The sequence below is a fragment of the Neolamprologus brichardi genome, chromosome 22, assembly GCF_056152115.1.
Source record: "Neolamprologus brichardi isolate AB-2024 chromosome 22, ASM5615211v1, whole genome shotgun sequence".
NCBI classification, from domain to species: domain Eukaryota; kingdom Metazoa; phylum Chordata; class Actinopteri; order Cichliformes; family Cichlidae; genus Neolamprologus; species Neolamprologus brichardi.
The window spans coordinates 24163264-24234217 of NC_142124.1; the positions used below are offsets into that span (position 1 = coordinate 24163264).

The 70954-nt window shown below is 42.0% G+C and overlaps 4 protein-coding genes across 7 annotated transcripts; 1 reads left to right on the top strand and 3 right to left on the bottom strand.

Annotated features, from left to right (window-relative positions):
* The first annotated feature begins 1104 nt into the window (after nt 1-1104).
* Nucleotides 1105-41850, top strand: nhsl3 (NHS like 3). Of its 4 annotated transcripts, none has more exons than XM_006795196.3 (10): nt 1105-1195; nt 1764-2168; nt 32967-33125; nt 33326-33369; nt 33479-33614; nt 35781-35888; nt 35981-36144; nt 36255-36425; nt 36558-39975; nt 40353-41850. In XM_006795196.3, exons 2-10 carry the CDS (start codon nt 1937-1939, stop codon nt 40391-40393), a joined length of 4473 nt encoding a protein of 1490 aa, XP_006795259.2. In that variant the 5' UTR covers nt 1105-1195; nt 1764-1936; the 3' UTR covers nt 40394-41850. The 4 variants fall into 4 exon arrangements, with proteins under 4 accessions (XP_006795259.2, XP_006795260.2, XP_006795261.2 ...); XM_006795197.3 differs by having other exon boundaries at nt 36258-36425; XM_006795198.3 differs by lacking the exons at nt 1105-1195; nt 1764-2168 and adding an exon at nt 13161-13661.
* Nucleotides 41851-41908: 58 nt separating this feature from the next.
* yars1 (tyrosyl-tRNA synthetase 1) lies at nt 41909-47452 on the bottom strand. The gene is made up of 14 exons (XM_006795200.3): nt 47322-47452; nt 46676-46749; nt 46448-46594; nt 46184-46359; nt 45943-46072; nt 45720-45800; nt 44160-44252; nt 43907-44042; nt 43709-43794; nt 43485-43620; nt 43277-43395; nt 42995-43188; nt 42755-42896; nt 41909-42639 (listed from the first exon to the last, which is right to left on the bottom strand). The coding sequence occupies exons 2-14, from the start codon at nt 46730-46732 to the stop codon at nt 42529-42531; spliced, it is 1608 nt and encodes a 535-aa protein (XP_006795263.2). The 5' UTR covers nt 46733-46749; nt 47322-47452; the 3' UTR covers nt 41909-42528.
* Nucleotides 47453-51229: 3777 nt separating this feature from the next.
* Nucleotides 51230-52465, bottom strand: LOC102794528 (SOSS complex subunit C-like). The gene has a single exon (XM_035909716.2). The coding sequence runs from the start codon at nt 52261-52263 to the stop codon at nt 51952-51954; it is 312 nt and encodes a 103-aa protein (XP_035765609.1). The 5' UTR covers nt 52264-52465; the 3' UTR covers nt 51230-51951.
* Nucleotides 52466-54563: 2098 nt separating this feature from the next.
* Nucleotides 54564-68593, bottom strand: mfsd2ab (MFSD2 lysolipid transporter A, lysophospholipid b). The gene is made up of 14 exons (XM_006795202.3): nt 68359-68593; nt 65319-65441; nt 64279-64403; nt 60494-60617; nt 60097-60175; nt 59838-60013; nt 59631-59721; nt 59161-59279; nt 58859-58942; nt 57239-57322; nt 56990-57102; nt 56743-56886; nt 56138-56314; nt 54564-56045 (listed from the first exon to the last, which is right to left on the bottom strand). The coding sequence occupies exons 1-14, from the start codon at nt 68446-68448 to the stop codon at nt 55991-55993; spliced, it is 1584 nt and encodes a 527-aa protein (XP_006795265.1). The 5' UTR covers nt 68449-68593; the 3' UTR covers nt 54564-55990.
* Between the last annotated feature and the right edge of the window lie 2361 nt (nt 68594-70954).

The window sequence follows — 70954 nt, forward strand, 5'->3', positions numbered from 1 at the left end:
AAGACTTTAATCCCGTGTTGTTGGGCTACTAGCGTGTACACGTGTACCTGAGGAGCTTTCTAAGATCTGCATCACAATTATACCTGCGTTTGGCATGGGATGTATTAAGTGATATTTTTGCTGGATCTCTGCTCTAACCAGCATGTTTACTCTTGATGATGATGAGTATTTGTGTGAGTTACAGGCTACAAAATACAAAAGGTTGGTTTGGGTGCTCATAGTATAAAATGCTAAAATTACAGTAAACTCCCTTGTTGCCAATTAACCAGATGCATGTGAGACTGCAGTCACAGGCTTGCCTCAGTCTGTTCCCAGAAGGCGACGACACCACCTTCTGCTTCCTCTTCCTTACCCTACTGGGTCTCCTCCACATTCAAACCAGACGAGCCAGTCCCACAACACAACAACATGCTGTTGTCGGCTCGGCTCGTTCCCCACCACAGTGAATTTTGAAGCTCAGGTCAGGTTTCTGAGGTGAGTATAGCTGAATGCTGCTTAAAGGTGCTCCCCTGTGACTTGCCTTATTCCCCTAATTTCTGTGTGCGTGTGTGTGTGTGTGTGTGTCACATTTAACAAGTGGTGTCAAGTTTCTACCTGGCCAGAAAGAGGTAGAAAAGAGAAACCCTGTCTTTCATGTGAAACGGCTGAATCACTTCACCCTTGACAGGTGACTGTTCGGTAGTCTCCCCATGGAGCTTTCCTTTTCTCCAAATAAATAAGACAAAATGAAGCCCTGGAAGGAGGCACAGTAGTGTTGAGCGCTCTATTTATGGTTACACGGCTCCAAAGGGTGTATTTTTATTTCAAAGCTTCAATGATGGATCATCACACCAGGGTTCCTCTCCAGTGGGAGACGACTGAATCTGATCCACAGAAATGAGGCTGGGAGGAAAGACAGAAAGAAACCTAACTGTGCAGCTTCAAGTAAAGGACTCAACACGAGAGCTAAAATGTGAGAGCTGGCTATGAACATGAAGAGGAACAAGCAGCGCTGTAATGGCTCACTCCTACCAGCACTGTAAGAGGGTGGAGGAGAGGCTGGCTCCGATACAGAGGGAGGGACTGTGTTCAGAGAGCATGGAGCTTCATTCACTGTGCTAAACACACACACACACAGACACACACATGCTCTGTAAAGCTGTTCTCGGGCGGAGAGAAAGGAGTGGAGCGGAGGAGAGGACAGCATGCTCACGCTGTAAGTTTACAAATGTTTGATTGTTTGTTAATGTGACAACACGTAGAGGAAGCTTGTGTGTGTGCGTGTGTGTTGTTTGTGTGTATCTCTTTTTAAAGTAAAAGAAATAGTTGACTTTTAAACTTTTTCTTCCAGTCTTTCTCTTCTCTATCTCAGCCGTACGCACTTTTCTGCTGATGTGAACCACATGGCTCACATGCATGCACACACATACAGAGACGCTGCAGAGGTCTGGAGCTCCCGTAGGGCCGGGACATATACAAGAAAAGGGAGAGAGTAGAAAAGGGCGAGTGGGGGCGACTGAGTAACAGGAAAACTTTGGGAGAAATACTCTCTGTACACGGTTATACTTTCTTGTTTTCTCTTCTTTTCTGTTTATGTTTTATTTCCATTCCTGATCATCTTGACTGGGTTTGGATATTCTCAGTAACCCAGCCTTAACTTTGTTCCTCTGTTCTTGAGTTCCCATGCCACTCTGTCCTCCCTCTGACTTTCATTTCCAGCCTATTTTTATATATTTCTCTTCTGCGCTCTTTCTCTCATCCTGCTGATCTCATTGTTGTCCCAGGTGGTGACAGACGGTGGGGGAAAAGGATAAACGGACACTGAGAGAGGCCAAACAGGGACGGGGGGTTTCATCAAACCCGACATACCAGGGAGGTCCAGGTCCTGTGACAAACAGTAAGACGTCTTGATCCAGGGGGAGGTACAGCTCCTTAGCCTCCAGGACCAACCTCCAGGATGTCCCGGAGGAGGTCTACAGGTGAACTGGTGCCCAGGGACATCACTGAGATCTTAGCCCGTGAGGCGAAGGCTCAGCGTGGGCAGAGGAAGCCAGGAAGCTCCCTTGGAGGAGCCTTCAGCTGGTTAAAGGGGAGCCGGCGGAAAAAGAACGCCGGCAATGGACTGAACCGTAATGGGAGTGCTGTGACAGATGCCAAACTGGGACACCAGAACCATGATGCAGCAAAAGGTGAGAGTCATTTTGAACTTGACCTTTTTTAAGTGTCGCCAAACACAATAAGACTAGAAGAATTTCTAGCTCATAAACAGTTTGCTGGGGGACATTTAAAGATTTTGAATAAATGTTTTCTTAATATTTAATTGAAATAGTTTAAAATAGAAGATAAAATAAATATTGTTATTCACACGAGGATTGATAGCTTTAAATCAGAATGATTTCCTATTTCTAGTACAGTTTGCATTTATGATTGTAAGCAGCATTTATACTCTAATTATATGTTTGCACTAACAGTGGATCAGATTATGTTTCTGTTGTTCGATTGTAAGATGTTGCTTGTTGTGACAAACCTACACAGACTCTGCAGTTCCCCTCAAATCCGTGTAGTGTTTTATCATCTTTTAGCTCGTCGTTTTGGTTTTACGGCATGCAGCTTTCCCTCGTTACCATAGCAACATGCTGTTTTCTGAAAAAAACAAACCAAACAAACCCAGAGACAAACAAAAAAAATCCCATCTGAAGCTTGAGACGGTTAGCTACTAGCTTGTGAACTCCCTGTTCCTACCATTTGAAGTAGTGTTATTGTTCCTAAAACGGCAGAGAGGACTGTTTTAACTTACAAGGACTGATAAAGTCCCTGTTTGGAAGCAGAGCCTTCAATCAGCAAAATATTAGTCCGTGTTACTTTTTCTTTCACTGTGTGTTTACTTTTGTTTTTACTCAAAGTCTGGTTGGTTTGAGGCACAAACCCCCTTGCTTGCTGATTGGTTAGTGCAAAAGCACCTTTTAACATTGGTGAACATGCCAGAAAGTGTCAGAGAGAATTCCTTACCTTATAATCTAAAGTGTGCTGAGATAACCCTTTTTGTGAATTTATGTGACGTAGGGGGAAAAAACAAGGCTCAGCATCTTGAAGCCACTTTTGGTCTGTCTGGTGAGTCTGCCGTATAATTTTGTCGTGTTTTGTTTGTCATGACCGCAGACTTCATGGTCATGATGTGTTTTTGAGGAATGTTGACTTTGAGATTAAGATGGAAAGTTACAAGAGATTTTGTTATCATCGGGACATCAGTCTGTAGATTTAAAACCTGGCAAAACCGACACACACAAAGTCTGACTCCGGAGTCTAATCCCCTCTCTTCTGTTTACTCACTGTTTGCTTGCTCTACAGCACAGAGATTACCCACAGTTCCCATTTCCTGTTTTTGTTCCACCTCTAAACCCATCCCTTTCTCCTCTGTCATTGCACTTGTGTGTGTTACTGTAGCAAGTCTTGGAAACCCAGATTCCGAGTCTTTTAAACTTTCTTGGTCACCTCCTTTGTGGTTTTTGTGCCTCTTCTGCCTAAATAGGGCTTCCACAATCCCTTACCGTGCCTAATGCTATGGTTTTGTCACATCCGTGGAGAACTATGACTACTGGATGGGTAACAGACAGTGACTTCATTTGAAAGCAAAGATTAACTTGTAGTAGTGATAATAATTCCCGGGCAAAGGATGTGGTCAAAGGCTGATGCGAAGAATGTGTGGGAACCCTGGTTTTGGCATCATGTTTTTTTTTTCCATTATAAAGGCTAAAAAGGGAGTGATGTGAATATGAGAAGACTCAGATTGCAAACAGAAAATGAGCACACATATTGATGCAGCTTTGTGTTCACTAGCTGTTATCTTTGAGTTCAGTTGGTTAAGATGGACTACAATGGGATCGTAATGCAGCTGCACATGTGTTTATTATCATCTGAAAGTTTCATTTGAAAGAAATCCATGATATCGGAAAAGCAGAAATTGGAGCATTGACAGGACATAGTTCCCTGTTTTAATCCTCCAAACATTGCTCAAGCAGCTGTTTAAATTAGTCAGCATCTATTCAAAGTTCACATGCATTCACCATGCACAGGGGGTCTGAGGCCTCTGCACTTCCATCTTATTCTAAGAAAAAAACAACCAGTCGTGCTGTTTCACAAGCATGAACTGCAAGTGCTTTCTGTCTCACCTGTGGTTGTGTGTGCATGAACACATCGTTAGACTTGAACTGCTTTTGTTTTCTTTGACACTTGGTCTCTTGGTAACTGTCAGTAATCGGTGCATTGCACCTTTACTTTTCTTTCACAACAGTTCATTCTTTCAGAACCAGCTAGGTGACTTTTTCAACCCGAGGAAACAAAAAATCAGTCTCCACCAAGAAAAGTGCACTCACACACAAAACTCCCTTTTAACAGGAAGAAAACTCCAGCAGAACCAGGCTCAGGGAGGGGCGGCCATCTGCCAAGACCTGTTGATAAAATCAAATAAAATCAATATAATACACATTACTTGTTACTTTTGTTATGCATTATGTTACTTAATTACTGCTTGGGGAAAATAATGTTACATTATGTTTGCATTACTATGTAACATGGCCTGTTAATTTAATAATATAATACTAAGGTTACAGTGCCGCACACTGACACAAATTGCCATCTTAACGAACATACATACAGTCTTTGTTTTAGTGATTATGTCTGAACACAATGCAACACTGAATCCCAAAGAAGCTTTAAAGTGACCACCAGCGTAATTTCACTGTAGAAACAAGTGCGGGTAAAAATGGAGGCTAGAAGCTAACTGCGCTTCACTGCTTCTCTTACCTACTAAACTAAAGTCTTGTGTCAGGGCTGAGGTGCACATACATCCAGCATCATTCCTGGTTCTTCCCTGGCTTTGTGCTGGCATGTTGTCTGTTTTTTAAAGGGCAAAGAGTTGCCCTATTTGTTTTTGGCGCAGTTTTCACATTATTGTCACGCTCTTGTTCTTTAGCTCACAAGCTGTACACCGCTCCCCCCACTTACTTCATTTCGGTTTTTTATTGGTGTAGTGTGTCTTGAAAAATATCAGATTGTGCATTATGACAGTAAACATGAATGTAAGCACTGGTTTGTGGATGAACATCTTGAAGCCTCGCGTCTGGCTTCAAGGTTGTCAGTCTTGTTGGTTGGGCATATTTGGTTAATAGGTTATCGACTGATGCTAGCTAGCTTGATAAGCAAGGAAAAATGTCTGCTGACATACCAGCACAAATCATTGAAGCTGGTTTACTTGCTAATGCTAGCTGTGTTTCCATATGAAGCGCAGGTCGTAACTTTCTTTAGTTCACAAAAAATAAAAGTTATCTTCATATCTCCACTCCTGAAAGGTTGTACACCGCTCCCCCATTTCACTTTATTTCATTTTTGGGGGGTGTAAAGTGCTTTGAAAAATATTAGATTGTGCATTATGACAGTAAACATGAAAGTAAGCACTGGTTTGTGGATGAACATCTTGAAGCCTTGCGTCTGGCTTCAAGGTTGTCACAGTCTTGTTTTTTGGCCATATTTAGTTAAGAGGTTATCGGCTGATGCTAGCTAGCTTGATAGGCAAGGAACATACGAAAACTGCACAGGTGAATCAGACAAATGTCTGTTGACATGTAAGTAAAATACCCTTTGAAGTGCTCTTAATGGAATTATTAGGCAAAAATAAATGTAGCTTCCTGTGCAGTGAATACTATATACAGATCAAGCTCAAAGCCACCGTGACATTAAAGTCTTAAAAAATGTCAACTTATAAAATTATTTGTTTTCTCAAAGGAGTAAATTAAGTGTAGAAGAATAAAACAGTTTCCTCAACCCGGTTGCAAACATCTTTTTTTCTGCTGTACAGTTGGGTGCGTGGTTGAGACAAGGGAGCTAATGGGGAGTGAGTCGCTTTTGAAGCCAGCCTTGTGTGACCACAGGAGGGACTGAACGAACCAGTCTCACGTTGCGTCTCCACTGCATACGAACGTTTGCTTAAAATCCCATAACGCATTTGCAGTTCTTGTAAATTACAGTGTTTCCATTTGTCTTTGTTGATCTGCTGCACTCTGCGTCATCCGTGCACATCTTTGTTATGTGCGGCACATCTTTGCTGGTTTACATTAGCTGCGTCATCCTTGTATGACTGATTCAGACCGTCTCCTCTGAAAGGGAGCGCTCTGCAGTTCAACACCGACTGCTGGCTACATTTTACAGAGACTCCTCTTCTTCTTAAAAAAAAACAGAAAAACAAAACTGTCTTTGATGTGCTGAATTCCTGGGAGTCTTGTATCACAGCGGATTGTGTGTGTGTGTGTGTGTGTGTGTGTGTGTTAGCCTGGATGCCAGATTGGGCCTAGAGTTATGTGATGTAGAGGAGAGATTACAACGAATCACAAAGCTCCATTCAGCCTTGAGAGGACTCTTCGGGAACACTCTCTCAATGCTTTTTTAATTAGAGCAACGTCTCAGCACAAACACATGCACTCAGACACACACATCTCTGTGTCTCCTAGGTTTTTCAGCCTCTTTTCACACTCGTTAAAGAATATTTCTATCTTCTAATCACTTCTCAGATCGCTTAACGCTCTTTTCAGCACCACTGTGGTTGTGTTGGCCTTCGCTGATTGTTACTGTGCAGTCAGCATGTGTTTATAGTTGGACGTCTGCTGAGCTGCGTGTGAGGGCGTGTGACCGAGAGCTGCCCTGTATCAGAGGGTATCTCTGTGTTTGTGTGTCAGCGGCATATTGCTGGGCTTAGGGCGGCGCCAACATTCATTACATCACCTCCACAAAGAAACACACACACACGTTCGAGGTTGAGTAGAGCCCCCCGCAACTACCTGCTTTGTCCAGCACAGCCCATCTTTGGTTGCTGGCTTTTTGTGCAGTGAGGTCATTTTGCGCAATCCCCGGGATTCCACACGAGTGCGTCTGTGTGTGCAGTCATTGTTTTCTGCATGTGTACAGCCCCGTGTGAGCCTTTCCTTTTTCTTTTCTTTTCTTTTTTCCATGTGGCCTTCTAAATGTGTTTGCAATGGATCCCACTCAGTACTTGAGTTTCTGGATCTGCTACGGGTTTATATGTGTGTGTTCGGCTGCCACATCACAGAATACAGTCAGGGTGTGTAGATTCACAAACTGGGATGTAGATTACAGACCTAGCAGGGTAATGGAAGAGCAAACATCTCATTACATTGAGAACATTGTATACAGCCCACGCTTTATTACAGGCCACAACTCAGGGCTGGTTTAATGCAGTTTGACAGGATGAAGGCAGTGAGTGTCGGGCAACGAGAGGGTGTGAAAGTTTAATGCATCCCCACTGCGTCCCCCCTCGAACATCATTCATCACCAATGCGCAAACACTTTGATGAGTGTGTGGTAATTTCACCTGGGTAAGCAGATACCTCATCCATCACCACAGACCTAAAGCCATGTCGCTGAGGTAAACGTCTCCTAGGCAGCAACACTGTGAGGAACGCATTGCTGTGGCAGCAATAATAGGGTGATGTTGTCGTGAAACATTAAGCATTTTCAGGTCGCGGTTAAGGTGAAGCGTACCTCATATTTTTTTAGAGGTTCACATTCCTTGTGAATTCCCATGCAGGTCACATCAATGCATTTATATGTACGTAGGAAGAGGTTCCTAAAATTACTTGTGATCATTACCCGATGTGTTTGCAGGGGTTATGTTTATGGAATAAAAGGTAATGGTTGTTTTATAGGACATGGAGTGTGTTTGATGTGGTGGGGAAGCAGCTGGAAGACATCACTGTGGGACTAAGGGAGTGGGCGTCTGTATATACAGGGAAATACAACTGATTTACCCTCAAGAATATGTGTGTGTGTGTGTGTGTGGTTCCAGTTATGTAATATGTTGTAACAGATACACCTGTTGAAAGCTGTTTACAGGACACAGCTGCGTCTTAGTCCATTTTTATTTCTGTGAAGAGAAGAAGACGATGATAGCACAACTCAGAACTCAGCGAGCCTCGAGTAAATTAAAGACTATAAAGTTCTGATAACTTTCACTTGATGAAAGACCTTGGAATAATAACTAATGTCACCAATGTTTGTTTCTAATCTAAGCTGTTGCCAGCCTCTTGTGGTTCAAGCTTAGATATTTACCAGGCTGCAGTGTTGTCAGGTTGTGCTATCCCACATCGGCACTTGTGCTTGACAAATGTTGATCTGGAAATACACTGTGGGGTCAGACCTTTTTCATAGCGACTTTGACTAAGACATGCTAACTACTTAGCTTGCTATGCTGACTGCCTGTTGGTTGTAGCTTGTTTTTGCTGAGATTAACTCTCTTCATCCCATGCTTTGTTGTTAAAGTTAGCACGTGGTGGATGGTTTTAAACAAATGATTCATCAAACCACCTGCCAAGTATTTCTTTGAAACTCCCAAATCTTCTCAAACAATTTACAAGGTCCACTTCCACGACGCTTGTGTGAGCTTGATATTTACTTAATATCTCCAACCATGAGGAAAATAAGCATAAGTGATGAGAGTACATAAAATACTTGTTTCCTGCATATAAAGCCAAATTAAATTCTAATATGACACAGGCTTTGTACTGGAGAAATCAACACCAGCATAATGTTGCTTTTGAATATTAAGTTCTGTTTGGTTCAATGAATTGTCAAAATTGGTGAATTCCATTTCTTTTTCTTTCACTGGTTTTCTTTCAGCAAACAAACATGTACAAATTAATCACTATACTCTTATCTCTAGTATATGTGAAATAGCACACAACTGGCCTGGGCTTAACTGGGCTTAATGTTAACCTTTTATTTAGTTATTTCATAAATTTGACCAAAGAACCAAGTTTTAGTTGTTTAGAGCTTTTGCTTCACCAACTATTCTAGCAGTGGCGTGTGTTGACTCTTACAGAAAGGCAAGCAGAGACATTTGTGCTGTCTGTCTGTATGCTGCATGGACATGTTCACCTTTCTGCACTCTTTTCTGGCTATCACTATAGTTAAAGAAATATCTAGTAAATTATCTGTTACCAGCACAAATCATTGAAGCTGGTTTACTTGCTAATGCTAGCTGTGTTTCCATATGAAGCGCAGCTCGTAACTTTCTTTAGTTCACAAAAAATAAAAGTTATCTTCATATCTCCACTCCTGAAAAGTTGTACACCGCTCCCCCATTTCACTTTATTTCATTTTTGGGGTGTAAAGTGCTTTGAAAAATATTAGATTGTGCATTATGACAGTAAACATGAATGTAAGCACTGGTTTGTGGATGAACATCTTGAAGCCTTGCGTCTGGCTTCAAGGTTGTCACAGTCTTGTTTTTTGGCCATATTTAGTTAAGAGGTTATCGGCTGATGCTAGCTAGCTTGATAGGCAAGGAACATACGAAAACTTCACAGGTGAATCAGACAAATGTCTGTTGACATGTAAATAAATTACCCTTTGAAGTGCTCTTAATGGAATTATTAGGCAAAAATAAATGTAGCTTCCTGTGCAGTGAATACTATATACAGATCAAGCTCAAAGCCACCGTGACATTAAAGCCTTAAAAAATTTCAACTTATTAAAAATTATTTGTTTTCTCAAAGGAGTAAATTAAGTGTAGAAGAATAAAACAGTTTCCTCAACCCGGTTGCAAACATCTTTTTTTCTGCTGTACAGTTGGGTGCGTGGTTGAGACAAGGGAGCTAATGGGGAGTGAGTCGCTTTTGAAGCCATCATTGTGTGGCCGCAAGAGGGACTTAACGAACCAGTCTCACGTTGCGTCTCCACTGCATACGAAGGTATGCATACGAAATCCTATAACATATTTGCAGTTCTTGTAAATTACAGTGTTTCCATTTGTCTTTGTTGATCTGCTGCACTTTGCGTCATCCGTGCACATCTTTGTTACGTCTTTGTTACGTAAGCGCAGCTCAAGGCTCCATGCACACAATAACTAGCAGGCGAGGAGCTTTACCACAGTGATGTCTGAGATGAAAGGAGAGAGATCGCTTTACTTTGATAAGTTTCAAATTATGTCTATTTTTAGATTTGACACAGCAAGCACTGCTTACCTTGCTTGTCCCGTTGGAATGCCAATGAGTCTAGACACTGGTTGGGGTGGAAATGAGGCAGGTGTAGATTTGAATGAGGAGCTCTAAGTGACCAGAATGAAATGAGGCGAGTCATTCCAGTCAATGTAAAAGGCAGAATGGCAGAAGAGAGCTGACACTTAAAACACACAGAATAGAGGCTGATTGTCTCACAGAAGGTAGGATTGAAAATGATTAGACCAGATTGATGACGACAGAATGAAAAGTGATGTAAAGAATAGACTGGCAGGAATGCAGGCTGACACAGGAATAGATATCTTTCTTACTTAACTTGCCCATAAGCTTGAGTTTTACATTTTGACACTTGCCATCCGGTTTTCTATCTTTTAAGCTGGCCAAATTTGGAGAAGACAGTAGAGCAGGGGTGGGCAACTCCAGGCCTCAAGGGCCGGTGTCCCTGCAGGTTTTAGATGTGTCCTTGAACCAACACAGCTGAATTAAATGGCTAAATTAGCTCCTGCAGTTCTCCAGAGGCCTGGTAAAGAACTAATCATGTGATTCAGGTGTGTTGACCCAAGGTGAGATCTAAAACCTGCAGGACACCGGCCCTCGTGGCTTGGAATTGCCCACCCCTGCAGTAGAGCTAGGGAGTTACAAGGGAAAACATGTATTTCCCAACCAGTTGACAAAAACCTCCCTGATACTGCTAACACCAGCATATTGTTGCAGTTGTACTTTGAAAGGAAGTGGAAGACTTGTCAACAAAATAAAAGGAAAAATCTCTGAAAGCTGTAGTACAAATGTGAAAAGTGCTACACAAACTTTTTGTCCCCCTTTTTCAAGGTTTGCTACCACTTGGCTAGTAAGTGTTTGAAAACAAACATGAAAAAGTAGAGGCAACCGTGGCAATCTGCTAGCAACCAAAACAGTCAGAAGGAGTCTTTCGTGCAACACCTTCTTTACAAACGATTTCACCCAACCACATCCAGGAACCTCTGCCTGACAGTTTCCCAAGCAACTGGTGGTTGTATGACATCCACTATGGCAGACAACTCTTGAGCGATGTGCTCATGACATCAGCTCAATGCCAAAGAAAAATATTTCAGTTGCACCTGCTTTTTTAGTCAGCAGATGTCACCGTTTAGACGGGAACTTCAGGAGCATACCTGAAACTGTCACCTTCGCTAGTCTGCAGCTCTGCAGCTGAATGTTAATGACAGAGTGCTTTTGCAACACCAGCGTTGTTTGTCCTCAGGGGTTTAAATAGTGATAGCAGAGCATTGCCACAAGATGGAAGTGCTGGGCTGATGTAGGCAGAATTATTGAGCGTGAGGATTTCACTCTAAATGCTCGTGCCACGGTGAAGGGATAGGATCAAGGTCATACAGCGCAACAACGTATCATGACGAGGAGGCTTTTAATTTGCAACTTCTTTAAACAGATGCTGTCTGACGGGGCGCTTTTGATGGGACAGATATGCACACACACACACACACACACACCAATAAAAGTGTAAACAGTAACATTTAAAGAGAGATTCCTTAGTCCTGTTTTGAGACTCTGGTGATGGTCTCCATGACAACTGCATTCCTCTACACAAATGTCCTTTAATGTACGCATGCGCACGTGCACGCACATGCACGTGCACGCATGTTGACTCCTCTTTGCATGTTTCTCTTTTTTCAGTTCCCTTCAACTGTCAGATCCTCAACTGTCTCCTGACTCTGACACACACTTTCATCACGCTCATATTGAAATGTATCTAGGGCACGTTTGCCACTATGCTTTGCTGCTCACAGGTGAAGGCATGTTACAGAGCATCATCCCTGTGCGTGACCTGAGTGAGATCTCATAGTTTTATGAGGGATGAGACGAGGAGCTCAGTGTACTCCACCAGCGCAGATGCACTGGGTGTGGTTGTGTTGGGGATGCATTAGGAGGCAGCACATCGTTCTGAGTGTTTTAGTGAAGATCGTTTTACACTCTGCAACAGGAAGCTTGCTGATATCATAAGCGCACTTCTCTCCTTTCTCCTTCCTCTGTATGCAGACACAATCTAACACACATATAACATGAGCATTCATATTTCATATTAAGAAATTCCCAGTAAGTCCTCCTGCTCCTCAGAGCCAAATCGATTCCTCTTGTAGAAAAAGAAGGGATTGTAAATTCTTTGCCCAGCAGCTCTCCCCATCCACGCTTCCCCTCCCCTGACAGTAAATCTGCTTTTTTCTTTTATTGGAGCCTTTTTTTATCTTCTTCTCTACACATCTGAAGGAGCAAGGGCTGGAGGGCTGTGCATGAACAGGGCTTCGCTCATGAGAAGTGCGCATTTTTCTTCACCGAAATCTCACTTTAACCTGATAGCAGCACCATGCTATGTGGTGATCGTGGTGATCATCATCACCATCTTTTTCTCTCCACACGCCTTCCTCTCTGACCTCCTTCTGAACAACTGCAATCGATCCACAGGCTCTGGGAAGGGTGTCATTCCTATCTGGTGACAGCAGAGGTCATGACATCATCACTCCAAGACACATAACCTGCCCAATCATCACTCGGTGTTCATTTTTAGGGTTAGACGGGGAGGTGGGAGGAGCCAGAGGGAAAGGGAGCACAGGGAACGAGGAAGAGGATGTTACAGGAAAAGATTGGACTCGACACAAGTGATTTAGTTTCCCCAGAATTCCCCATTATCCCTATTTCTGTAACCCATCTGTCTGTCTCAGCATTTGTATTTCCTCTAAGCGTAGTTGGAGTGATCTCATATCAAAACAAGCTTTGATCCTCTGACTATAGTTTTTATATTCGGTTTGTGTTTGTGTGTGTGTGTGGGATGAAGGGGAATTTCAAAGAGTGCCAGACAGAATATCTTCACCTGTCAAGATCAGCTGAATTATTGAGCATCCATATGCTGTTCTAAGCCCACACTCTTTCCTTTATTTCAGTATTTATTACTTATTCTGTGTTACTCATTCCCAGGCAGTAAATGCTACAGACCACCCTTCTCATCAGGCAGCTTTTGGTTTCTGTTCGCGTGTGAGGCTCGAAATGATGGAAATAAGTCTAATGTGGTGCTTGTGTGAATCCTCTGCTTTGGAGCACAGCGATCACAGTGGGAGGGGCACACACACATACACACACGATTCCACGCATACATACATACACACCCACAAACAGAGGCTTGTCAGTGCTGAGTGTGTCTTCAGTGGCTGTGCTTGACTAGCAGTGGTGAACGGCAGATTTGAGTGGACATTTATGATTTATGGAGCTTTTTTTTGTTTGTCGCACAGGAATGGTGTCAGTGGGTCTTTAGCAAAGATAGTCCACACTGTGGCATGTGAGTGTGTGTCAGCAGGACTGAATCAGCAGGAATGATTTGAGCTTTATTGACTTTGACTCAGAGTGTATGCTCATGCTGGAGTAGAAAGGATTTAAGAGTAAGGATACAGATGTAATGACACAGGAGGAAAACATGGTAGAGCCACTCTAGGGGCCAGAGGACTGCCCCCTTCTCTCAGAAAAAAAAAAGGAAAAAAATGGGAAACGGTATCCAGAAGAAGAAGAAGACAGAAAAAAGCTCATCTTCCTCTCCAACCTCGTGCCTGAGTCCCAACAGGGAGAAACCTAAAGGCGTCTGGCTGTTTGGGCACGCGGACAAACTGACAACAGGTAAGGTTTTGTCATTTGCTTATTGTCATTTTAAAACTGAAGGAGGAGTTTGAGAAGAGATGAAGCCGACTTTTAGTTGTGGCTACTCATGCAAGGTTGTGCAAAGTAGTTCCCACAGTAAGCTTTTTATGTGCAGGGTGAATATTCCCATGCTGACTTCACCTTACTCAGCTGCAAGGGTTCCTGCTTATTGCACCAGTGTGCACAGGAGGACTGTGTGTGGGTAAAGTTCTGTGTTTGTGTTGTGGAGATTTCTTTTCCTGCTGACAAATGATCAAGTTAACAGAGCGTTTTATTTTAGCGCTAACTTTACTCTTTTTGTTCCTCGCTGCTCCTCTACCCCACCCTTCCATCCATCCTGAACCACCCTCAGTGTGTGTGTTATCTTTGGGCTGAGAGTGGGGATTATTTTATGACTGTCTGACCACTATACCTGCTGTGGAAAATAGAGCTTGGCCTGTCCCACGCTGATCGTTGTCTCTGTTAACTGTCCCCAAAGCAAAAAAAGGAAAAAAAACCCTGACAAACAGGTTCAGCCCTGACACAAACAGATAGATAGTCAGATAGCGCTCTGCTACTGAGATTTGTTTTTCCACCAGGGCGCCATGACATAATCTTTTTATTTATTCCTCTGGAGTAGCTTTGTCTTTCATGCTTTCTTCCCTGAACCAGTCCTATTTTTATTCTGCTGTTTGTAATGGTGACTGATAAAATCTGGTCACTTTCGCCTGTCTTCTTCTCTGTCTCTGTATTTTTCTTTTAAAGTTAAGAACAAACTAGATCTGGGGTTGTTAGGTTACAACACACATGGTTTTATTTTGACTAAGCCTTCATAGACTGTATATAAAAGATGGGCACATCCACTGTGACATCACTGACTGGTGTCTGGCTTCACAATTTAGTCACCAATATGTTTATTTATTTATATTTTCAGACTATAAACATGTTTTTTTGTGCTGTTTAACATGGGAGTCTATGGGGGATGGAGTTGCTTTTGGAGCCTGTCTTTTTCATTATGGGGAGATTAAATTGTCAATGCTGACCTTGCAAGATCAGAAACTAAAAAAAACACTTTATGAAGGAAGCTGGCTCACAGTCTTGTAGACATCCCACTCTCAACAAACCAAAGTGTCTTCATGCTTGTTGCTGTTAAAAATTTGAACAAACTGTGTGGTTTACTGTGTGCTTGCATACACGTCTGCGCTCAGGGTGGTCAGTGTCTTTGCGAGCGTGCGTGGTTATCGTCTTCTGTTCTCCTGTTCTCATTCATGGGGGGTTTATTCAGAAAGACTGTGAATGCATTCCCACATTCCTGCTGATTTACTTATGCATGAGCACTCATCCTGCACACAAACCCACAATTTTCAAGAGCAAGTCAAAGTGAAGCTTCTGAGGTGATTGTAGCTGCCCTTTGCAACGCAAAGAGGCAAAATAAAAACAGCCTCGATTGTGTTGTATGCATACTGTTGAGCTCTGTGCTGTAGGTGTAAAAGGGAAACACACAGAAGATGAACTTGGTTAACTATGTTTCTGTCTCTGTGGTTCTGGGTACGTTCCAAACCGGAGCCCTGCCTCGCTTTCATCTAACACCTGAGAGCTTTATATCTGGGATTTTGGCACCCGGCAGAGTGAGAAACGACTGGATGTCACACCTACACCACCTCACTTGTTCTGTATTTTTGATCAAGGTCATCAACTGGAATGTGTGATGTTTCCCAAAGCTGGTCAAACTCTGTTAAACATCTCAGACTACATAATGTGAGAAAAAGCGTTTGCCGCTATCCTGAGTTCTTAGTTTTTTGCTTATTTTTCAAACTTACATGTTTCAGATTGTCCAAAAAAATCTAATATGTTAAATTAAATAATCCAAATAAACACAAAATGCAATTTGTAAATGATGAGTTCATTTATTGAAGGAAAAAAAGCTATCCAAATCTGCCTGGGCCTGTGGGAAACAGTAATTGCCTCATACTGTTAAAACATGAGTTAACTGTGACTAGCAACACCCAATCAGGAAAGGGACAAATGCTTTGTCATGGCACAAGATAAATATATATGCACTGTCCTGCAGAGCCCTCAACCCCTTGAGCCAGCTCATCACTAAAACTGGATATCGATTTACGAGTCGAGTGACCATCAGCCACCTCCTGTATATGGATGACATCAAGCTGTACACCAGGAACAAACAAGGCATTGATTCACTGATCCACCTCACCGGGATGTGCAGCAAGGGCATAAGGATGTCACTCAGGCTGGATAGGTGTGGATGAATGGTTGCAAAGAGAGGGAAGGTGATCCAGACTGAAGGGGTGGAGTTACAGGACAGCTCCAAGTACTAGCAAGCTGAAGGGTGGTAATAAGATTTGAGTTATCAATACAAATGCCACACTGGTCATCAGATTACTCTGCTGGGATGATAAGCTGGCCACAGGAGGACATACATGTCACTGATGTCAGGACACCAAAACTCCTCAAAAGCGCCTACAAGAGGGCCTCAGGCAGCTGAAGACAGATGGTGATGAGGAATAGGAAGAGTAACGTCATGGAAAAACAAGCCCTTTGTACTATCAACAGATAAAGTTGCTTCAAGAAAGCACCAGATCCACAGGGACAGGATCTATCACATCCGAGAGATTACAGGTACAGACTTTGTAAAGCTTTCCTGGAGACAGTCCAACAAATAGTAGCAGGATGTAAGATCCATGTTGGGACAGCATATATTGAAGAATAGAGAAGTACCTGGGGCTGGAACAGCTGGAGCACAGGTGTGAGGTAAAGTCCAAAGTGGTCCCAGTGGTAGCAAGAGTGGTAGTAGCTGTAAACCTGAAGCTGGAGGGGCACCAGCAGATTCTAGGATGCCATTCCTGAAGAGCACAGTCCTAGTTACAACTAAGATGCTGTTCATCACCCTCAGTCTCCAGGCCTCTGGTAGAGGAACTGAGCATGAGGGGGCGACCGTGGTTCAGGGTGTTGGGAAGCTCATCTTGTAACCGGAAGGTTGCCGGTTTGATCCCCAGCTTGATCGTTGTGTCCTTGGGCAAGACACTCCGCCTACTGGTGATGGCCGGATGGGCCGGATGGGCCGATGGTGCGATATGGCAGCCTCGCTTCTGTCAGCTGTGGTTACAACTGTAACTTGCCTCCACCAGTGCTTGAATGTGAGAGTGAATGAATAGTGGAATTGTAAAGCGCTTTGAGGGTCTCAAAAAGTACTATATAAATGCAGTTCATTATTATTATTATTATTAAACACACACACTGCCCAGGAGTGTGAAACAGAGGTTTTATATACAGGAAGGATGGATGTAGCCACCACTGCATCGCGTACTGGTTAGTAAAGTCTCACGGTGAAGTCTTGACCTGAGGGAGGGATACTTGGAGGGATATTGCATAGTCACAGGGTAGTGACTAGTCAATTACGCACTTAAGTCATACCTTGTTCTTCCTGACTTGTTGGTTTTAACAGGAATTATAATTTACAAAACAAATGTAGTGTTCTTTCCACTGGATTTCTTTTTGCAACCAGAGGACCAAAATAAACCATGTCGGTTTCAGGCACTTTTGCTTTGATTTCATTTTTCACTCCTATCATTTAAATACAGTCTGTGTTATTAAGTAATTCAATTATTTTTTTCTTGGCTTTATCGACCCTGACAGAACATATTACAAGAAAGCCGTTGTAGCAGATTTATGGCACATCCACTGTACATCCACTGATGTCAACTGTAGGGCAGTGGCTACAGTGGATTAGGTTAAATTATACACACACACACAAACACACACACTGACTGCTGATGGCCTTGCAGATGTTTCATATTACTTTCTAATAACTGTCCACTGTGCTGGAAGAACCTCACAGCTGGCTTTTATCACGGGGAAGTCTGAGTTCATCTTCGCTAGGATGAGGTGTCAAATAACACATGGAACAAACTGGTATTACTGTAAATTTCAAATATCAGTACATATCCTTGAACCACACCACTCCTCTGAATCTTAGTTCGGCTTTCACTCCTCTCTGTTTGGTTATCATCTTAACCTTGGACTCTTGGCGAGTTATTTATCTTAGCATTCAAAAGGACAGATATTTACCCTGGACTGGGCAAAACGGGAAAATAATATGGTGTTCTGGCTGACAAAGGCCAGAAAAGTGAAAGAATGCGGATGACAAAATTAGGGTGGGAGAATAGAAAGAAGGTTATACTGGTAGAGGATATAATTGGGACAGAAGAAGAGAGGAACACATCGTATAAATTCATGACTAAGGCAGCCAGTGCATTTCCCTCCCATTCTTATTACAACTGTCTTGTGCGGGTAGTGATATTCTATATTCCATTATCCAGCCGGGTAAGGCTTGCCTAAGCCTTTTGATTTCTGTAAGCGGGGCTAAAACGCTTTCTTCCTGGTCCTCCTTTGAAGATCTCATTTACTGTGCGCCACTGTCAAAGTCATGGACTCCCTGCAGAGGAGCTTAGCAACACACAGTTGGATAAAGACTAGATGACTCTTCATCTCCGCTATCTATCCCTCCTCTATCCTTCTCCCCATCTGATCCTTCAGCACTGATCAGTTACATTGTGCTGATGTTTCTGTGTGCATCTCCTCTGGTTTACATGCAGCTAAGTTACACAGATCAGGTTATATTTATAGTTCACATCTATTCACTTCCTGTCAGTTTCTTTCCTGCTCTCTCAGAAGCTGCGTTTCCCACCTTATGAGACAAAACAACAGGGAGAAACAGGCTGATATTGCCATTCTTAAATCTCTTTCCTCTTTACCTACAACTTTGTGTCTGCACGTCAGTACAGTTTGCAGAGACAGACAGACCCCCGTGTTTCATCGTTGTTTCTCACAGGTATTACCGCCTTTTAGTGTCTGCCCGTTTTAGCAGCACAGCTTCCCACCTGTAACATCATGTTTTAACTTGTTGCACAAAATGTCACAAAAGTGATGAAAGTGGATCATTACCTCCTTCCTTTAGCCCGCCCTTCCATGCCCTTTAACGGTAGAAACGTTTGTTTTTTTGCCCTTGAGGAAGGAACCGTTTCGGCAACATACAATTGTGGCAAGTCTGACATTTCTAGCCCTAGATGCCATTTCCAGAATAGTTTGAAGCAGGCATGCTAACTGATATAGAGCCAGTTTGCAAATGCTTTGCATGCAAAAAGAGAGAGGAAGTGCAGTTGGTTTTGATCTGTATCACTATTTAGTTAATTTTGCGCAGTAAAACTGTTTGGCTGGAGTTGAAATACACTATTTATACCAGTGTTCTCTGTAAAGGGGGACGAGCGCACATTTTCTATGCACTCGCTCATTCTCAGGGCTGCTAGCTCTCTGTAAAATACAGTTGTAGGTCCTAACAATACCCTGCAGAAATACTGACCAATGCAGTTACTTTTAGGGGAAGATCATCTTGAAATCTTACATGAAGTCGAGGCACATTCAAGTCATTGCTAACTGATTGATGCTCTTCCTGATATTAGTATCAACACTGGCTAGAGCTGATGTATATCACAGTTGAAAATCTTGTCTTGTGACTACATGTCACACTGTCTCTGAAGCAGAGAGTTGAATAACGAGGGTAACATCAGAGCTTGTAGCAGAGAAAAATAACAAGATGTTTAAGAAAATCTAAACACAATTTTCGCAAATTGCATTAATAAAGTTTCACATGTCCTTAGATACAGTCCTAATTCACAAGATTCATAACTACTACTTAAAGTAAAGGACTGCACGTTACTGATGCAATAACACTCACTTCCAGAAGGGGAAGACAAAATTGGCTCTTAAATGCCGTCATTTCAGCCGTGCTAGCATTACTCTACTTAATTGGCTCAGATTCCTTTGCAACCCTTTTTCATAATCACTGCTGCAGTCGTCTACAACCCTGCATTAATAATGACTAAAATGGTGTGCATCGTGTCTAAAAAGGCCCTGCAGTAACAAACCCACAGAGAGTTTTCACAAGACTCTGCAGTTCTTCGCTGCTTAGGGCCCGTTTTAGTTTTCTCATGTGAGTTGAAATAACACAATTTCCTGAGGCAGCATCTGACCGTTTGTTGTCGTTGGGTGTCTTTTTTTCAAAAACTTGCTCAGCACCAGCGTCGTGTTTCACGCGGTCCAAAAACACAACATTAAACAAATGCTTATGCTTAACTGTGCTTATGCGAAATGGCAATTATTCCAACAACGAGTGGTGATTAAAGTAATGTATTAATGAGTAATTAATGTTTTCATTTGGAGAAAGGGCAATACTTTCAATGTGTTATGAGGAAAAGCAGTGTTGACATTGTTGGTTAGAGCTGCATCTCTGGATTTTTGAGTATATTCTGAGTAACAATCCATCGGGTTGCTAAAAATCTTGTAGCTTCAGTGCAGCTGAGTGATCCCTCTGTCCCCCGCGCAGAAAGAGTTCATGCATTAAAACATAAATTCAGTCAAAGCGTCTTCATCTGCACAGACAAATGCAACCCATGGTGTTTGTGGGAGAGACATCGTAACTCAGAGGTCCGTGTTTTTGCTTCAGACGTGATTGTAGAATTGATGGTTTAATGATCACCTTTTTAAAATAAGAACAAACTCATCCTTTATGCTTTCATTAAGCTTCGCTTTCTGACATCACTCTGTCCGATCTTTAATTCAAAGCTTGCGACAGTTTCATTAAAGCTGGTCCTGCCGAGCCAATAGATGAATTTTCAACTTCACCACAGTGGCTTTAATTCAAGTTAATCATCCGTGAAAGGGGCTCTTTCATATAGATTTGTCCTCTTATGTAGATAAAATAAATCTGGTTTGTAAGCTGCTACAATTGCTGCTGGTGAATGTTCTGTCCAGAGTTAGAGGACTAACATAGAAACTTGGAGTTATTTTGCAAAAGCATCAAGACAATTTCACCAGCAGCTCAAACAAACTTCAATTTCTTCTCCTTATCCAATTAAGTGTGGGCAAGCATTGATAATATAAATGTTGCTGATGTTGGACACATGTGAGACAGCATGTGAAAACTACTACATTAATATGCAAAAGGTCAGATGTCATTCATCTGTTTCTGTGTATTTTCTATGAATTTTTAACTTGAAGATGTCAAACTGTGTCCAGTCTTTGATTTATTGTGGTTTGCCTATGATCCAAATAGATAAACAAGCAACAAGAAAAAATGATTAAACCTTTGATAAAAACATAACAAGGTTTACAAGAACCGGTTATCACACGGCATCATCAAAGGTTGCCAGTCTTATTAAGAGCGAGTACATTGGCTAATTTGTGGTGTGTGTGGCTGCAGTGAGTGTGTCGGTTTCCCCCTGATAACTGAGAGTTTTGCTGAATGAGGATTTTGAACCGAAGTGAGCTGTTTGTTTTTAATTTATCCATCAGAAATTGTCCAATAAACTAAAAATTTTCAGGCATAGTTTTGAGAGATATTTGCAAACAGTGAAAAACACTGGAAGTTTTGGAAAGGACAGTTCTTTGTGATTGTGTCATTGCTTGGCTGTTTATTGTGGACAGTCGGGATCCTGCGTCTGCATGCATCTCTTTTCCCGTGCTGTGCCACATATACAGAATGTTAGGATAAAAATTTACTGTTTTTACCCCTCGGCTGTAAAAGGACATGTTGGCGTATGGGTGAGCGGTGAGGTCACTCATGTTTGTGAATGAAAATAACTTGAGAATGAGGATAACTTCAGAACGATGTAGGATTTTGAAATTCGTAACATAGATGCATTTACAAAAAATCTCAGACAACTTTGAATCTCAGTGACCTTGAACTCAAAGTCAAGGTCAGAGGTCAGGTTTTCTGAAAATCTTTGAATGTGATAACTTCTGAAGGATTTTCAAATTTACACCATACACTTGCACCTACTAGCAGGCTGACGGGAAGCACTGGCAGCTGCCAGCAGGGGTGCCACCAAGGGGGGACCGGCAGGAGGTAACTGCCCCCCCCCCCCCCCCCAATACTGCCCTATGTTGATAATTTTAATAAATGTGAGCACGAGAGAGAGGAAGATACCCTACAATGAGCTGAAGCATTAGCTTATTCTTTATTGTTATTTATTGGGCTCCTTCACTTTGCAAATTGGGCAACTTAAACAAGATGACGTGTGTGAGGCATCATTCTTTACTTCTAACACTTGGTAAAATAAAAAATAATTATTTGTGGCTGTAACTAAAATGCGAGCATTTTGTGAGCACCATCGCTTCATGCTCGACTCTCGGGGTTCAGTAAAGCTCTCTTATTGCATGTTTATGGCGGCAGGATGGATGTTCACAATTAAATTTATTTCATTCACAACCAATTCAGTCTTCATGTTTTTGATCACATTTTCCCCCGTCTGGTCGCCCAATTAAAAAATAAATGAATTCTAGAAATGCCCCGGGTCAGGAGACCTTGGATTCATGCAGGCACAGGCGTTATACACTAAAGCAGAAGGCGGTGAGGCGGGGCCAGCTTCAGCCTCTTTTTCTACTCCAACATTTGGCAGCAGGTTTACTCAAACGCCTTTTCACACACATTTAAAAGTGTTTTCAGGCCGATTCAGTCCGAGCGGTTCTGACTTGTTTACGAAAGGGAGGCTTAGCTCATCGGCCGTGCATAATGGGATCTCGCAGAGGAAGAGTGATGAGCAAGAGAGAGTGTTTCTAAGACTTTAATGAAGGCTCACAGCTAGCAGAATGAGCTGTTGTTCTCAGTAGCTAGAAGTCACTCGCAGAAGTTAGTAGACACATGCTAGACTCATTCTCTGCATGTCTTTCTCTCACACGCACTCTTATATTGCTAAGCTTCCACTGCTGGTACATTTACGTGCGTGTTTATCACATGTGTGTTGTAGTGTACACTGAAAACAGGCTGCGTCTGTTCAAGCCTAATGCGAACGGTGTGATTCGGATGACGTGCACTTAAATGAAGATGTCCGCCCCCTCGTTGCACCTCGCAGCCCTCTGTGCAGGATGTTAGCAGATCCTCTTATTTATTTATTTTTGCTCCATGTAAACTCTGCTTTTCACATTTAATGGTGGCAATACAAACAAGTTTATCTAAAGTATACCACAATGCCTTGGCATATTCCACAAGTGGACTTGAAACACGGCTATGACATTTTCCACAGCTCTGACAGCATCTCTCACAGCAGCTACTGGCTAACTCTCATGCATTTATCCATCATAACAGACTGATGAGCCATTTAGAGGAGAAAAACAAGGGGTGATTGTTTTGAAGAAAAAGAACTCCTTTAACTTCTCGAGGAAAATAAGTGCCTAAAATGATAGAAATGGCATTTTGGTTAAATAGGAGAAAAAGAACAGAAATGCAGACATAGCTTTTGTCAACCGATGAGTCAAGCCAGAGTTTGACATTTACATTTTGTGGCATTGCTGTCATTGAGAAAAAAGGTCGAAGAGGTCGGGAGTTTGAACAGCTGCTAAACGTCAAGCAGTTTGCTCTTTATCTCGGCTGAAGTTTTATTGTGAAATTTCAGACAGGATCCTTATCTGAGACAGCGATCACGTTATCCCGTGAGCTTTCCTTTTGCAAGCGAATTTTGGGAACGTTCCGAGGAAAATGATAAGCATGAACATGAAACACGGGCTGTGACAAAAATCAGTTTTCTTTGTAAAGCTTACAAATTCAGATAAAGGAAAACGAAAAGAATTATGCATCAGAAACCTGCATAACTGTGGCCACACCATTGTGCATGAAGATGGTGGGCAGCCCCCTACAGGTGGATAGCGAGTTAAGTTGTAAAGCGCTATACAAATACAGACCATTTACCATTCACAAAGTTTACCACTTAAATTGATTTCTGGTGTCTTTGGGCAAACCCTGCAGATTTGGACCCTGGTTTTACTTTTTTGTTTTGTATTTTTGCTGATCTATTTCATTTGCAATCACATTTTACTGTACTTTGCTGCATTTGGGTAGGTTTAGCCATTAACAATTGCTTGGTTAGTGTCCGGAAAAGGTCATGCTTTGGGTTAAAATGCACCCATTCACAACAGCAAACCCTCACACTGAAAAATTATGATCCAGCCCTGCTCAGAGATGAGTCCTGACTCCTCACCATCACAGGTGTATGGGCTCAAACAATCTGCTTCACCTGTTTCCGTTTTCATATCCAGCTGTTTCTTTCAGGTACATTAGAAGTAATAACTCGGTTTCACAACACACGAAAAACACTTTATGTTTAGTTCAACATGAACTGAATTTTGATCTAAACAAAAAAGTGAGATGCCACTTGTAACAGTGGAAGAATTTTCCAAGGTTTTAGCTTCTGTGCAGTTGTGGTTTTGTCGGTCCATTGGCATCCACCTCTGTGTGACTGCACACTGGGCATTATTATTGCAGTATGCTTTACACTTGCACCCTTTTGTCTTCTCCCATGGCAGATTTCTCTGGAGGCCCACATTGCTCTGCAGGAGTCCGGGGTACCCCTGCACTTCCTCCCACACACCAGTTGGAACGAGATAGATTTATTATCTTGTTTGGAGTTTGTAGATGAATGTGGCAAATAGCGGGTCAACTGTGAGTGTGCTGTGAAACATCCATATGTGTTTATAGAGCTTTCAGTCTGACTCACGAAAAGCTTTTAAATGGAAGCGACGGGCAGCACAAACAGCTCACAACTCCTTCAAGAAATATATGCACAATCCCCTTATCTGGTTAAGAGAAACAGAGAAGAGACAGAGGGGGGAAAGAGGGATAATTACAAAAAGAGTGACGCTTTCTATTTTTAAGCACAGCGGCTGGTGTGGCTGCTAAGTTTGGCTCTGTGTTTGTGTACCCCGCAGAGGGTCCTGAGTCCAATCACCTCGGCTGAGGTTTACACCTGCTTCAGGTCGGGATTAGGAAAAGCAACAAATACAGGATTTATCTCCGGTAAATAGGCACCGGTGGGTTAAGACGACACATGAGCTAACAAGACATCGCATTAATTTAATTGTGCTTAAGCTAAGTGCAGAGAGGGTCTAAATGAACCAATTTTACATTTCAGAACCTGTATTAGTATTTGTTTGAGATCTCACCTTTATTACATGTTTTTTATGTATTGTTGGCCCCTGAGTCCTAATTTGTTAAGTGATCAGTGCTGGTAAAGCACCTGTAAATATTCTATTACTAGCACTCACTAAACCTTCACTACAATATTTCAACTATGAGTAAAAATTTTGTTTTGTACATAAAACCTATTTACCAACTAAAATCTTGACGTGCAATGGCTGAACAGTAGCACACTATGGAGTTTGCATTTTAAAGCACCAGCATTAGAGTCTTTCCAGCAATGATCACTGGTTGTAGTTCAAGTTATCCGTATTTGATTAAGTTTGGTTAAGTGTAAAGTTACCAGCTAATTCCATCGAGACTGGTTAGCAACCTCCAACCATTAAGTGCCATAAGATCAACACAGACATAGATAACTACCAATTAGCGCTAACTTGCAGACTAATAAAATGCTAGAATTTCATGTACAAAAACCAAAATCCAAATTTCTATGGCAGGCAGAATCACACAACAAGGCATTATTTATCAGATAATTCCTTTAAAAATGCTCGAATAGGTACCAACATCACCAAAATAATGATAGCTAGCAAACCTAGCTGATAGCTAGCAAACCTAGCTATCAGTTAGTGCTGCCTGTGTTGGTACACATGCTAGCTTTTAGTCTTAGCAAAATCCAAATGTTACAGAAAAAAAAAATCACCCACCTCTTCTTCATAGAGCGCTAAATCATTGTTGTACCTGGTTGTAAAAATGCTTTTCTGTAAGTTAGCCGTTAAACTACCTCATATCGCTGAGTCACCAGTGATGCTGACAAATGGGAGTTTTTGCCTGCCTGGCATAAAACCTGGGCTCATTATTGATGTTTGTGCTTAACCAAATAACCTGTAGTTAAATGATCTACAAACTGTCATACTCTTTCAATGACATAATTTTGATCACAACTCTTCAGATCCTTGTTTGCTTCAGTGTTTCCTTTGCCCTTCTCATCCTCATCACCACATCTATTCAACCCACTGTCTTCCTTTCATGTTCCCTCTTCAGCTCACCACCTCTGTTTCCCACCCAGAGGAAATCAGAAATGTGGGTGATTCATGGGTAGCGACATTTACCGTACACGGTGATTTATGTCCTCTCCATATCCTCCTGCCCTCTTCCCATTTCCTCCGCCCCTCTCTACCTTCCTTTAGTCCTATTTTCTTTCTTCTCCTGTCATCTTCGCACATCCCCATGATTTTTTTAGTACAGGTTTTCGTTTTTGTCTGTTTGCATTTTTTTTTCGTACTCTCTGAATGTCAAATGTAATCAGATAAATAAAGTGATAAATGAGCACAATATAACAATGCAATGTTTCCAGACACATTATCACAACATACATGAAATATTCCAATAGATATGTGTGTAAGGGCTGTCGGGCTAGCCTTCATCTCTCCTTCGCCCTGGTAAATACTGTACAACTAAAAGCTGAGGGGAGCTCATAACTCAAGTCCACTACAACAACCACTGAATACAAATCAGGAGTGTAGCAGCCAGCTTGAATAATGACACCTGTTTGTGTGTGCTCCTGTGTTGGGGTGATTGGAGGTTTATTGCTGGTCACACTTTAACCCTCTCTTCCTGTACTGTGGCAGCTTCATTTGTGTGTACATGGATGGAAAGATCAACCTTAGAAGACTCAATCGACTGCAAACCTTACACTCTCTATCTGCTGATAATCACTTAACGCTGAATTATAAGACAAGGCGTCATCTAAAGTCCTGATTGTGTTACTCTGTGGTATAGAGTTCAGTTTTTGTCCACAGACTATTTATTGAAAAAATACAGATCCACGTGTTTGCACTGGCTGGATGCTGGGCTCTATGTAGTTTAAGTCACACACCACTGTGCTGCTGTAAATATTTACTACTTCAGCAAACGTATGTTTATCTGACTGAAAATAGACTCCAACGAAAGCTCTGTTTACCCCAGCTCGATTATCTCTGCTACGATCTACTGCTGAAAAATGAATGTTTTGTATCTGTACCTCAAAGGGAGCCTATCATGATCATTTTGAGCCTCGTGTTCTTGTTGTTGTTCTCTGCTAGCGTAGCTTTGTGTCATTCACATTTCAGAGTCATCCTTATTTATCCTGGACTGGACTTTGGAGTGGCTCCTTAGTTAATTCACTGTCTAAAACAATCCATTTATTAAGTCCATTGCTCCACCCTTTGAGCTAGCTGTCTTCTAATTGGTTACTTTTTGTTAAACAGAAGGTTTGAACAGAAAGTGGGTGGGGCTTCTGTGCTGACATCATACAGAGCCATGAGTGCAAAAAACTGCCTGAAAGAAAGCATTTAGAGACTCAGATCTGATTTTTGGCTAAAAGCACTTACTTGCGCGTACATTGAGCCTGGTCCTGCAGGAGGTTTCTTCCTGTTAAAAAGGATTTTTTTCCTTCCCACTTTCACCAAGTCCTTGCTCATAGGGGGTCCTCTGATTGCTGGGATTATCTTTCTAATATTGGAAGGTCTTAACGTTACAATGTAAAGTGCCTTGTAAAGCCAGTGGAAAGCATTACTTCTACATGCCACTGTCACCTAGTGTTCCCCCCCCCCCCCCCCTTCTTTTTTTTCTAATGAGCCCAGTGTTAATGTAGTGAACCATACACCCAGTAATAAACAAAAGCAGTTTTGAAACCCAGCCAGGCATGAAGTGGAAACCCTGTACCTCGTTGTGGTCCAGTGGCCCATGTGCTCACCTGATACGGATTTTGAGGTTGTGACAAAAGCAATACAGCTATCACTTCTTAGTCTCTCCCTTTTTCTCTATGTTGTTCTCTTCTCCTCATTTCTGCAGTGTGCAGCAAATGAGAGGGTGAGCCGAGGATGTGTGATGAACCACTATGAAATTATAAAATTTTCCATCAAGGGTGTTTATTTCTGTGTGTGTTAGCATCCATGGTTGGGCTTGGTCAGCTCACTGGGAGTCATATTTTATATTCAGCTGCTTTTTTTTTGCCACTATCAATGCAAAGTGGCCGTGTGTATCTGCTGTAAACATCCTCATCGAATGACCTGCTTTTTTTGCAGTCTCATACTTGCAGTCCAAGCAGAATCAGAGCTGATATAGCACTCTCTAGTGGAGCAAGACGCTATATGGGTGTGTTACATGTTTACCAGAAACCATAAAAGGCTTATGTCTGTGTGCTGCTCTGAGAGATAAGGTAGCTGTGTATAGTAACATTGTTATGCTTGCAGTTTGTAAAGTGGGTCAGTTTTGAAGTTTTTAATAATGTATTGTCTGTTTTGTTTATTTTCATATTTGAAGTGATTTTTTTTATTACAAATGGGCGACTTTGGATAAAGAGTAGAGTTAATTAATCTCATTAGTTTGGATTTAAAGATGCGCTACAGTTGTAATACACATGCATTTCATTTAATTGTGATTAGGGCTAATCTATCTGCTCAGATTAAAGACTTTACACACAATATCTATGAAAATAGAGGCTCTAATGATAGTTTGGGAATTGAAGGAGTCAGTATTTATTATTTATTTTGTTCCCGACCTAAAACCCTGTGTAGTTTGAAAGCCTTGTGCACTTCTAGGATAAAAAAGAAAATAATATTGGCCAGGACTAGAACTAATAATTGTTTTCTTCTTAAATAATCAGTTGTTACATCACTAAACAAACCTGCTAATGTAGCAGCTAACTGCCCAACTTAGTTTCCTTCCTTGATAATGTTATCAGTAGTTAAATGTTATTTAAAGACATATTGTAATTCAGTGTTTCTGCCACTTTGGAGTTTGTGTTCGAATTGTTTGTCGATGTTAGTGGTCAGTACTGTTTCTAAGCTCACTGATTAATATTATTCATTTCCAATTTAAATGAACAAATAACACATTTAATTAATTGTTTGAAAACGTATTTAAGATTTTTTTTCATGTATTTTGTGTTAAATACATAAAAAAGCTGAATCAACGTTTTGGGATTTCTTTACCTGAATGATTGAGCATGCATCAAGACACATGAAAAATGCTTCACGTGGTTACACAGAGAAACTTTGAATGTGTGGTTTTATTTGATCAGCAGTCATCTGAAAAATACAAACATCTGTAAATAACAACCCTATAGGAAGGTTTATTATGACAAATGAGTGTGAGAAGAGATCTTAAAAACCATAAAATATTGAATTTAAATATATGAGTTTTAAAAAAAATGGCATGTTCTCCACACACTTTACCTTTTCAGCAGATCACACACCTGGCTGGAGCTCTGATACAAGATGCAAATCAGAAGGCTAAAGGAAAATAACATCCCAAGTTGTTATCGTTATTTTAAATGTGACTGTTGCTAATGAAGCATGGGCTGTATTTTTGTGCCTGTGACCTTTTAACAAGCAGGTTTTGTTGGCTGTCTGAGCTCTGATTATTCTTTCACAGACTATTTGACCTGCAAACAAGCCCAACAGTCTGGCACTGGTGATTTATGATATTATCTTTAGACTCACAAAGACAAGGCTGTAAAACAACCTCTGATTGTCCCCTAAAAGGTACACCAGTTGATTTAAAAGTGCTGAAGGAAGTAGGCTACTTAGCACTTTACAAGTAAATATTTGGCTTTTTTTCCATCTGTTGACCTGACACCTTGAACTGATTTGGAAACCTGCGTTAGAAAGGCTTTAGTGTCCGTTATTTCATCTTTCGCAAGTTTCTGTTTTGTTTAGCTTATGCAGTGGAATGGTTTGTTGTGTGCACTAAAGGCCCTCGCTCCCCTCTGCCCTCTCCACCAGGACCAGATGGTGTCTCTTTAGGCATTCTAATGAATATTGATATGAGGGGTCTTAGTTAACAAGAGGGGGGAGGGTGCATATGTTGGGCCAGGGACCCCCAAAACTGGCATGTAGTAAAGGTCTGTGGTGAGGGGAGTGGGTGTGCAGGGGATTTATATCTGAAGAAAAGGAACGTTTGCAACTTGCAACAAAGCTCCTTTCTCATGCCCGTAAGCTCTCTCTTGTCTCATATTGGTAAGATATTAATATGGATTAGACAGTGATGAGACTGAATTAGTTGCCTGGTGATGTCATCCAGACACTTGAAGATGAGATGCAGAGCAAAGATGTGGTGCAAAGTGTGATATGGCATAAATGGGTAAGACAGAGAGATGGCAAAGGTGAGGCAAGTGGGAGCACGAGGTGAGGAGATGGACAGGTTAATCTGGTGGCAGAGTTAATCCTCTGGCACAGCTCCCAGGTCTAAAGCTCCTCTGTGTATTCCAGCCTGGGCTCACCACACTGAGGTTGAACCACTGCCAGCACCCCGGGCTGGGCAGTCTGACCCCGGGGCACTGGGGTGCAGATTTCTTTACGGGAGAAGCTCCACTTTTATTTTACCAGTGCCAGGATTCCTGTATGTGGAGGGATAGCAGGTGAATGATTGAAGGTAATTGCATTACTACCCTCCAGCTGGTGCAAGCCAGCTGTAGCCCCCTGCTGTGACCTGTTATTGGGGGAAAACACCCATTCAGGGGGCAAGAGAATCAAAGTGCTGCATCTTCACCAGCAGGAAAGCAATCCCAGGATGCAGTACTGATCGTTTGTTTGGCACCTAATCCACATTAACTGAATTGTCCTGAAACCGTGTTATATTTCATACCCTCTTCAGTTTGTCAGGAAACATTAGCAGGAACTCATCCGCAGACAGATGATGAACTGAGGCGCTGTCAGCTATTTATAACTCAAATTAGACCTTTGTTAGATATAAGGCTAAAGGGGCAGGCAGGAAGAAGGAAGAACTATAGAAAGATGTAAAGGAGTTGAGATTGGCAGAGACAAGCAGGGGAGTGAGGGTACTGGGAAAAAAGTGATGGAGGGAGACATAAGAGAATAAAACTGGAACGGCATAGCTTTTCATCATGAGGACACAACCTTTACTGTCAAATAAAGCCCCTGTAGCCCTTAGATAATGAGACACAGTGTCAGACACATGCATACTGCTTAAGGCTTCCAGTAGGGATGTAGAAGCTTCACAACTTTAGATTATATCAGTGACCAAGCGGGTAGTTTTAGAATCTATGGTAGAATATGCAGAAATTAGCTCTCTTATATTGGAACATTTTTCATGGGTAGCTTTGTTTTAATTAGCATAAGGAAGCTTTAACTGGGTTTGCACTGGTGGAGTGTGTGCACAAAGCTCCACACGTGTCTGTCTATACTGAGTGAAGTGGGGGGCTGGTCGCCTCCTGAAAGCCAAACTTTGACAGCCGTCTTGCTGGCGGGAGGGGTTCATCATTTGACAATGGGGAGGGAATAGCAATGGAGGGAGCCTGTGTGAGCAAAACAGACACGAGAGAGAAAGAGCAGCGGGGGAAGGGAGGAGGGTATCAGACTCGGGGATAAGGCAGCTGGGCTGAAAGCAGATCTCATTGTGCGCTTGTCCTTCCCAAGTCCCTCCAACTCTCTGCAGAAGCACCTGCGATCACTGCTGTCGAGCTCTGCCTCCTCAGTCGAGGCATGCGGATCTCAATCGCAGGTCAAATTGACAGAAGGACGACTTGTTTGACTCTGTTTTGCTTTGCTCTGGCATTCTGAGTTTGGGTTTTGTTATGACGCTGGTGTAGGCATGGTTGTTTACTTGAGGAAGAGCATCCGCTCTCTGCTGTCCGTCTTCAAGAAAAAGGGTGAGTGCCGACTCACGTGGAGGCTGCAGTAAATCTCTTTAACTTTGCTGTGATTGATTGTTTAACCAAGCTTTTTATCATACTAAATATACCTTAAAAGCAAGTACTGTTTTTTGTTTTTTTTCATTTTAACTGACATCTACCTCAACAGTTCACAAACACAAACACACCGATGTGTAAGAATTAGTGTTGAAGGTAATTTGGAGGTCCTGTCTAATGAGATAAAGCTCTTTGCTGACTTTTTGGGGGGGAATCGTATTAATCAACCCAAATCCCTAAACCTCCTGCAGGGGTCTGGCAGAGTATCAGGGAGGGCTGCTTCTTCGGTTATTTGTTGCTACTGGTTAAAGTGTTACATATGTGAGTAATTGTCATGAGATGCTCACAGTTGTCAAGTGGAAGTTTATAGACTAAACTGAGTGTAGTCCATCCTAACTGGGAACCAGTGGGAGCGACAAAGGAAGGAAAAGGAACAACTCACGCTGACCCTTGCTCAGCTAAGATTTTAGCCAATTTGCATGACTGATTTCCCATGGAAATGACTTCCCAGTTCATACACAGTTGTGCAGATTTTCATGAATTTGTGGTTCAGAATCCTAGATGTAGCACTGTGATGTAGCTGACATCACTGTGGTTTACACAAGAAGGCAAGAAGCCCCAATTTTATCCCACATGCCAAAGACATGAATGTTTGGTCAGTTGATTCTACGTTAGCTAAAGGTTTGTATTATTGCTTTTCTCTCTTTTTGTTTGCCTTGTGATGGACTGGCAACCTGTCCAGGGTGCCTCTTACCCAGTGTCAGCTGGGATCAGCTCCTTAGCTGTCATTTGACGTCGAGCAAAGCAGTCCTGCAGAGAGACAGAGCTCGGTCCAGTTCCCACACAGGAGGTCCTGCCAGCAGGGTTTCTTGCAGCATCCTTGCATGAGGACAGATTATCGGCAGTAATCCCTGTGGGGTTTACAAGGAAGCAAGATACTGCAGGAGATTAGCCAGGCCATAGTTTACTGCTGAGGGCCTGGCCAGACTGGGATGTCTGCACGCCAAACTTGGATGAGGAGACTTAATAAGTGTGCTGCATTAAAGGTGCGCTGACAAACGCCCATTTTTATCAGGTGGAAGTGAAGCAAGTTCTCTGTCAAGTTGATAAATGTCTGTATTTATGCTAACACCATTGCTTTCATTGGGATAGTGCAAAGAGTTGATGTCTCACTATTGTTTTAAATCTGAATAATTCTGGATAAATGCTGTTGCCAAAATTAGTAGTTCTGATGTTAAAATATGTGTGAATAAAGGTTCTGTCACACAATAGGATTCCAAAACAAAATGTTCCGCTAAAACAAAATGGTAGGTACTCGATATAACTCCAGTTCTGTGAGTGTGTTGCCCCTGCTCTAACAGGCATAAACCGGTGGTTTTGTGCCTTTGTTGTTAGCTGTGCCATCCCATTGACCTTGCCCTTGCCCTTGAGCAGGACAGTGATGGGTAGACATCACAGTTGTTGCAAGACATGGTTGGAGTGCAAAAATCGTTTTTTATAATATACCTGGACGTTTCAGTGCACGTTACAAAATTAAGACCATTCTTTTTGGTGAATTTCAGGCATTTAAAGGTATAAAATACCAAATAGATTTGACCTTTACTATTTTTTCTTATTATATCAACAGCTGGTCCCAAGGTGAATGAAGACCAGAAGAGGTTGACAGTCCATTATACAGCCTCACAGCACTACCAGGAGAATGTTTTCATTGAGGGCAGCAGGCCTCAGTACTTGGAAGACCTGCACACTGAAGCTCAAGAGGGACTCAAGATACAACAGCAGGAAGGTAAGGCACATTCATTTGATTCTTGATATCAATATGACATAACATAACATTTTGTTAGGTCTTAAACTGAAGATTTTTGTATATCCCACTTTTTAAAAAAAAAAAAAAATCTATGGTTACATAAATGATTGCATGTCTATATAAGAGTGATTGTATATGGAGCTTCAGTTTTTTCAAACTTGTCTGTTTGGATCTCTCAGAACACAAGAATGGAGGGAACTTTCCTGACAATGAAAGCATTGCTGTAAGTGCCCTAAAATCTCTGTGGATCGTTTTACTCCTTATTCCTCAAAGCAAAGACAGCTACCTAACTACACACCTCTATGTGTGTCGGTGTGTGTGTATCCCTGCAGTCCACAGACACTCTCCATCCGGAGGATATCAACTCCAAGGATGGAGATGCATCTCCAGAGTCAAGAGCCAACTCTGGGAATACTGACAGCACAGTAACCTTTGCTGCGATGACAAGACCTGCGCTTACCCACCAAGGCAAGAAACAGCTCTGCTTGTGTGTGTAGAACTTGGAAAGGAGGGATATGTATTGCCTTCATCTTAGAGGAATAGGAGCTAATCATAGTGCCCATGAGAGCAGTTTGAGCTTTGTTCCTGAATTTACTGCTTTATGGTGAGGTGGGTACTTATTTAACATGCACGTCTCATTCCAGCTGCTTGGTGCCTCTGCAGTTATGGTGTGAAATCAAAGGAGGAGGAACTCAATACACAGACACACACTCATATTAACCTCTTAAGCCCCAAGCCTACCTGATCTCCTGCTTTTTGCCCCCGTATCAGGGGGCGTTGGGGCTTAAGAGGCTAACATACTCTTATGCACAGCTGAAGATTTTTTTCTGTAACTCAAAGAGTTCTAAACATCTAAAGACATCACAGCAGCTCTACACATCACAGCTGAAGGGAAAAGCGTGCCATTCTGTGTGTGCATGCAGGGAGTCTAATTGGTATTCAGATTATATATTTCCAAAAAAAAAAAACCCTTAAAAATTATCAAGAGAAGAAAAGTGCCTAATATATTTTACTTTATATATAATATATTTCACTGCTCCCAGTATTTAAGCACTGTTCTTACTGGCCACTTTTTTGGGTGCACCTGTTCAACTGCTTGTTAAAGTAAGTATCTAATCAACCAATCATATGTCAGCATTCCATGTAGGCATGTAGACATGGTCAGTATGATCTGCTGAAGTTCAAGTCTCAATCTCTGCTGGCATATTAGGATTGTAGGGTCAGAATTTGGCATAAATAACATGGAAAGCGTGGTTCAGGTTGGTGGCAGTGGTATAATGGCGTGTTTGATATTTTCTTGCCACACATTCTTGCCCCCTAAGTACCAAATGATCATTGTTTAAGTACCACAGCCTCGCTGATTATTGTTGCTGACCATGTCCATTCCTTTATGACCACAATGTGCACTTCTTCCAACAACTGCTTGCAGCAGGATGAAATTCCATGTCACAAATCATTTAAAATGGATTTCCTTAATATAAAATTGAGTTCATTGAACTCAAATGGCCTCTAAAGTAACCAGATTTCAATCTAGTAGAGCATCTCTGGGATATGAGATTTGCATCACGGCACATCTGCAGCAACTACATGATGCTATCATTTCAATACTGAGCAAAATCTTTGTTTCTAGCACTTTGTTAAATCTGTGCCACGAATTAAGGCAGTTCTGAAGGCAAAAGATGTAACTATTAAAGTGTCCAATGAGTGTACAACTTTTTTTAGTCATGCCAGCAATCTGGCCCTAAGATTGATCATCTCCCTTAAATATGTCAGTACATACTGGAAACATTACCATTAATCCTATATAGATATTCATGGCGCCTACATATGTTGTTGAAACACTGACCTTTCCTTGAGTGCCATCATAAAATGTGCATACATATTTAGAATAAGCTGCTGAAACTGGCTGCCAGCTCAGAATATTTAGGCATTAAGTATTTTTCTTAAATTTGTTTTTATTTTTCCAGAATCTGTTATGTATTACTTGAAAAACTAATGGCATTTCCATCCATTTTATTCATACTGTTTGGTACTAATTGTCACTGTAATGGGCTACACCAAAAAGTAGAAGATTTTTAACCGCATACTTGCATCCCATTACTATGCTAGGATAATCATTAAAGGCATGTTGGTGGTAACATTTAGCTTAGGTAGAGCCTTAAAGAGCTGCAAATATGAGAGTAGATTATTAGGAAGGATTAGCATAAACTTGCTCCTTCTCCCTGTTTTAACCACATACTTGCATCCCATTACTATGCTAGGATAATCATTATAGGCATGCTAGCATGTTAGTGGTAACATTTAGCTTAGGTAGAGCCTTAAAGAGCTGCAAATATGAGAGTAGATTCTTAGGAAGGATTAGCATAAACTTGCTCCTTCTCCCTGGTTGTGGGAATACCTGAAATTTGCTGCCACATTTGTCATAATGACCACAATTAATCACTAAAAAAGGACAGTCAACAGAATTTCAATTAGCAGTTAGCATAAACATGAGATAGGGCTTTGCCAGTTCTACAGCACAACCTGCAAAGCAAAGAATTCACAATTCAGTTTTTTAATGTGTGGCGAAAAATCAGACAAGAATATTGAAGCCTGAAATGTGCACATTTGAAAGTTTTGGTTTTTTACTTACAGGTTCTACATTCAAGCCCCTGAATCCAATCAAAAGACAAGATAAGAGCAGGAAGAAGACCAGGAGAACCACCATCATGGGTATTCCCAACCAGGTCCAGAAAGAACTTGGTACGCTCAAAGTATTGTTCTTTGTTGATGATGAACAAAAACTATATTACCATGTTACTAATGGTGCTAACAGTGATATTCCTTCTTCACAGGCCTAAACAGAAACTCCACCTTTCAGCCGCTTGTTTCTACTGAGGTCTCTGTCAACACACAGATCAGTAACAGCCAATCATCAGGTGTCGTCACCATTTCTACAGATGATGGGACTCCAGTGGCAAATAAGTTGGGAGCAAGGGTACATGTTTCAGAGCTGGAGGTAAAGAGTTATTCAGAAAGAACCTATTCATTGTAAATAGCTTTGATATATGTTATAAGTTTAATATGCCTTTTATATTTCAAGAATGGTCCACTCCACCCCACTCTAAGCAGGCATTCAGAGGTGAAGAGCTGGTGAGGAAGCATCTCCAGGACCACCAGGACTTTGGTTCCCATCTCTTTCCCACCTCCAACCTAAGACCCAAGTCTCTTGCAGTACCTGGCATGACAACATCCACCTCTTTATCTCCTTCAATGTTCAATTTCCTCCAGGAACCCCAGGTAGGAATTAAATCAAGTTGTTAGATAAGAAAACTGTCTTTAAATTAGTTGTGTGAACTTTGTTTTTAATTCCTAGTTGATTATTGGTGATTTGTCACATTTACATGTGAAACATTTTCTGTTTTCTTTCAGGGGCCAGTGATGTCTATCTCTCCACAGGCCACTTACTTGTCTACAATCATTCCTAATGCTGTAATGCCAGCATCGATTGAATTCATTGAGATTGACCACAGTACCAGCCGGACTCGTGGCAGCAGTGTCAACCATGGCAGCAGTGTTCGCACTGTAAGCAAAAGCAGCCTGGCATCTGGGGACTCGGCAGTCAGCCCCTTGCTATCCAGAAGATCAGATGGTGACACTTCCCAGACAAACCATTATCACAATGACTCCACACTGGCCACATCAGCTTCAGGGTCAAACTGGAGTGAGTCAAAGTCTTCTGAGACCATTATTTCAAACTCATCCCCACTGTCCTCCAAGGGTAGCACACAAAGCAGTAACTCTTCACAGAGAGTATGTCTAAATGGGCAAACCAAACAAACTGTTGGGGATCAGGACCTTGTTAGTTTCCGTAGCTCAGTTCATGCGATTAGCAGCCCTAGCGGTAAAGGTGAAAACCTTGTTACAAGACCAGCAACAGAATCTGGTGAATCGGTGGCGGTGGCTGCTGGAGAAGAAGCAAAGAATAAAAAGAAACGTAGCCTTTCAGTTATGAAGACCAAGCAACCTCCAGCACCACCGCGTAGATCAAACTCTCTGCACAGTAATAAGATTAGAGGTAACTCCAGGGTGGTTCTTGTGGATAACAAAAGTCTTAATGACTCTGCTTCTGGGGAGGTGACATTTACTAGAGAGAATATTGTACCAGAGGATGAGACAAAGTTGGTTTCTACAAATAGCACTAAGATACCCGAAGATGTATCAAACTTCCTTAGGTCAAGCTGTCCAGATTCTTCCGCCAATCCTCTGAGTTCTGCTAAGGCATCTTCAAATGAAGATGGGCTATCTCCAGAATCTAGTTCCTCCCCACAGAAAGTTCCACCAGAGGATGGGAAATTTGAACGGACCATTTCTCCATCTAGTGGCTACTCTAGTCAGAGTGGCACACCAACGCTTTCTCCAAAAGGGATCTCCCCAACCTCCCCGGACAAGCAGAAGAAGAAACCAGTCAAGCCGGAAAGATCAGCGTCGCGATCCTCATCCTCAGCAGCATCTCCTTCATCCTCAGTTACGTCTTTATCATCTGGAACATCTGAGCTTGCCAATACAGAGGTTTCTGTGTGTAGCTCAAATCAGCCCCCACAGGGATCTTCTCCACCTGTTGCTACAAAAGACCTTGCACTGAAGAACAATACCTCAACTTTTAGAGAGGAAGTAAATGAGCTATTGAACATCCCACCACCTCCTAAAGTCAAAGCACCATGTCCTCCTCCTCCAGAGACATGGGTCCACAGCAGACGCACCTTTGAGCTCCTCTGTGGGCCTTGCCCTAATGTTAAACAAAAAGCAGCACAAGTACAGGAAAGCACAAGTAACAACACAGGAACCCAGACTGAAACTAAGAAAGAGATGCAGGTTTTGGATCAAATTCAAACAGCTACAGACAAACCTATCATAGAACTGGCCAAAACTCAAGCAAAGCCTGAGTTACTATCAACAATGCATCCTGACAGAGTCCATGTGGTGCAGGAGGGTAAGGAATATCCAGAACAAGAAACACCTTTCATCCAGGACAAAAGAAAAGCAAGCGTAGATGTTCAGCAGCAAGAACAGAGTAGTAGCTTTGTAATGAAAGAGCCAGAGAGTCAAGGGACAACTCCAAAGAAAGATCCCCCTCCTGTCATGAAGAAACCCATGACACTACTGCACAAAGGGGAAATGGTCTTGGCGGAGAAGTCAGTGGAGAAAGAGAACAATGAAACGAGTGGCACAGCAGAGGTCACTATATCTGTGGAGAACTACACGTCTTTAGAGGAAGGTGTGACAGCTTTATTTGACAAGAGCAAGGCTGAGATGGACAGAAGTGAAGTCCAATCCATGCAAACACTTTCAATAGAGGTCCCCAGAATCAATAAGTTTTCTCCGCCACCTACCCCTCCCCCAGCATACCACCCAACACCGCCTCTATCAAGGAAAACACCTCCCTCAGCAGTATCTACACCTCCAAATGATTTACAAAGGGTACAGGAGGAGATCCACATTGTAGAGTCCTCCTGGCCACCTCCACCACCTCCTTTGGAAGGGGACTCTGTATTTGATGGAGTGGATGAGGTTGACTTTCCTCCACCTCCTCCTCCATCCATCATAACCGACAGTGCACCAGATGTGATGGCTGGTTGCGTCACAGAGTTGGGCAACCCTAATGTGCAGACTGTACAGAGTTCGGATTTGCACCCAACTGTTCCACAACCAGTTATAAATGACACAGAACCAGTGATTGACGTGCAGGTTCCAAAATCTATAGCTTTTGAGGAGATTTCTTCATCTGTTTTAGAGACTGTATCGCCTCCACCAGTGGAATCGTCTCTTATACCAAGTATGAGAAGAGCAGAAAGCCCAGTACCAAACACAGCTGTAGATCGTCCCGGCAGTTTCCAGAAGCGAGGTTCTCTGCAAATTGAAGATGCCACTGTGTCCATCAGTACTCAGTCTTCAGCTCTGACTGTGCCCGTAGCACCTCCTCTACTGTCAGATAATTTAACCCATGGAGTTAATTTCAGAAGACATTCCAGCCTAGCAAATCGAGATGCCAGGGCCAAGGAGCTCCTCTCCCGCCACAAAAGTGTTCCCATTCCCAAAGAGGATGCTAACATACCTCTTGTCACCCCTTCCCTGCTTCAAATGGTTCGCCTGAGATCAGTCAACATGACCGAAGATCAGGTGCAAAGTCCACCAGAGGACAAGTCCACAAATGACGAAGCACCAGTTAAGGATAATTCCTCAGTTTCTATCCAAGGATCTCAAAACATTCCTCAAAAACCCATCCGCAAGTCATTGTCACTGAAATCTCCCCCTCAGGCCATTAAATCATCCTCTGTGACAATGACCAGTCCTTCAATGCGCTTACAGGAAGCCATACGAATGAAAACTGCAGCAATGTCTTCAAGAGATGGTCTGCCCTCCAAACTGGGTGTGAAATCATCGACATACAGCTGTATCACTGACCCAGGAACTTTGTCACGGAAATCACACGAAGGATATGACATGCACAAGTCTCCAGCTTCTACTGCTAGCTTTATCTTCTCTAGGAGCACAAAAAAGGTTGTCATAGAGACTGCCTCATCCCCCGACGCTCAGGCAAATCTAAAGCAAAGCTTGGCAGCTGAGCTCATGCAAGTGTCCGATCAATCCAAGGCTGCTGTGTTTACATTTGATGGAGTGAAGTGTGATAAAGTTCCTCCACCTGTAGCCAAGAAGCCAACGCAAAGCACCATCAACTCTTCACCGAGTCTTCCGAATTCTTTGTCAAAGATGGAGGTCAATGTCAAAGGGAATGGAGCAGTAGTAGGAGGAGAACATAGGAGTGGAATAAACCTGTCTGAAACAACAAGTAAGTTTATCATTATATTTGTGCCTTCATTAGTGTTTTTGCTGCTGAATTTGCAACAGCTTCAAGGTTTGTTCTGTACCAGCATGAATAAATAACTCTTCCAACTCTTGCCATGAAAAAGCAGAATGCAAAGCAGAGGTTGCAGAATAAGAGTCACCTCCTGCACAAGCCCAGTACAGATGCTGCTGGTTTGCCTACAGACTTTTTTTTTTCCAGTTAAATGCGCAAGCATGTGCTTTAATTAACCGTAACCTGAAGCTCGTGATCATGTCTCAGTAATTCAATTAGATTAGGAAGGAATACTCATCAAGCGTGTTCCTATAACTGTATTATGGTGATGCTATAATGTCTAACCACCACTTGTCTTCCCCCTCCAGCAACCAGAGTAACAGCGGACACAATTGAAACACTGTTCTGAAAAACTTCTTTGGTGATTAAACAAGAACCAGGCTGATACCAGAAGAACAGAAAAAGGACAACTCACAAGAGAGACTTACTGACATTAAGAGACATTAACCAAGTGTTTGTGTGCGTTTCCTCCAAAAAGCCTTAGCCTGTATTGGCCTTCCTTAATATTTATGCAAAAAAAAAAAAAAGTATCACTCCCAATTTCTTAAAATAGCTTTATTCTGGAGTATTTTTCTAAAAATATAGTTTATGTCCTACTGAGGCCCCTCAGGGTGAAGCACTGTACATTGGCTGAATTGCAAATATTTAGCTTGTGTTAGATCGCCTCCCAGAGGTTCCATTAGGTAGTTGTAATTTCAACTCAGAGAAAACAATTTGTCTTCAAAAAAAAAGCATTTCTGTACATAGATGGTCTGTTTCCCCCTCCTCTTGTATTATATATATTGCAATATTGTCTGACAAAAGCATCCACTGTAGGACAGGATATCCATTCCTTACTTAGACTGAGTGAAGAAATTACTGAGCTTAGTATCATTCACGCTTTTTGGTGTGTAAAGCATTTGTCAAAAAGGGATGCCGCATACTTAAGAATTCAGTGTTTTTGTTTTTCCGAGATGCACTTTTGTAAACAACATATGCTAAACAGTTCAGAATAAAAGCATCTAAATACGGGAGTAGGTGAAATATCAAGTAGATGCTTTTTTTTTTTTTTTTTTAACAATTCTTGGGTGTCTGCAAAGCCCGCTCATCAGTATCCTATTTATTTATGTGTGATTGTTTTCACCAGTAGCACTGTCAGTCACCTTTTCCTACCAAATATGAAATATTTAAGAATCTGTTTCATCTGAAAACCACCTTTAGGGCTACGACTGGGGTGACTGGCCCTGGAGGACCATTACACTGGAGCAGGATGTCAGTGTTTTCAAAAGCGGACCTATTATTGTAATCCCTGTGAACCAAAAGCTCAGACATCACGCCTCAGTTTCAGATGGCATTTTTTTAGTTTTGGATGTTAATGTAAGTGAGAGTGGGAATCTCAGGCACACAGCACTGAGTACACAGGCCTGTTAAGGAGCAGCCAATCAGGAGAAAGTTTGCTTAAACTGAGGGGAAAGAGACAAAAACAACTTGATTCAGATGGTTGATGAATTAAAGCCTGGGTTTAAAAAAAATCATTATTATTTTGAACTGTGAATCATGCAAACTACTTCATCCATTGATAAAGACATGCAGCTGAAACTGAGCACGATGGGTCCACTTTAATACATGTTCTGTAACTCTGTAAGCCTTTTGATGGTGGAAAAAAAATACAGCTCAATATATTTGCACAAAACTTTCCCCCTCTCAGAATCATTGATGAGTGAATTATACTGACTCCTCATACAGGGTCAAAAAAAATCTGTTTTGCTGATTATAGAGAAATATGTGCAGTTATTACTTCTATAAATAAAATTTAAGTGTATTAAACGGTTTCCTGTGTTCATAGTTCAAAAACTTTCTCACTGATCACAAATGATATTCTCACTCAGACTTCAACCAGTGTTTATTACACATGAGAGATGATGATGCATGGTTTGATTATAACAACTAATGTTCAGATCTGGATTTCTGTGCAACATCAGTCAAAATACAACCGTCATATAGTACAAGGCATATTGATTTTTATATACATAGGATGTTGGGAACCCATAAAACTTTGTTTAGTAAGCAGATTTGGCAGATTGGCCACAGTCCAGATGTTCACATTTACCATGAAGGCAAACAGTAAAACAGGTAACTAAGGAAACGTTCAGTCCCTTTTAGGAAACCTGAGATATTTTTCATTGGCTACTTCCACGAATGAGCTATAAAGACCAGAGTCCTTTAACTGAAAAGGCCCTTTCTTCCCCCATATGTGTACTAGTAACACTAAACAACTTCAAAGAAAGGAAAAGTAATGAATCAGGTTGTTAATTACATCATTTTTATCTTTCATATGCTTTTCCATTGATGCGTGATAAGAGAGTTTAAAACATGTAAGACACAAGGCATCATGTGCCGTCACTCTTCAGGAAACATCCAGATGAAGCTTGATGCTGCTGCCATGGCGACTCGATGGAAGTACGGTTGCTGTGGCGAGCAGGAGCAGCTTCAGCGTTTGCGTGTTTAACTGATGTTCCCTCCTTTGAGCGTCTTACATGTGATCTGCCCCAGTTTGGTCATCAGCTGCTTGTCTTTCCACTGAGCTACACACTCGTCTGATATCTTCAGGTCAACCTAAAATACCAGATAACACACATGATTTTATCGTCTGTACTTTAAATGTTAGATCTTTAGTAGAGGGGGAAAAATACAGCGGTTTACCGTTATAGAGATTCACAAAGAAACATACCTGGAGTTTCTCCCACACCTTCTTCTTTGGGTTAAGTCTATCATCTGGCTTGCCTGACCCATACCCTTCCACAAAGACCCTGTCTCCTGGCAACGAACCTTCTGGAGGATCCAGAGGCTCCACCTTTCTGGGCTCGCCCTCACTGGAAAACAAACAGAGATCGGAGGAATTGGAAATTGAAGCTAAATTTCACTTTGTACAAAAAAACAAAACAACCCAGCCCCCAAAAATGAAACTCACATAGAGGCACACAGCAGCATGGCTTGAGACTCGATCCCACGCATCTTCTGGGGTTTCAGATTGCATAGCACCAACACCAGTCTGTCCTGCAGGTCCTCCTGTGAAATGTAGGCCACCAGCCCACTGACTACCGTCCTCGGCTCAGGCTCTCCTACATCGATCTTCTCCAGGTACAGAGAATCAGCGTCTGGATGCTACAGAGGGGGGAAATTATTTTTAAGCTCTACAGTGATTATCCAATGATGTAAAAGTTCTGATTAAAATGAAATGACAATAACTTACCTTCTCCACACTGAGGATCTTTCCCACTCTGATGTCCAGTCTGGATGGAGCCAGCTCATCGTCCTCTCCTCCACCACCACCTCCTCCTCCTCCGGCCTTAACGCCCTTCCCTCCTGCTTCTAATAACACACAAGTAAGACAGCACTAAGTCTCAGTATGAAGCCAACTCCCGCTTTAAGCCAAAGCAGCCACACGGTTTGACACTGACTTGTCTTTGAGGGATCAGGATAGGCGTTGCTGGTAAGTTTACGGAGCTCAGGAGACTCGAACTTCTTTCTAATTGGCTCCAGTAGCTCATTTAGTGCAACCTCCACAGAGGCCTTCAGGTCTCCAGGGTGGATCATCTATAAACAGCAGTTAACTACAGGTTAAATCAGAGCTCGTTACGGGAAGACTTCATTGTTCAAATAAACCAGTTAAGGCGTCCTTCACCTCTGCAGCGAAGTCCTTCTCCACTTCCTCAAACACACTGTAAACTTTGTCTCCGCCCCACTTTGCGTCTCTCTTGATGGAGAACACTGAAACACAACAGTACAAATGATCAACTCAGTTGATTATTCAAATTGATTTGCCAAAAAAAAGGAAGTCTGAAGCCAGGTTGCAGGAAGAGATTGAAAAAATAGTTTCTACCTCCTCGTAGAGGGAAGAGGACATATTTGACAAAAGAGAGAACTCCATTGTTCTGGATGTTGCCCGGCTCACAGAAAGCCTTCTTCAGCTTCTTCTTTACATCCTCTTTGGAGTCCAGGAGATCGATTTTCGATTCCTGGAAGCAAAAACAGATAATAAAATGAAGATGGATGGAGTGTTGAGAAAATTTACCGTCAAAATCTTGAACTCCAATCACTTCCTTCCATGACAAACTAAGTTTATATGACCTTACCTCTTCTGAAGAGCTCATCTTAGCCCCCGTCAGCCCTGGCACCATCGGGTTCATCAGGTGGGCACGTTTAGCGTAGCCGAGAGAGGGCAGGTACTGCCGAACAACACAGGTTAAAAGCTTGAACAGCTGCACAAACAGCTGAATGTTATCAATTCTGTACTAGTCTGTTATCACACTTTCACATGTAACTAAATATAGAAGCTGACATGAGAGAAAACCTTAAAATTCACAGAAAGGTAAAGAACTGGATCGGATTCTCTGATAATAACAGAATAAATGTTCTACATCTTCTATAACAGAAAAACTCGTTTGGCTTTTTGTGAGAGCACCACGACCTTTGAAGCATCAAAGTCAGGCTAACTTCAGGGTTAAAAAAGTAATCCCTACAGCACACTACATTCATAAGAGTGCAGGAAGAGGAAAGTAAATGAACTTCCCATTCCTCTCTGGATGTAAAGGACTGCCTTCTGAGCACGGGACTGCATAGCCAAGGACCTAATGAGTCTCAGCCTCCACAAAAGTCAGAGCAGGTGTAAGTAAGCATGGCCAATGAAGTCTCAGAATTATATCACAATGACTCAAGGAAATTTGCTACTTGCACTGATGACAGTCTACCTCATTCAAAGCGTGCACCACAAGGTGCCAGTAACAGCAGCGGCAGCAGTAGAGTGCGATAGCAGTGACACAACAAAAATTAAAACATAAGTAAAAAAGCAGCTTTACAAAATATGAGATTTAGCTCTAATATATACAAATAGCTCAATTATGAATATCCAGAATATCACAGAGATGAAATATATATGACTGACACTTAACTCTAACCAGTAAAGTTGGTTATTTGTTACTTTCACTTTAGAACATGTGTAAAAAGGGTGTAACTATTGACTTTGTACTGTGCCTTAGATGGACGAGTTGTACTGGGATATAAGCCACAAGCAGGAATGATTTCTTTTGTCACTCGGTGGTGCATTTGTGGAATCTCAGTCTCTCGTTGAACGTGCTCCGGTGACTAGCCAGCACGTCATGGAGTGGGTGGGAGGTATTGTCCACTATTTTCCTTATCTTATATATTATAAGAGATATTTTTATATCTCTCGAGCATTTTCTCCTTCAACTTTGTCTTCATATTCTCAGTGCGTTTTTGCATCAAGTAGTAAAACCGGTTTGATGTTCACCGTTTTCTTTCATAGTTTGCAAAGTGTGTGCCTCTTACAGTCAAACCACTACCACACTATTGGCGTACAGCTGCTCCCTTTTTAGGTAACAAATCGTCATTGGAAGCTCACACATCGCTCTCGCACTCAGACATAAGTGGGCTTAGGCCATTGCTGCCCACACTAGCAAACAGAAATGCATCACTATATCACCAGATTCACAAGATGACGCTTTTGTAATCGCGTGAAAATTATACCAGTGTTATTGTGGAAGGTATGATAAGTCACAGCACTAATGTACTGGATTCCTTTAGTCATTAGCAGCTGTGCGCTGCTGGGAGGCTGCAGAGGACTTGAGCTAAAACTAAAGGAAAAACCTCTGTAAATGTGCAAAGGTGTAGGATACCTTCTCTGCCAGAGTGAAAATCTTCCTCTGGTCAACACCTCCAAACTGAGCATCCACTTTCAAGTACTCCTCATCCAGAGCCTGAGGGCATGAGGAAAAACACAAGATACGGTTACTGTGATTAATACTAAGCTGTGACACGGACACATCTGAGAAACTTCCACTACTGCATTGTCACAGTGTGATGACACCAGCGTCTCAATTCTATGAACAGCGTTATTACCTGTAGGCCGGGGTACAGCAGACCACTCAGGAGAGGATGCTCCACCTGTTTCACCACCTCAGCTCCAGCCTTCTTAGCATCGTGCTCTGTCACCATGGAGGACAGGCGGTACACATCCAGAGTGTACTCCCTGGAAAACATGGTAACACCTACACGTTCAGTATGAGCTGCAGCTACAGGCAAGTTTTAAGAAAAGTTGAACGAGTGGATGTCAGATCAGCCTCTGAATCAGCAAACAGACCTGCTGAGCTGGAAGTCAGTTCCTTTGACAAACTTGAGTTTATCCAGAGGCACACCGATGCTCTCCAGCATGGCCTTGATAACTTGCTCGTAGTATTTGACCCTGAGCTCCAGCAGCTCCCAGGGAGCTTTCATGTTGTCTAGGTAAGCATGCAAGTCTGCAAACAGAACAGTGACCTAAGGAAAGGTAGAAGAGGGGGTAAAAAGGCTTTTTTAATTTAAAAGTAACTACAAATAAAACCACAGTCAGCTCTGCCACACCCACCTCACATCCAGCTTTGAGGAAGTCTGCTATCTTAGACATGGGGACAAAGTAAGCTACGTGGGGTTTGCCAGTGGTTGCTGTGCCCCAGTAAACCCTGAGCTCTCTCTCCTGAAGGACCTGCTTCACCTTCTCCTCTCCAAGGACCTCCTGCAAAACACACATGAGCAGAAGCATGTGAGTGTGACATGTATGCTCCAGTAACAATGAGCAGCTGTCTGCATGTCCCACCTGGAGGTTCCTGGTGATGAGGTTAAATTTCTCATCTGGACTCAGCTGATCTGCCATGGCGCTGGGTGCTCCGACTGTAACACAAGCACAGTGGTCATCCTCCTGGGGTTCTTAATAAGGGAGTTCCAGTTAAATCGCTTTCGGTCTATTGTTGATCTTGGCTACAGACAGGTATGACTAACATTCGTCTGACTGCCATGTTTTTTTCCATTGAAACAAAACAGTAATGCATATACATTTTGCGCGTTTTAAAAAATTAAAAATACTGCAGCTTAGTTTGCTGTCTATAAGCCGTATTCATGTAATAAACTTCACTTTGATGCTCCATAGGCTGTGCAGGCTAGCCAATGAACATAACGGTAGTTTTGAAAAAGACGCAATTAGCCCAAAAAAATAAAAAATAAAAATAAAAAAGCACATCCTTTCCCGGTAAATTAGCTAAAATTCAGCATGTAGCCTACAATTTAGCTAACTTCCACCGATGAATGAAGGATCTAATTAGCGAGAAAACCATGTGCAGCTAACGTTACCTAGCTCCTGTGGTTATAAACTATTCAACTGCTTTTTTCTAGTTGCTACATTTTTTTGTTTATCTCACAGCAATGTCGTTCTACGGTAAAATCACACTGCACAGTAGCCGACTTACCTCAAAACCCGTCTTCTTTCAAAGAGTCCTGGGTGAGAGAAACCGGCTGAACGGACCTGTCAGTGTTGCATCAGCGACAGCCTCCGCTCTGCTATCGATTCTAGGCGGAAGTAATCGAGTTCAGAGTGCAGGTCCTACCGGTTGGTAAAACTTTTTTCTTTTTTGCCCTCCAAAATCCTTACACTAGGAAATGAGATTTATTGAAAAACAACGATGATAAATCATTACATTTCATATAATGATCAGAATGTTAAAAGTTAAGTGTTAAAAGGCTCTGTCCACTTGTTTTTGTTTTTTTGTTTTTAAGAATTGTCTAATCGTTGTCTTTAATAAACTGAAAGTTTAATTCCTGTCAGAGTACAGTACTCACTTATATTCGAATTTTTTCTTCTACTCTTGTCAAGCATTTCAGAGAAAATCTTGGGAGTGATCAGGTAATTATGATCTAATTACAATTGTGATACTTAATAATTTAAAGACAATGGCAAACAAACTCTCCCAGGGTGGCCAGAGGTAGATGGATTGTTGGGGAAATGCTGGCAATAGTTCAATGCACCAGAGAAGAGTCGCTGACACCCAAGGCAGTAGCAGTAGAACCCGAAAGATTCCTCCTCTTTAAAAAACAAAACAAAAAAACAAACAAACAAACAAAAAACAGTCCTTGTTAGGACTGTAGGAAGCTTTTTACACACTCACAAAGACAGATATATAAATGAACAGAGAAGCGTTCCAAGTAAAATTGGTCTACTAAAGTTTCTGACATCTGAATATTTGCTTAGACTCAGTTCTTTCTCTTGTCAGATAAGTCTAAAGGGCCTAAAGAGTTCAGTCTGCCACTTTTAGATCTGTGCTTGTAGTAAAATTAAGAACTCATTCTGCTGTTGGAATCTGAATTTCAGTCACCTCCAGGATTTCTTGGGTGCGCTTTAAAAGTGCTCCAGACCCTCCTGTCACTGGCTCAGGCACTCGGTGTGTTGTGTGTATGACCAATGTCACCCTTGACTTTTAGTGAACTGTTTCTGGAGTTCACCTGCAAGAAAGAGGCGGACCCCAAGGGCGTAGATTTGGCATGGACGGAAGGGACATGTCCCCACCAATATCCAGCGATTATTGAATTGTCCCCACCAATAATTTGATCTCTTCGAGTAAAGAAAAACAAACCCGATAGAAAGAAAAAAACGATCTGTCAACGTCTCATTCACCCAGCGGTGCAGAAAGAGTTAAATTACGTTCTCTACTGGAGTCCTACGTCATGTGACAAATATGGCCAATGTGATTGGCTGTGCCTTTCAGGGAGCTCTGTTTAGTTTTAGCAGCGGCAAGCCTGCGCAGTGAGGGCCTGCAAGGAGGAGAGGATGGCAGTAAAAAGGAAGAACCTGGATATAAGAAAGTATTTTTCAAAGAAACCTGTAAGTCACTTAAAGTCAAGTTCACTCATAAAATGTGTCCGCCATAATAGCGTTACAGGCTATGCTAGGCTTTGGCCCACATCAGTCTAAAAGCTGTATGTAACCATGAATAACGTGTTTGGAAACTAACTGCACAGCAGGCAGCACTATTAGTTCTCTCAGTCTCAGAGTAGCTTTTCTAATTTTGATTGAAACTGTCAGAGAAAACGGCAGCCTCGAGCAAGCCAGGATATTAGTTTACAGAGGCTGTTAAAATTATATGTCTAACGTTAAAATGTTGGTGACACAATAATTTCATCCTAATGGCACTGACATATTCACAGGGTTCATTTTTGAGACAATATATCATGAGGTAGTCATGATTTTACAAATATTCCACCTCGTAGTGCAGTTTGCACAAATTGTTTTAAAAATGCATTCACCGTACAAACATTACTGACGAGTCAAGATCTGCACAAATTGACAGAAACACTGAAGCAGCTACCCATTTTATTCTTATTGTCATGTATGTCCTATTTGTCAGGTGACAGAAGAACCAACACAAAGTTCAGAGAGGAATGGTGATACAAGATCACAGGCGAAATTGGATGATGACTTGTTGGTTCATGATTGTATTTGAAGCACATGTGTGACTGCATGTATTTGAATGTCTCACTGTCATTCATCAGGTGACAGAGGCAGCTCTGCCATGTTGTAGCTCAGACAGAGGTGAAGAGGCGAGGTCACAGGTGACTGACTGATGATTTGGTGCTATAGATTAACTAGTATTTATTATCATGACAATTGTTAGGCTGCTGATGTAAATTGATTCATTAGTGTATATTTGACAAAGAATCTGAATTGACATGTCTCACTTTTTATATGGCACGAATCCATGTGTTATTTTATCAGGTAGCAATATGTGCAGTCAGAGGGGAAGAGCCAGGGCCAAAGGTGAGGCACATCAAGCACATAATAATAGTTTTAATCTGAGGATAAAACGCAGGTACTGAGGCTGAAAGAAGCTTCAGTGCTCTCAGGAGACTAAAAAGATGGCTAAGGTTAACAATAACTCAAATGAGATTAAACAATGCTGCAGTATGTCCACCAGGAGAGACTGGACAGCATAGATGTAAAACAAATATGCCAGCAGTTTATCTCAGCTAACGAGAGGAGAAGGCATGTGTTTGGCTCCTTCACATAGTGGACATTGAGTTGTTGTGTGGGACACCAGTAGTCCATGTCTGTTGCTGCAACAGTAGTTCATGTTTAGAATAAAAAAATCTCAGCTCACTGATTTGATCGGGGCAATAGTGCCTAAAATGTTGCATAATTTTGCTGAGAGATCTTTTACTTTGTGGTCATCTTAGATGAGTAGTTTTATGGACAAAAACCACCAGGTCATTCAGTGTTCCCTTAGTGCTGTAAGAGATGTTGGTGTACTATAACTGAAGTAATTTTGATAAGTCCTTAAAGTCATATTCTTTTATTGTCATGACTCTATTTTTATTTTTGTATAATACCTGATTTATATGGAATATGGCTAAAGTAAACTAAAGTCTAAAATACTTAAGTAATTTAACATTATATAATTCACATATAAAACTATGAATTGTAATTTTAAATGGTTTAAAAGCATGTAGAATAGCATATGTAGGCAAGTACATTTCTCCTTTTTTTATCAAGAAGCAAAGACAAAAAGGAAAAAAATAAGAAACAGGGCAGGGTTCAGTGGTTGAATCATCCGTCCCCACCAATGCCAAAACCAAATCTACGCCCTTGCTCTGGGCTAATACTGTAAAAAGCAATCATTAGTTTTCTTTGTAATATCAGATCATTTGTTTTTATAAATACATAGGTCAGTATCAGGGTTCATATGAGCTATTTTAGCAGTAATTTTACACCTCCACTATGATAGTATTTAGCTGTTAATCATGTTAGCAAGGAAGCCAGGGTTTGTAATTCATTCTTAATTTAGCCACGCTGCATGAATTTGGGTGATAACATTTTTGAAAATGGCAGTTTACTTTATCGGGCAATTATAAAATCGCATTTCTTAGGTTGGCTTTTAAGGAAGGAGGAAAGGTATGTATCAGGTGGCTGAGAAGAAAGATGGCGGTGGAAAGGATGTGCAGGCTATGGGACAAAGTTGCTGAGACTAGGTTAAAAAGAGGTGCATCGCCTCCATCAGTCTTCTCTGTGGCCCTGCTCTTTTCCTCCTGCCTGGAAGCTCCACCTTCAGCATCCTTTATACCACCGCCTCTGTACACACATCCTAGCAGGTCTAACTACTATCTTGTAAACATTCCCTTTCACTCTTGCTGCTATCCTTCTGACACACCCATTCCACCCTCCCTTCTCTTCTTCACCCGTAGGACACTGTCCTTCGCTTTTGGATATGCTGATAGTCTTCTGTGTAAGTTGTTATTCAAAGGTTTCAAATCTATGTCTTTGGGATGAACATAAAATGAAGAAATGCAAAAGAAAATTGTATAATTAAACATATGAATTATGCCAGAATATGTTTAACAGTTTATTTAAACCTATCTCATGTTTGTGCTTCCATAGTAAGTCATCTGTTGAGGGATTCTGGGCAAATAACTGTTGTAACCCACACAGATCTCATAGATCGCAATTATGAGCCCAGATATTCACAAACCAGTCAGTACCCCTGGGCTGAAATGTGCTATGTTAATAATACTGTGACATATGAAAGTACAACACACTTAAAAAAAACGGTTCTAAAATACCAGGAACAACAAAATGAGTTGGTGATGCAACTGTATGCAGTAAACTTGGGGTTTTCGGGCTCTTCCAGGACGTCGGTAACTGTTTCCATCTGGTTATCCAGACTTGCATCTTCAGTATTCAGTTCCTTTTGAAGACACAATTTCTGAAACTCGTTTTACATCCTGTTGCTTCTTTGGATTTTTTCCGACTCTCATAGATGAGAGCACCTTCCACATAAAAGCTGTTATTATGCCAGCAGCAGACTTCTCATCCTGACTCACACTGATCTGAGTGAAACACAGGCATGATCGCATAATTAAAGAAGAATAATCTGTGTGAGGGCTTAACACAGGTCATTACGCTCAAATATTTTATTCTGTCTGTGACGTGTTTTAGTCTCCCTGGCAGAATAAAATATAATATCAGTCATCATCAGATCAACAATACCATAAAATAACCAGTTTTAATGTCTCTGTCCAGCTGGGCTTAGGGGTCGGGGTCAGTATTTAGAGTCAGAAGTCGGGCTCCAGCCGGGGGAGCACCGGGAGGATGAGGTTCCCAAACGAGGAGTCCTGGGTGATGAAGAACCCGGAGGAGTGGACGTGAGCGTGCTGCAGGGCGGCCTTCTGTTGGGCTGCGATGTGCTGCTGCTCGGCGCTGTCCCTCACCTCCTTCAGGCTGGGTCTGGACGACAGCGCGATGTTGGCTCCGGGGCTATTCATGGACTGGCTCTGCAGCAGCCGCCTCTTCTCCTTGTCCAGCTCCGCCAGGATGGCCACACGGGTCTTGTTCTGAAAGCCCTGTCCCGGCGGGTTAGCAGCCATGTTAGCTAAGCAGTTAGCAAACACCTGTTTCACGAGTCCACGAAGCACATAAAGCCGACTGCCGGGATTGCTTCTTTAGGGTATGTGGTTATATAGAATATCTTCGCTATGGAGAAACACAAAGCACGCACTGTCAGAGATAAGACATAAAATACCGCCTTTAGGCAAAGGAACTGGACAACTTCCGGCTAATAGTTTTCATTTCAAAATAAAGGTTCACGGAAACGACATCAGTTTTTTATCGTTTTATCTTACGGCAACACGCAGATGACAAAGGTTAAATGTTTATTTATGTAATGATGGGGTTTTTTTTTTTAAAGTATGACTTCTACCAGGAAGAAAATATTCATCCAAATGTCGTCGTTTATGTGTGCGAAATAAAACCAACATTTACCAAACAGTTATTGCAATTTCGTGACTGAACACTAGATGGGATCAGTTCATTATGAATCATAAACCATGTGAATGTGAAAACTGGGTTTCACTAGAGCCACACCTGAAAATACGACGAGGACTCTCGTCATAGTTGGAGTGCAAAGAGTGGCCAAATTATATCACTAAATACACCATTAAGCAATTAATTAAGTGGATGAGTACGTAATTAAAATGGAAATAAATAAATAGTGTATTAAATACATATGTCAATTCATCTTTTTTGAAAACATATTTTATTATTTCACCATTTAATTGATTATTTCATGGTTCCTTGGCAATCTGCAATCTGTCAGCCTTACCCATTAGAGCCAGGGCACAGGGATGACGCTGATCTGGTCAAATATTTCAGCAGGTGTTTCTCAATAATAAGTACACACAGTTTGTACTTGTATACTTGCACACTCGCTTCCCCGTTTGAGGACGGGAAGACACGTCTTGGAGGCAAACAACACAGCTGATGACATAAGCTGGGCCTCATTGTGTACTTTACTCCCCCTTTCCCCTTATGATAAATATTTACAATAAAAATGGCAAATAACAGCCTAATTATCTGTTATATTTTACAAATATGCACAATCATAGTACGATTCTCACCTAAAGTCTCATTGATGTCAAATTACTTTGAAAAGTCATAAATTGATTTGAAAGAAGTTAGTAAAGAATTGTATATCATTATATGAAATTAAACATTACTGATTAATCAAGACGACACGGTTCAGCAGATCGCTCTTAAAACGCTTAAAATACAGTTGAACAAATATCGAAACAGATCTTCTCTAATCCCATCCACCCAGCTCTGGTTATGTTTAGGCTTCACACTGTGAAACACCGTAAGCCTAAAGTTCATTCATTCGCCTGCTGACACACTAACACTTTTCATGGAGTTCATGGTGGTTTTTTTTTCCTTTTTGGTTAATAAATTAGTATAATTTTGACTGATGCTGTGCCTCTTCTGTTACCTGTTATCACTCATGACTTTTCTTCTCCAGTTGGTTCCACTATATATAATATGGGATTAATTTCTTGTGCAGAGTTGGTAAATGGCTCCTAGACATATTTGACCTGCTGCTGAGCTGTGTAACCACTAGATGGTACTGCTGCATCGTGTCAATACAGCTGGGGTGACTTTGTTTGGACAGAACTAAGTATAATAGTGAATTTTTGTATGAAGGTATTGCTATCAATTCCACTGTCTGGTCTTCATGTTTCCCAGACCTGAATCCTTGTGAGAACCTCTGTCACATCTTCTGTGTCCAGTCCCCACACTCTCCTAGAGCTCCCTGATGCTATAATCCATGTCTGGGAAGATATCTCCTAAAACACCATCCACCGTCTCATCAGTAGCATGCCGGGGTATTAGTGAGAGTGCATCAGGTCATTATTATTACCAGAGGCCCAAACCAGTGTTTGTGCTGTATATAAACTTGTTTCAGCTCTACAAATCCTCTCCGATCATAGAGGGAGACAACTGATCAGCAATGCATCTTGGAAGCTCATCCATCCACATGGGATGTGTGGATGGAGAAGAAGTTCCTTATTTTTAATCCACACAAGGAGGAAGTAAAGACTACTGACATTTTTTTTTGCCCCACAGTGCACAATGGACATTTATCAGTTAGTGTTTATTAACATCTTTTTCCTCCATCACAGTATTTTATTCTTAAATAGCTACACCACAGTGTAGATGGGTTCATCCCACTTGCAGACACAAATATAACAAAGATATATACACAAGTATATACATATGCACAGGAGGCGTCTGTGTGCCTTTGTCGGGATTAAAGCTTCACACATTTGGCTACAGCCTCAGTCAAGAGTCAATAATAAAAACAAACAAAAACTACACGACAAATTAAAACAAGACGGCATTTACAGGATGTACAATTACTACAGGTTTAGTCTAAGGATGCATGTTCTCCGTCCTCTTCAGCAGAGGATAAAGAAAATATGAATGAAATAAACATTGGCAACTCAGTTGTCAGAATCAAATGTCAAAGATGTAACATTATGTATAACATATGACACTGAATGTACACATTTCCATATCGACAGATATGAAACATAATCCTCGTGATGACAGATTGACATGTGCTTCTCCAATAAAAACATATATACAGATAAACGTAAACACCCATTGATAAGAGCTCCGCTTTCCATCTTCATCTTTTTTTTTTTTCCTTCTTCTTTCTCCAAAATGATGCGCTTCCCTTTTATAAAATGCATATGAAGCAAAGACAGCAGAGGAGGTTAAACCTGAATGCCCAGTTGGCAACAGCTTTACAGGCCTTAAATAGAGTTAAATAATCCAAGAAGCATGGCTTTCTAGAAAACATGAATTTGAAAAGGAAAAATTAAAACTAATAAATATTTAAATAATGATATCACTAAATTACAGGTGCCTGTAGTAACTTAAATTTAAAGCATTGAGAGAGAAAAGGTTTTTCCTGCTATCAGCAGTTGTCCTTATAAATAATGGAAATAATGTAGCTGCTGAATATACAGACATCACAGTTATGTTTTTGAAAAATAACTGCTTTCACTCCTGTAGTGGTTTCAGTGTGACGGTGGAGTAATATTAGAAGCCATTTAGAGTGCAGGTGTTCCTGTTTGGCCACAAGTTCAAACATCACCATTATTTCTAACCTCTTATAGGAAAAGCCGGTGGGATGGGAATAAGATGAAGCAGGCTGGCTGATTGGATTGTGTAAACTATGAAGTGAAAATGTAAAATTACAATTTCTATTTTAAAAAACAAAAACAAAAAAACCCTGACGTTTGCATCAGCTTTTTAAAACCCCGTAAACGGGGGAACAAATTAAGGTTGTACCGCTGTTCAAGTTCCTCGTGTCGAACGCTCACATCTCAGAGCCTCCTGAGGTCGCTCACGTTCGACCTGCGTATATAGCACCATTAATACTAATGAAAAAATGCTCTTAATGCTTTTCATAGTTCTTGTGTGATTTTGACTCAGAGAAAGACCAACTAAACAAAGAAAATGAAAATAATTTTTTCACAGTACATCTAAAAAATAAGGCTTTTTTCCCCCAAGAAAAACAGAAACAGAGAAGTGTGCCAGGAAAATATCACAGATTCACAGATGGGAGGGTTGTCTTTAGAAAAGGCCTCAGGGTGGCTGAAACAATGACACTTGAGTGAATCAAGTACTTCTGGATCAGCAGCAGCAACAGTAGCATTAGTGGACAAGGCAGTGATCCGACAGGCGCGGGTCCGTTGGTGCCGTCCGGTGCAAGAGTGCCATTCGTTCACCCCACTGGTCTGTCTGGAAAGTGAGCTAGACCACGTTGGCTAGTTCTGCTGAGTCCGTTTCAGAGTCCGCCTCATTCTCCCTGTGAGACGAGAGACTTCGGTTGGAGGGTTGCCTCACACAGATGCAACACACACACAGAAGATGGTGAAGCGTTTGGGTCTGTGCACTTACCTCAGTTCCTGTAGGAGTTTGCGGTTAGCTTGCCTCTTCTCCTCATTGATCGGGTAAGAGTAAATTATGGACAGGCCAATCGCCATCAGAGCTATGGGTGCAGCCGAAACCAGTAATTTCAACGTCAAGTCCACTTCCTTAGGTTGAGAGCAGCCTCGGCTGATGTAACCCGCAAAGCTAAAAAGAAGAGAAATAAAATTATTAGCTTTTAGCGCAGCAGAGATATTGATGTGAAGGAAAAGTAACAAATTACTCATCAAATAGAAAACACTGCTGTGGTTACTCATGTGATATATGTACCCACATGCACTCTATAGCCTCACTGTAATCTAATGGAACGTAAAAAGGAACTCCTTGCTTTGATGTGGGATTTTGGGTGCTGAAAAATTCAACTAAACAAATAGCTGCAAAAACTAAACAAATAGCTGCAAAAACTAAACAAATAGCTGCAAAAACTAAACAAATAGCTGCAAAAACTAAACAAATAGCTGCAAAAACTAAACAAATAGCTGCAAAAACTGAACAAATAGCTGCAAAAACTGAACAAATAGCTGCAAAAACTAAACAAATAGCTGTAAATGCTTAAACTTGGTGCGAGTGCTTACTCTAAACTAAGAGTAGAGATGCCGAGAGAGACTCCAGAAGCAAACTTGGTGAAGAAGACGTAGAAGGAATAGAAGAGAGCTTCGTGGCCGGTGAAGTCGGGATTTTGCACTTGGAAGTCGTCGACGACATCGGGCAGCATAGACCTGAACAAACAAAACGTGAGGCTTGGTCATTTATGTGCATTCCTGATAAGAAAAACGTTTTTATCTATAAAGTCATCAAATACAAGCCAGCGGAGAGGCATACCAAGGTAGCAGGAAGGCGACAGCCACGCCAACGCCAGCAGCAAAGGAGCAGATGTAGGTGACAGCCAGGTTACTCTTCAGGGACACCACCAGGATCATGAAAGGAATCACAGCCTGGAAATGACAGTAGTGAGAGATTTAAATCCCAAAACAGGTCTCTCAATGATACTGCATCAGTTTTCCTAAGAAAGAAAAATTCCCCTAAGTTTTACGGTTTGTTTATACTTCTAACAAGATTTCAGGGACTTACCAGTGTGCCAACGTAAACCGCTGTCTTCTTTCCAAAACGAGTCAGAAACCACTGCCAGAAGGGAATAGCCAGAGTAGCGGAGAGCTGAAAGAGGGGAAAAAAAAAAACCAAGTGTGGTTAACCAACTGTTTTACCAAAACTCAGAGAAGTTCCTGTAAGTTTCTCCAACGCCCCCATGTATTCCAGGTCAATATCGGGAAAAACAACAACAACAAAAACCCTACTTTATCTGTGTTATATAAAAGAAGAGAAGCATGTTAGACATCTGATGCAGTCACAAAGCACTTCAGATATCATCTGACCTAAAAAGGACATGAAGAGGCGGGACAGCCCCCAGATCGTCATGGGCTTTGACCTGCGCGTGTTTGACCAAGGCGGCGAGAACACCCGGCCATTGTGCACAGTGTTCTCGGTATTTCCCCACCTTTCCTTCTGAATGCCTTCATAGGCCCAAACTTCCCGTCACCTCAGTCTCTCTGTGCAGTCATCTGTAGCTTTCAGACTTATTTCATGTAGTTTCACTTTAGTCTACGAGCACACACTCTGTTTTAAAATGTATGCACTTGAAATTAGTCTTGCTGTTCTGCAAACACTTCTCTCAAACCTTCACCCCCATGAGCCTCGCTGTTTTTTTTCTTAGAAATCAAATATCAACATCACGCATCAGCTTTCATCTTCTAAACCAACTTTGAAGAGAGTTTCACACAAACTGCCTTCACTGAAACTGAGCAGCACGACATTCTCATACAAGCATCCTTAAGAACGACTGCATGTGCTGTGCATCTAAGCTGGATCTAACATGAACAGGCGTCACACAGGAGGCTTTTTCTGCCTTCCTCCTCTTCCCTCAGTTATTCATTACTTTTGACCTTTGCTGCTTTTGCTCCTTCGACTGACAGCCAGTGTGAGGTACATGTGCTTTTATAACGTGTGCCAATTTGTTTTTGTTTATCTTATCGTTGCCATTATAAGATAATGAGATCAACCTTACACATCATCAAGGATTACCATCTCTCAGTGCTGATTAAACAAAGTCATTTCAGTGACTGCACGTACTGGTTAATGGTCACTACCTTGGCTACATAATCCTGTCCGTGAAGTAAAGGCTCAAAGCATCTAATCTCTTCACCCTTTCTAACCTGCACTTTCTCACCCCATACCGTTGCGTGAGCTCAGCACATCTGTGGATTAATTAGCTTTAATTCTCGTCGGGAAGTTTGCGTGACTCTTTGATATGAAAGCTTTTTGTTCCCCTTATACTACAGGTTTATATAAAATAGACATGAAAGCAGAGGTGACTGTGGCTTCTTTACGGTCTGTGGGAACGGGGTGGCATTCGGGCCGAGCAGTCACACATCACTGAAACAGCCATGCAGGAGCCTTCCTTTCTGACCGAGTACAAAGTGGATTTTGTAATTGAAGACCATTTACAAGAGAAGGCTTTTGTCTGCACGCTGATGTTAATGGCTCATTTTGTTCCACACAAACGGGCTGCTCTGGGTTTCACCTGCCAGGGGTAGCTGGAGTCATTTCTATGGGAACAGTGCACCTAGCTGTCTGTGTCTATGTGTTTGTCACAATAAACCACCTCCCGGTCATCTCCTCTGTGTCTCTACTCACCATGATGACCAGCAGAATATTCTGGAAGTCATTCCTGAAACCTAGTGTGGCGCTGCAGAACAGGGCAAAGTTTCCCTCCAGGAGCTGCAGGATGAGACACAGAGGTCACTCAGTGTATTGCTTGAACACACAAACACACACACATGGGGCCAAGAAAACTCTGGCTGGGAGCACAAACATGCGAGAGACTAAACAGGCTGAAGTTAGTGACTGAAAAAGGCAAACATGGAAAGTTATCCTGTACACAAATTCATTTACAGTAAAATATACAGAGTGTGTGTGTGGCTCTTTCATGAACGCACCATGAAGCCTAGTGAGGTAAAGAGGAAGCCCATGACCAGTTTGGCATATGGTCCATACCCCATCACCAGCTTAATCCCCTGAAAGAAGGACATGGGCTCAGACCTGGGACGAGAAGACTCTGAAAAGAGAAAAAACACGAGGGAGTGAACCAAGATGCAGAATTCACTTTGAAACGTTCTGATGTCCCGTTTCTGAGCTTTTTTACTTTAAATGACACTTTTCATGTGCAGCTGCCTTTAAGCCTCACCCTGAAATAGCCAGACATCTTATTACGAGGTCACAAGGCTTTCACTTTGAGCAAACTTTGTGTGCTCCCTCAGCCCATAATCATGGAGCTGTAATCACACGAAGGAAGCGTACATGTGCGGCCCATCGGGAATCTGACATCAGTGACTTTGGCTTCGGATAAAATCTTAGTCTGTTAAAGGATCCAACAACAGAAGGATGGTTGATTCTGATAAACGCTCACCTTTTTGTTCTCTCACACCGAAGAACAGCACGACAGCACAGATGATGTAAATCAAGCAGATCACACCCGACGCGATCATGTAGGCCGTTCTCTGCACAGGAGGAAGAAATGCGCAATTAGTATTCAGAAGATTTCACAAACCGCCGTCAGCTCGCGTCTAATTAGACGAACTTGTTAATTAGCCAACTAATAAGTGCGTCCGGTTACCGTGTCCTCCAGGGAGATGACAGGCTTAGACTCATTAAGTCCAGGGGACGCAGAGAAGTTGCTCGGCTCCGCCAGGATATCGGCGGGCCCGGGGATGCAGGGAGCGTTCGCCAAGCCGACGATCTGGCCCTGGATCGCCGTACCGAGCACGGTGCCCAAAACCTCCACCGTCATCCCTGATGAGGAGACAAGGAGGCATCGTAAAGAGGCTCCAGGAGGTTTATCTAAAAGGACGGCGCTTTAACATGCCGATACTCACTGTAGGCAGTCGCAGAGTCTCTCTCTTTCTGCTCTGAGCTGATGAACATGGTGAGGGCTGAGTATGGCACATGGAAGCACTGCGGGACATCACAAAGAGTATGAAGGTGAAGCTTCAACAAATGATCGACACTTAGATACCACAAGCACTGCACGAAGACAGGAAACTGTTTTCTAAATAATCCAAACATATCAGACTTCTAAAGAAGTTGGGGTTGATCTTCCCATGAGGTGCTACATACTAATATTATATATAGACGGAAGAAGGAAATACAGAGGGGAACATTCTTTCCCCCCGACATCACCAAAGACCACAGTTAGACTGCAGGCCATACTCTGAGAACCCTACAATGAAAGGTTATAGTGAGCATGTTTGTGCGTGCACATGTGGTACTCACAGTCTGGAGGCTCTGGAAGAGGCAGTAGAAGAAGAGGTACCAGATGACTTTGCCATTCTCAAAGGGAGGAACGTACCATATGAGGAAGTAGGAAATCACAGCCAGAGGGGTTGACAGTACAATCCTGCAGATGAGATAAAGCAGGAGGAAGGGGGAGGGAGGGGAGTGGAACAGGAAAACATGACAACAGCAACAGCGTCAGTCGATGTAAAACGTGATCTATTCAAAGTGTGGAACATCTCATTTTGTAAACAGTTTCCAGGTCTAAAAAGTCTCTCATTGCGTAACTACTCATGGCTTTTCTATTCTGCTCGTGCCAACACTTCTTCAGTGATTCTGCACTTTAGTTAACTGTCTCCTGATGAATATATTGTGTCTATGTACTTTACATGCAAGGAGGCCGAGCCTCAGATATGGCCTGATCTGAGGGTTACTAGAGGATGAATGACTTGGGAATGCTGCTGAACGACATTAAAGGCACCTTTTGTTTTCATGAATTCACACCTATATCTAACATACAGGAACTTCAACTGAGCATAAAATCCCACAGAAGTGAAATTTTTTTGCACACTTCCCGCCCTCCAGTCACCTCCTTCCTATGGTCAGACAGCTACAGTCCAATGAGATGTGAGATTTCGCCCTGCAGTTACGCCTCTGTGGATGCGTCACATTCCAAGAAATACACATGGAATATGACACAGTTCGTGCCATCCTGCCAGGACATTCACTGACAGGTTTCTGACAGGTCTTTTTAGCATCCTGTCGGAAGCGAAATCATGCTCGAGTCAGAGTGGTCCAACAGCTAGAGCAGGCCTAACTTCTCTCCACAGTGCTCAGAAAGCTGAACAACTCGCTGCCAATCAATTCGAGCCCTTGCGAACAATTCGTAATCACGCGCCGCAGTGAGAGTTTGAAAGAGAGAAAAGGTCCGGCGGAGCGACGTGCTGTCTGCTCTCTCGCCCATGTGATGTGATTAACTGTACCCTTGTTTGAACACAGTGTGGGAGTGTACAGAAAGGGTGGACAAGCTGGAACACATGATCCATCCACATGCAACAATGCGCTCAGGAATGCTTGCTCCTTTTTTTCCTCCTTTTTTAATACAGTAATCAACTCCAGCCCATGAGAGATGAACACAAACGCAAGGAATGTCATCCACACAAGTCACCAGCAGAAACTGTGTTGCTTGGTTTGTTTGTTTTTTAAGGCACGTGTTCACTGTCTGCAAGCCCAAGATAAGCTTCGCACCATCCTTGCAGAACTCTGGAGGCACACTGGGCCATACAAGCATTGACCTACATCACATTTAAACATCTTCTGAAACAGCCGTGCTGACAAGAGCGAGCCTTATCTACTTTGTCAGCGAATTAACTCAGCGAGTGGCAGCTTTAAGTCTATCAACAGTTTAGTAAGAGTGAAAAGCTATCTTAAGAGCTTCTGCGTGTGAGAGTGACACAGTTATCTCTCCATTTTCTCATTTTTGGCTTGGTGGGTGAAGCAATAATACATTTTTAAAATTTAGTTTTTGACTTTCTGCTTTCATATGTCAGAAATCATTCCCCCCCCCCCCCGAAAGTCTTCAAAACTGGCTCTTCATACTGTAGCCCACTGCAGAAGCTGACAGTGATATAAGATAAGCAACAGGAAAGCCCTCGGTCTGAAAATTCTCTCTGCTAGAACTTGAACTCCAGTAACCTCCTGGATTCCTCAGTCACTCTTTAAAACGTAATACAGGCACTGAAAGCTGAGCAGCTATTGGCTAAAACTAGTGGTGTGTTGTGGGCAGGACCAATGAGAAGCTCGCTCAGCTCCGGTCACCCTCCCCCCACTGTGGCTTCCAAGCATTAAAGACAGAGCAGCTCTGACTGCATCTGCAGCTTCATGCCTGCTCTCTGCACATGTGTCTGAAATGAACTGAGCCATAATATAACCAAATATGCCAAACCCACCCCCGCTACAACCAGAAGCCCACACCCCATTTCTGACGAGAAGTGGAGGATGCACTTTATCCCTCCCCCCTTCCTCTGTGACCCACTTTTGAGATTCAAACATCAGCATCTCAGCAGTAATTACAGTAACGAGATAAAATCCATCACCCTCTTGCACATTTGCTTCTCAGTCAAAATTTTTTGACAAAGTCTTAATATAATTTTTACATCATCGAGTTCAGCACTCCTTTACAGGAACTCCCATTAACGATTTCATCACTGGAGAGGAACATTTCTATCACAGTCATCTGCGAACCTCAGTCTCGCCATTATGACATTTCTTCTACATGACCTTTACCTCCTCTAGAAGATATTGTTTCTACAGGGCCGAGCTGAACTACGCGGTGACAAAAGTAGCTGCGCTCTACTTGTAACAAGCTAAAATTAGAGCTGTATAGGAAAAAATATTGCAAAAAGGAATTTTATCTTGATTATCTGCTGCCTTTTGCTTAATCTCACACCATTTACCAAGAGGTTGCATTAACACAGGGAAAGACACTAGTGGGCAGGCAGGGGACCCTCTCCTCCCACTCGTGCCACTTCCTACCCAACGCTCATTTCCTAACCAGCTTGGGAAATTATATGTTTAATCAAGGAGGCAAGGGAGTAAATACACAGGTGCAGCACACACCCCACACCTCCTCGTGGTGGTTATTAAAGAGATGCCTTTGCTCTCTGACACATGTTGTTCTTGACATATCCTCTCTCTCTGATACCCTTTACCTCCGGTGGCTTATTTCTACCCTCGTCACACTACAGAGTACTGCATGTACTGAAGGGACAGTGGCTCTAAAACGTCTTCTGTGCTGACAGCTCTATAACTAGCAGCTCCGCTGACACCCCAGTAGTCTCTTACATCAGCGGAATTATATGAGTTACATCTCCGTTGACACAGACCACAGGTGTGTAACGGTGTGGGGAATAGGGGTTTAAAAGTCATTAGACTTTAGAGCTGATAACACTGTGCAAGATGCCCATAGACAGAACAATGTGGTGGTGGGGGGTGGGTGGGTCAAATCTGAAAAGAAAAGCGATCAGCAAGCCTTTTCAGGCATGCTTCACAGCCCTCCTACACACAGACAAAGATCCAAGCTGAATTCCAACCTAAATACAAGATGGGCTTTCATATTATTCTCTGTATATTTAAGGTTTTATGTCAAATAACCACACAAAGAAGACTCCCAAAGAGTCTTTGTGCGCTTCCTGTAATGCGCTGGAGTTGTATTTGTCACCAAAAACTACAATGTGGGTTATGTGCAAGAGTATCTCCTGAAGCAACTTCCTGTTTTTGTTTAACTTAAAAAAAATGGCTTGACATCTTCAGGGGGTTTATAGTTCAAACAGTAGCAGTTAATGTGGTCCACTTCACCTAAAGACAGTTCTCAGTATGCTATTCTAAATAGCAGGAGGTGAATGAGAGATGGGGGAAGGAGAGTTTGAATGGAGACATCCGCACATGCTGGCAATGAGGAAGTAGTACTGCAGCAACAGCATGACGTGTAGTAAACCCTCCTGAGAGAAGTCTCTGGCTTTTCAAAAGTAGAGAAAAAAGCCCCACCCTCCCCCAACACTGACATCATACAGTTGGAAAACTTCCACCAGGGCTGATGGGAGAACCTGTGATCACATGCTCCAACAGCAAATACACAACAAGTGTTTGAACTGCTTAACCCAGCTTTATCAGTAAGGTAAAGGAAACTGTTTGTCAGAGGCCTCACTAAGGAAGTCTATTTGTTATGCACATCAAATCAAATGGACTGTGTAGCACCACAAAACTAGGAGGGAGTAAAAGCTCACCAGGGCAGCATGCGTCCAAAACGCGTCCACGGGCTTCGAGAGACCAGGAAGCCCACTGTGGGGTCCGTTACGGCATCCCAAGCTCGCCCAACAAATAGGATGATGGAAGCATAGAAGGGATCGATCTGTAAAAGCACAAGAAAAAGATTAGAGATGTTGACACGTGGCTGTTATACACATGTATCAGCTCAGACAAATGAGCACAGGTTATGTGGTCGTATAGCTAAACAGTAGCAGTGAAGCTGTAAAAATGGGCATTACACTTTGCATTACAGTGGGAAAGGATTAGTCACTATCTTTTTTTAAAGACAGCAGTGAGAGGGTAACTCTTAACACATATTAGTTGCCAGCTGGCTGTTAACAGAGGGGACAAACTCGGACAGGGTGATGAATGTGTAACTTCTAAATGTACAATCTGTACCACGCTGTGTCACCCCATAGACTGTTAATTAATAGCCATGGAAGGCGAACAAGACCGAACCCTGGGAAGCCTTTGACTATCATGGCCATGACCATCAGATTACTGTCAGAGCTCATTAATGCGAGCCCCCCCCCCTTTATATTGTGCCACCACTGTACCCCTCCCAAAGCTTTTCAGAACAAGCTCCTGTAAGCCTCTTAATACACTGGAGCCCCATCATCGAGTCAATAATGGCAACAAGGCAGAAACTTTTTCCACAACTTTGCTCTGATCTGTGTAAAGTCCTGTATGAGGGCTTATAAGAGCAGGGCTTTAAGACTCAGCATTACTACATTACAGAGAACAGACTGCACACTTTGCTCTCAATCCCATTTAATCTTGTGAAGTCTAACCTTACTCCTATCCCTTAATGTTTTGGACATATATAGGGTTACGCTTTCTTATTGGAAAATTTAATAGCATTTAATGAGTGTTAAACTGAACATATGTATTTTTTCCCCCCTAACCGGCAAAATTGACATATTCTGAAAGCACGGGTTCAGGTTACTTATCGCTGATGGTGAAGCCAGGTGGCTTCATTTATCTCTTTGGAGTTTGGAAACAATTTCAACCTCCTCACCTGTGCTACGTCCAGTAGATAGATCTGCAAAAAGAAGCCCAGGGCGCATCCTGTGATCTGGTACGGAGCTCCCCCGATGGCATAGCATATCTTGTTGCAGACTGATAACCTGTTCTGCTCATGCTGCAAGTAGGCAATAAAAAGAACAGAAACACAGATTTAGAACATGCTCAAATACATTGATCGTAAAAACAAAAGTAGGATAAGAACATTTTGTTCAACAGGCACACCTTAGAGCAGGCCTGAGACCTGCTCGTCATCTGGGAGGATCTCGCTTGACAAGAGGCAATAAACGGCTTCAATGATAGCCAACTTTTGAGGAAACTGCCCTCGGGTATTTGCAGCTGTCTGCAATTGTTTTTGGACTTCAGCAGGGCCAAGTTTTTGTAATTATAGGAGAGGTCACTTCCCCGGAGTGGCCAGCAGCAGCTTAAGCCTTACACGGCCACTGCAACACACCTACAAACAATTACACTCCCCCTGTCCCCAGAAGACAAAAAAAAAAAAAAAAAAGAAGCAGAAAGGCAACTTTCTCAATTTCTGTCTGAGGAATTAATCTGCAGACTTGATTCTTTCTCACCAGTCCCATTAAACAATAAAACATTTTTTCCGAGCCTCACGAGGAACGTGGCCTAAATTCTTAATCGCCAGAGGGTCTTAAGAGCTTGTGAGTTCTGCTGGCAAAAAGCTAACCACAGTGTAGTGTATTTGGAAGGTGTCGGGGACAGCCGCCAGGGAAACAAGAAACCCTTGGTTCGGTAACAAGCGCTTATTCTTCAAGAGTTTCTCCGCTGAACATGTAATCATTTCCTCAACAGACAGACTCCAAACAGATCTCCTAATGGCGACACAAATCCGCGATTGGTGCGAGAGTCTGACTACACCATGTCACTCACCCCAAAAGGCAGGGCGACAGCACCTTGGCATCAGTTTGAGATGGCTTAATTCCTCAGTGGATGACTGCCACTGTTTGACCAGAGCTTTGACCACTGCTGCCCAAAGAGAGGCAAACACACACCCTTATCCCAGACCAATCGAACGTTTGAGTTTCCTGCTGCTTAGTCTGACCCCTCTCTCTTTATTATTATTTTATGCTGAATGAGAAAAGGGCTCTTGCTGATAACCTTAAGCAGAAAACCTATATCAAGGTACAATCTGTTTAAAGTAACCTTCGGCATATTTCACCACTCCTCATAAGGATCAGGAAAAGGACACGGAAATGAAGCATTGCTGTCATTGCATGCAAATAAACCAGTCTTTGCCCCACTGATACGCCCAGCTCTGCTTTTCTTTTGGTCAAACACTCTTCACTGCAAGGACAAACCAGCAGAAGAAGCAGTTTTAACCATAATAGCTGGAAATGCAGTAGCTGCAGTAGCTCTGGTGTCCATGGCAGCAAATGCAAAATCTCAAGCATCTCTCACCTTACATAACTCCCCTGAACCCACTCTACCTGAATGCAGAGCACTGACTGTACTGACACAGGCGTGTAACCATCAAGTAACTGCCACAGGAATGTTAATGTGACAATGTATTCGTGTCACACACATTTGCATGGTTGTCAGGCAGTCTATTTAAAACACACAACCATAATGGATCTTAACTGAGCTTGCGGCCACACGTGGACAGATGTCTTTGGCAAAAAAGAAAAAGAGAAAGGAATGTAGCTGAGTTTTATAAACAGGACACTGAATCTACCTTCACTGATATTACTTCCAGGGCCACACCTTCTGCTATCAGAGTTCCCACTAATGATATGTTACTACTGTAAATGCCTAACATGCGTAGGTGAGACGTTTTTCCTGCTTTTTGGGTTCACGTGTCACTCCCTTAGTTTAAAGGTGCAGACACACAAAATCCCGAACACTCATTTTGCAGTGGGTTTTCGGGAAAGGTCCTCTGCCTGCTCCTTCATTATCTGACACGTCGCCTTGGTGGGTGCTCCCTGTGGCGTTCAGCGCTTTCGGGAAAATTGTAAATTTAATGGAAATTAATGAAAACCAAAGCAGTGAAAAACTAAAGCATTTGTTTAACAAACCACTAGTATGTGAGGGAATTTAAAACATCGTGCAAATGAACTCTACCGCATTTTTGTTACTACAATGCAAATTATAGTGTCTGATTATTCCAGCCTCAGAAAGACAGGCTACTTTCCCTTTTTCGTTGAGTGTTTCTTCCTTGCAAAGGCAGAGCTAGTGGGGGTTTTAACAGAGCCCAGTGAATGCAGCACAGCACATCTATCTGAGAATGCTTATTAAAACTGATATGAAGGATAAGATAAACCACGCTGGTGTTAGCAGACTATATTCTGCGACGTTTTTGGAAAGGCGATATCGATATTCCCAGCGTGATTTAAAAAAATGCGTAATTATTTTAGAGGCTTTAATTAAAAGTAAGCCACCATTATGCAAAGGTTAAAACCCAAATTTAAAACCTAGCTTACAGATTCTCGGCTACTTTAGGGAACAACGTCAAAAACCAGCCGAACGTGAACTGAATTTGAGGAATTACATTTTTTAATTCAAATGTAGCTACACGTTGTTGGCGAAATAAGGGCACAGAAAATCTCGAACATTGCCTTCCACACACACAAACTGTGAATTAAACCCGTTTGTGTAGATGTAGCCCTCCAAAACCACGGTTTTTGGTTTAAACTATTTGAAGAATGCGTTCTTAGTATAATTACGGATCAGAAGAAGGAGAAAGGGCTTCCCGAAGGCCCAAATAACACTCACGTGCCAAATAACAATAATTACATTTGATTAAATTATGCGTTTATCAATTTTTTAAATTCCGTTTATATCGTTTCCGAGTTACTAATGAGACAAATGTTGGCCCGGAATGGCGCGCGCCTTATTTAAGCTAACGTATACATGAGTCACCCTTAAAGTGTCAGCTCGCCGGTATTACCCATTCATTTAAATGATCGACACCCATTCCTATCAAAGCCTGGCCCTTTCTATTTTCGAGAATTCGTGTGAAAGCGGGCCAGAATCAACCCGTACCTAAAGCTAAATTTTGAATAAATGAATTTACTCACCCTTTTAGCGAGCTGGATGCCATCCGAGTTCCCCGGTTTATTCAACAAACTGGCGTTCGAGTATTGTTCAGCTCCTTCTCCTTTCGCCATGGCAGAAATAACTGCGTCCTCGGTTGAATTTGCCTCAGAAATAAATACACAAATAAACCACTATCCTCCTTTAACAGAAAGAAATACGGTCCGGTAGCGTGTAAACTCAATGAGGACTGATGAGATGTGATGCTGGCAGCAAGCAAGCTCGACTGGATGTAATTTTTTGGATGTCCCCGCCCTCTAACGTGAGCCATTCACACCACTACTATACCACGCCCCCTCGGGTGTGTCACAGTCACATGTTTCTTCATCAGAAGCCTTTCCTTGGAAATTCTTTGTATCCGTTTTCATCCAAGTGTGTTTACATTTACAAACGAGCTGTGACTGATCGCTCCTATAACGCGCACGCCTACTAAAAATCAAAGCTGGTGGATATATATATATATATATATATATATATATATATATATATATATATATATATATATATATATATATATATATATATAAGCTGGTGGATACATATATATATATATATATATATATATATATATATATATATATATATATAAAGCTGGTGGATATATATATATATATTAGACTACTACGACTTTTTCGTGGTCTGTGAAAAACGAAAACAAAAATGTACTGGATTTGGTACCCAGAAGTCAAAACATATCTGTTTACTAATTAAGTGTGTATAAAGATACGAACTAAATATCTTGTGATGGTGTATAGGTTTGAGGAGTATGTGTTGACATTTCCAGCTATGTATATTTGCACTGACAAATACTTTTTCAATTTTTTTCTATATGTTTCTATATTTTTCAGTTTTAGTATGTAGTGTGTTTTAATTTAATATTTTATTTATATGGCTAATCACAACTACAGGAACTTTATATTGTAAGGTAAAGACTACAATAATATAAAGAAAACCTCAAAAATCAGGGCAGAAGCTGCAGGCTCTGCCTCCCATCCTACTTTTAAACAGTCTAGGAACCATTAATAAGCCTGCAGTCTGAAGATGAAACAAGATAGGGCCTGATTATTTAAGACCTTGTAATTAAGAAAGATTTGGCCAGTACTAGAGAAATATGCTCTCTCCATGCGTTTTCCCTGAGCTAATCATTCATGACGAAACAGAGAGGAAGCTAAACTGGATACGCTGGCGCAGGACAGAAGACAATCAAAAAAAAAAACAGGAACACTCAGACAGAAACTCAGACTCAAGCAAACAGCTGGTTAAAATGTAATCCACGACATTTAGCCTACACATTGCATTTAGAGTGAAGCTGTGTCGTTCCTTCATATACAAACACTTCTTTTAGCAGCTGTTTTGTATACAGGGAATCAGCTTTGGGAAATCTCTCGTGCAACCTTACATGAGTCCTGTATGGCGATGTCAAAACTCAAAGTAACCCCCTACCTCTGTACTGAGCATCAGTGGAATCAGTTCAAAGGCGTTGATCACCGTCAAACATGGACACACGTATCTCCTCACTGCTAAACAGAGGCATACACGAGATGCCTCGTGTGTGGTAGAACGAAAAAGTTTTGCTTGTGTGGTTGACTGCAGATCGCTCGATTACTGCTTGACGTGGTCTCGGATTCTCAGGTCTATATTTGAAAGGTGTTTTATCCTCTCTATTCCAGTATATATTGCCAGATTAGCTGAGCATACATTCCATAAAGCCTGCAGTATACATATGCTATACACACACTGCTACTGGTATGAATACCCACCTATGTAGCAGGAACCATTGGACTGCTGGAGATGTAAACAAACATTTGCAATATTTGCTTATGGCTTTTCACACACATACACACACACACACACACACACACGCACACGCACAAATACTTGCCCTCTCCCCTAGCATTTGCAATGTAGCTTTATCTTCGCACTAAGCAATATTTGTTTGCACACACCCTTTAAAAGGAGACTCTCCCTTTGCCTGATCAAACCTTTGGTTTGTGAACCCGACCCTTGCCAAGTGTGCAGTCAAGTTTAGACCATTTGCACATGAGGTGCAAATCTGTAATAGTGCAGGCAGATCAATATGTGTCAACATGCTGCAGATTAGATAAGAATTTATGGACAAACATAGGGATTGCTGGTAAATGTATGGGATGCTTACGGGAAAGAAATTAAAATATATCAAGAATGCTTTAGCAAGCCCTTCCCTTTGCACACCGCATTAATTGCAAATAATTGTTTGGTATCAAAATGCTGTTCCCCTTAACCTCATTTCAATATTACTAAAAGATCTGATGCAACGACTTTTGCAAAGATCAACCAGTTGCTGCAGAAACATGTTATGAAACTGGATGATTCCTAAAAATGGAAATAATGATTTCCTCTTACAAATGAAATTAATGGACTCTTTGCTTTCACACAGTTCTTTAGTTCCAATCGCCTGCATCACAATGTGCAACATTTCAGTCGTTTGAGCATCTTAGCTGGGCACAAACTTTTCCCCACGCTCTTATCCCGTTTAAATGTGCCACTCTTAAAGTAGGGCTAAGACAAACGACAAACTGTCCTAACTGATTACAAAGTACA

What these genes read in the sequence shown, in the direction of transcription:
- nhsl3 (XM_006795196.3), top strand. Translation starts at nt 1,937, where the DNA reads ATGTCCCGGAGGAGGTCTACAGGTGAACTGGTGCCCAGGGACATCACT. An exon ending in CTGACAATGAAAGCATTGCT is followed by an intron (nt 33,370 to 33,478) that starts GTAAGTGCCCTA and finishes GTATCCCTGCAG; the next exon opens with TCCACAGACACTCTCCATCC. An exon ending in CCAGGTCCAGAAAGAACTTG is followed by an intron (nt 35,889 to 35,980) that starts GTACGCTCAAAG and finishes CCTTCTTCACAG; the next exon opens with GCCTAAACAGAAACTCCACC.
- yars1 (XM_006795200.3), bottom strand. Translation starts at nt 46,732, where the DNA reads ATGGCAGATCAGCTGAGTCCAGATGAGAAATTTAACCTCATCACCAGG. An exon ending in TCATCACCAGGAACCTCCAG is followed by an intron (nt 46,595 to 46,675) that starts GTGGGACATGCA and finishes TGTGTTTTGCAG; the next exon opens with GAGGTCCTTGGAGAGGAGAA. An exon ending in AGATCCTCAGTGTGGAGAAG is followed by an intron (nt 43,189 to 43,276) that starts GTAAGTTATTGT and finishes CCCCCTCTGTAG; the next exon opens with CATCCAGACGCTGATTCTCT.
- LOC102794528 (XM_035909716.2), bottom strand. Translation starts at nt 52,263, where the DNA reads ATGGCTGCTAACCCGCCGGGACAGGGCTTTCAGAACAAGACCCGTGTG.
- mfsd2ab (XM_006795202.3), bottom strand. Translation starts at nt 68,448, where the DNA reads ATGGCGAAAGGAGAAGGAGCTGAACAATACTCGAACGCCAGTTTGTTG. An exon ending in ATCTACTGGACGTAGCACAG is followed by an intron (nt 64,404 to 65,318) that starts GTGAGGAGGTTG and finishes GTGCTTTTACAG; the next exon opens with ATCGATCCCTTCTATGCTTC. An exon ending in CGGTTTACGTTGGCACACTG is followed by an intron (nt 57,103 to 57,238) that starts GTAAGTCCCTGA and finishes TGTCATTTCCAG; the next exon opens with GCTGTGATTCCTTTCATGAT.